Below are 50,542 nucleotides of genomic sequence, written 5' to 3' on the forward strand. Positions count from 1 at the left end.
TTTTGAATAAAATCATTATTTGTCGTTAAGATGTTTTAAAGATATTGGTAAATTGCTGCGCCCTTGTGATATAATTCCTTCGCATCTAAACTCCAAACAATGAATTTATTCAACGACAAATCACTGTTTAGAATATATTATTTCTTAATTATCATCCAAAAGTGCCAATGTGTTCAGTTGCAGATGAGATTAATGCGGTTTCGGAGTTGCCATAATCTAGATCGTCTATGAAGATTTTGTACATGTCTTGCCATCCCACTTCAATGAAAAATTATAGATGAGTTATCAAACGTGTACGTGTAGGACATTATTTTTTATTTCAATAATTAAATCTAGGCTTATAACAAGATATTACGACTTATTGTCTAAGATGTGAAAAAGGCTTGTTATTCCTGAGTTTTATGTTTCAAACGTGCATGTTAACTCAGTTTATTTATTTATTTTGTTGGGTTTAACGTCGCACCGACACAATCCTCTATAGGTCATATGGCGACTTTCCAGCTTTGATGTTGGAGGAAGACCCCAGGTGCCCCTCCGTGCATTATTTCATCATGAGCGGGCACCTGGGTAGAACCATCAACCTTCCGTAAGCCAACTGGATGGCTTCCTCACATGAAGAATTCAACGCCCCGAGTGAGGTTCGAATCCACATCGATGAGGGGCAAGTGATTTGAAGTCAACGACCTTAACCACTAAAAGTCTATAAGATCCTTACGAATGCAACCAAGCAAAGTAGTAGCAGACTCGATTTGATGGAGTCTGTTCATGAGAAGTAATGAAAAGTACAACAGCCCTTGCACTTCAGTGGAATTCTATTATCATAAAATTGAATGTACTCCATAATCCTAAAAGACCAGAAAATATAACAACACAGATAAAATAAGTCACGTGAAAAAAAAACATGTTAAGACCAGAACATGGCGGCCATAGTTTTTAGAAATGTTAACGACATCCTTGGTACATTTGTACATGTAGAAGTTCACCAAAGAAACATAAAAAGAAATTCTATACAGATCTGTTTCATAAATTTGACTGCAATTTTTGGCATGTTGGTGTGTTTACTGTTAAGCGTCTCGATAGCCTAGTGGTAGAGCGTCCGCTTTGAGTGCAGGAGGTCGTGGGTTCGATCCCCGGCCGCGTCATACCAAAGACGTGACAAATGGTACCACTAGCTCCCTTGCTTGGCGCTCAGCAGTAAAACAAGAGGGTCATGATGACCCTATATCGCTCACCTGTTAAACTTGGCCTTAGATTCAACAAGATACACATTCTGACCAAGTTCCATGAAGATAGGGCCATAAATGTGGACTCTACAGTGTTAAAAAGCTTAACTTTCATTTGACTGGTTGACCTAGTTTTTAACCCCGTAAGACCCAGTTTTGAACTTGGAATATGAATCATCAAGATAAACATTCTTACTAAGTTTCATGAAGATAGGGTTATAAATAGAACCTCTAGAGTACTAATAACAAGTTTTTCCTTTGATTGGAGGGGATGGCCTAGTTTTTAATCCCACATGACTCAGTTTCGAACTTGGCCTAGGATTCATCAAGATGAAGTTAGGGTCATAAATGTGGCCTCAAGAGTGTAAACAAGCTTTTTCCTTTCATTTGACCGGGTGACCTAGTTTTTGACCCCATATGACCCAGTTTTAACCCTGTCATAGAAATGATCAAGATAAATATTCTGACCAAGTTTCAAGAAGATAGGGTCATAAATGTGCCCTCTAGGGTATTAACAAGCTTTTCCTTTTTTGACCTGGTGACCTAGTTTTCGACCCCACATGACTCAGTTTCGAACTTGGTCTAGAGATTATCAGGATAAACATTCTGTGCAAGACTGTATCAAATCAAAGCATAAATGAAACCTCTATATGGCTGAAAGGGCCAAAATAGAAAATTTTGCCCCTTTCAGGGATAGTAACTCTAGAATCCATGATGGAATCTAGCCGGTTTTTAAACGGAACCGACATCCTATTGTGACTTAAGTTGTGTGTAAGTGTGGTTAAAATTGAATGTAAAATGTCACTTTTATCGTGTTCATAAGGTTATATTAACAAATTTTGGCTCTTTAAGGGGTCAATCAGGGGTCGTAACTTTGGAACCTATAATGGGATCTGCTGGATCCATTATGGAATCCAAGATCTATTGTTGTATAAGATATGTTGCAAGTTTGTATCAAATCAAACCATAAAAATGGAGTCTCTATATGGTTGCAAAAGCAAAAAAAAAAAAAAATAGCCCGCCCGCTTAGCTCAGTAGGTAAGAGCGTTGGTCTACGGATTTCGGGGTCGCGAGTTTGATCCTCGGGCGGGGCGTATGTTCTCCTTGACTATTTGATAAACGACATTGTGTCTGAAATCATTAGTCCTCCACCTCTGATTCATGTGGGGAAGTTGGCAGTTACTTGCGGAGAACAGATTTGTACTGGTACAGAATCCAGGAATACTGGTTAGGTTAACTGCCCGCCGTTACATGACTGAAATACTGTTGAAAAACGGCGTTAAACCCAAAACAAAAAAAAACAAAAGCCAAAATAGCAAATTTTGGCCCTTTAAGGCGCCATAACTCTAGAACTCATAACGGAATCTGGCCAGTTTTCGAAAGGAACCGAGATATTATGCCAGTACAAGTTGTGTGCAAGTTTGACTAAAATCAACTGCAAAATGTGGTCTCTATCATGACTGTTCACAAGAAATTGTGGACGAAAGACGGACGGACGACGTACGGACGGACGACCTCACACTACGTGACACGTGAGTTAAAAAGGGAAACTGGTCTCTTCTCTCCTACCCTCGTGTCGATGGATTCAATCAGGAATGAGGTGTCGAAAGTGATTATTAATAATATAAGTTGTAGAACTTGTTTCACAATCGACCGAAAATAAATTAGTATAAACTAACTGTTAAGCGCAATAGCTATTTATCCTGAGAAATTCATTGTAAGTCCTATTTTCATAGAAAAAGGTTTTAATTACCAGTCAAAAATTTAAATTTACCTGTAGAATGCTGCAGTGACTACCCAAAATTGTGACATTAAATACATTTACATTTCAGTAACAGTATCACTCATGTATATCTTATAAACTCCACTGTTGTTTTATAGTAACTGTTTTAAACAGATTTGAACGTTAATCGTCGGCATATATGGCATTTATTGCTAAAACTGATGTAAAGTGTCGCGTAAACTCTCCGACGACTGTTGTTACTGCTTAAACTTTCCAACAGTAACTGCTAACTGTAACGGCAGTAATACCTGTGTTACTGCTTACACTTTTCAACAGTAACAGCAGTAATACGGTTTTTACTGCTAACACTTTTTAACAGTAACAGCAGTAATAATGATGTTACTGCTATAACTGCCAACAGTAACAGCAGTATTACTTGTGTTACTGCTAACATTTTTCAACAGTAACAGCAGTTACTGTAATACTTGTGTTAAAATGCTAACACTTTTCAACAGTAATACTGCTGTTACTACTGTAACTGCTCTACTGCTAACTTCACGCTGGTGTTTGTATGACATTTTTATCACATACTCAGTTCTACATTTAAACATATTTCTCGATACAAATCTAATAATCTATAAATATCACATTTAAATCAACAAACCGGCTAATAATGACACCTAAACGCATGATATTCATCTTAGATACTTTAATGTGAACACGACTGTAACAAATTACAAATGTACTACATAATTATATATTGCTACAATCTATCTATTCATATATATATATCAATCAGATGATATGAATGTTCAGGTCAGTAAATTTTCATTGAACACCCCTTTGAATAATAATTAGTACTGCCCAAATTGAATGAAGGGTCAGTCCATTTTAGAAATATAGCAGGCTAAAATACAATGAACACAGAGCATGAATACAATAGGTGAACAAACATAAAACAAACTCAAACTAATTCAAGTTTACTATACAATATGCATTTACCTCCTACGTAGCTTCTGAGCTATGCAATATGGAGTATTTAAATGAAATAAATGAGAAAAATACCTCGTAAATGATGTACATTTGGTTGTTAATTCTATGAAGTGCATATTAAGAACTGACCCACAAAGTGCATTAGCGTGCAAACTGTTTCCTCTATCAGACCGATAATCCGCATTACAAAGCTTAATATCGTTACAATATTATTTCTGCCAACAAGGTTAGAGTATGTGTAATGATTTTCAAGAGAAACTGAACTGTTTTGGATGCTTCTTTACTCGTTTTTACAAACCAATCAGTGATATATTCCTAAGGCAACACTAAACGTTGAGCAAAATTGTCACAAATTCTAACAGCGACAGGATATGAGTTTTTAACTTCAATCTATTTCTTTTGTTCTCTTGAACGTCCGCTAGAATCAAGCGAAGCTAAGTCCTACCCAGAATGACATCAATTATAGGTTATTAGTTTTGTATCGGGAAATATGCACGAGTTCTGCAGCGGAAATATTGCGCGACTTTAGGAACGCAATATTCTTCCGCTAAAAACGAGTGCATATTTCCCTATCCGTATCTACACGTAAAAAGGTAATGTAAATATTATGAATTTGTTCAATAGCCTGAATAAGATTGACAATACTGAAGTAAATAAAAGAATTAATGCAACGACACACATTAAATAACGTCTCGTACACGATATGAAATTCAGATGTCAGTGTATGGAAAAATATTGACTTTTCCGATACCATTGTAACTTAACGGGGAATAAAAACAAGTATGTAATAATGACATTTACACACAGTTACAGCCACTAATATCGAAAAAAAGTTAATAACATATTTTATCCCAGAAACTTTTCACAAGTAGCTCTATGTAAGGACTTTCAGAAAATGTTTACTTTAGTCACAGGATTTAGTTCGACAATTATTCGCACGCAAAACTTAAACCAAATTTTTAAGACGAAAAAATGCCATTTATTCCAAAAATCCAAAAATTAATCAATAGTTATTTAAATTTGACTGGTATTTTAATAGATCTGGTGACTGGGAAGGATTTATGAAGGTTCAAAAAATGTAACGGTTACTGATATTCGGCTTTAACAGATGCCGATACTCGATGGAGTAGAAAAGCTTTCACTATTCCTCAAATGCATTATCTAAAATCATATATGCTACAATATACTTTGATAAATGATCCAAACAAATTGCAGAAATTTACATAACAAATTTAATACTTCATGTCTCTCATACATGAAATGATGTACATATGAAAGTATTGTCTGGAAAAGTTAAAAAGCTATTCAAAAAGTTATTAATTTCAATAGGAAGAGCTATATGACACCTTCGAATATGCAAACTGGTCGTGTTGAAATACCATTCCATTTCGTTCAACAGATCATCTTGATCATCTTGAGGAATATTTATATCTTGTCAGTTGCAAATTATTCATCCTTCATAATGTTAATTTATACGTACACCTTTTCTGCCTGTCAAGATCAACTTTATTTTACTATGTATCGATATCAACGGGGTTGACCCATATAAAATGTCTACCAACAAATGTGAGCAAATAATTAACCTTGAAGCTGCATGAAAACCACCCGTTTTAGAACAATGCATCTTTTGAGCAACAGAATTCATCCCTGCATGTTTTAACTAAATTTACATCTACAAATACGTATTGTCAGATTTCTCACTATTAACAGACAAATGTGTTGCATTTCCTTCATTTCGTGAGGTATACGTGGGCTTTTGATTGTCTAAAGGGTCTTCAGTTTCATCCCTTTTATTTTTTCTACGCTTTAGTGAAAATCTCGGACAGAAAGGCACATAACGGAAAACACTGACTCTGTCCAAATACTTCTGTATCAAAGGGAGATCATAAATATGCATAGAATTATCTGCTCCTGATTCATCACCATCATGCTCGTGTTTTCGCCACTTGTCTATTCCCCTCTCTTCCGCAGTACCTTCAGAACAAACAAAACACGAAATACACATTTTTAATTACAGGTAGTATTTAGGAACTAAGATAAGAAATCAGATAATTATAACAGGCAGGCCAAGCACATACTCCATGTTGGAGATTGCTAAAAGTATAAGGCCTGTCGGAGGGAATCAACGCCCGACTTTTCTAAAGAAGTTGATAATGAAAACATAAACAAGTATAAAAGGGGCAGTAAATTTGAGTGATAGAACTTTCCCCTCTGATGATGCTTAAAGGGCATAATAACTTGTGAAAAGACAAACGAGAGCCATGTGTCCTATTTACTACATGTCATATCACGACAGTGAACAAGAAAGTGAACTTTCAATGCATTCAAGCTAGTAGTTACAACCATATCTGCTTATATTCTACTCTTTACCAAACTTGCTAAGTCGAAAAAGAGGCAAACGGAACCTATACATCGCATGTCAGATCATTACAGTGAACAAGCTTGTAGGGTTTCAATCCATCCCTACCAGTAGTAGTTTGTAAAACAACCACAAAAGGTTATGGAACATGTCTATTGCTTGTTCGATTATTACAGTGGACAAGTGTGTGAAGTTCCAGTCCATTCCCATCAGTGGATACCGAAATACATGTACTAGCATACATTACAAGACTTAATAATTCGGAACGCCGACACCGACGGCGACGAACAAGTTTGTCCAATATCCTTCTTCTGAACACTATTTTTTCGAACAGTGAAACTTTTGGAATACGTTTATTTCATAGGATATAACTTATCGTTTTAAAAAATGTGTCATTAATTTAATTTTAGGAGGACAAATCTATCTTTTCTTCATTTGGCATAGATTCTAAGAATGGCCGAATAGTTAAAATGAATTTACTTAACGTGGTGTCTGTGAAACACCGGTCTCTTAAGTTCTAACTGTGTCCTAAGTAGGCTCCTTCCTCCATTGCACATTTGGACGAAAAATCAAGGGAGGTTATTCTATAGAAACAAGATAAACAAGATGGGACAGATCAACAAAATGTACCTGGAATAGTGTTGTCCAATACAAAGCCAACAAATCCGCCCACAAACATGCTGGTACCGAGCAGCACAGAAATAATTTGGTCTGCGATTTCACTGCCTACAATAGCAAGCAAAATAGTTTTCATGTAAATAATTTCTTTTCAGAAGAAAAAATAAAACGTTTCCTCAAAAGACGAACTGTGTAAAATAAATGGAACATCTTCATGTCAAATATACTACGCTTTCATATGATGAATATCTTCATACTTTGTTTTCAGTTATGTTTAAAACATAGTTGCATTACAGTTATAATTCAAATTTTTAAATGAAAACCGTAAGTTGGAGCCTGAGCTGGTATCTTCATAGGGACCATCAATGTGTATTAGGGGTGTGTGGTTTTAGCTCGGTTTGCGGATGTGCAGCTTTGACTCGGTATGCGGGTGTGTGGTTCTAGCTATGTATGAGGGTGTGTGGCTCTAATTGTACTTGTTGTCCTGAATACTTTCAGGGATCTTTCTTTTTCATTTTGACCCTAAAAGATGGATCAGTCCATTTTAGAAATTTGGCTGGGTAGTGGTTAAAGATATTTACACTGATTTCCATCAAAACAACTTACCTGTACTGATGGCATTTGGAGTATTAGCGACCCACTTAGGAAAACTTAGTCCGAAGAATAAAGACACTCCAAGAATAAAAATGTTTCTGGAAGAATTTAGATTCACATACTGAAGGTTAGACAGTCCTACTGCTGTAATCATGCCTGAAAAGAAATGAAGCCATTTTTATAAAAGTTTGTCAGTATCATGATTATTTTAGAATTAGTATTTATACAGTATACGTAATGTAGATTGTGCATTTTTTTTGCGTAGGTTTTATTCAGTCATTTCATTATAAGTAGCCTCATACCTGGTGTTAAGTATTTAGGAAACATGAGTGTTTTTGATATAGGATATGGTGCAGATTAATGTCACGGTATAGAATTTGAATATCAAAGCGATGAGAAAATGTGCAGAAGGTCGGTTAGCTCAGTCGGTAGAACATTGGAGTGGTATTTTAGCGTCCCTTGTTCAAGTCCAGATCTCGTTGCACATTTTTCTTATCCCGTGGCATTAATATTTACGATTGTTTGACTCGCGGGGTTATTATTCACGAAAATTAGCAAAAAAAATCATCGCGAAAATAGCATAATGTCTAATCAATGCAAAACATTTATGTGCATGTCTGCGACTTTTTGAAAATGTGTCGAGGCCGAAAATTTAATAAATCAGTACATTGCTCAACTTCGCTGACACTTAGATATGTAACTATTTACTAACAAATAATATTTTATTCTAAGAACATGCTAAATTTTATCAATAGTGTAACAGATATCAAAATGTTTATATGTTTGTATTATACCACTATTGCTATAAAAATTTAAAGCTCACCAAACATTATCATGAACATGCCTCCAACCACGGGGTCTGGAATTGTTACAAACAGGGCACCGAATTTCCCCAGGCAGCCCAAAACAATCATTATGATTCCACCAACTTGAACTACAATCCTGCTGCCAACCTGAAATAATCGCCGACATTTTCCAAAGTACAAACAATATCAGAAATGTTAGACGAATTACTCTAATACAAGTCTCATTTTTTATGACTTTGCTCTCTGCACAAAACATTTCAAATGCAACTTTTTCGTCAAAATTTGAATTGAAACAATTACCATAACCATTATTATTATACAGGAAATTACCTAACTTAGAAAATGAGTGCTCGCACTATATTTCGATCAGAAATTAGAAAATTATCGTTCAGGAATTAGAAAGTTATCCTTCAGAAATTAGAAAATTATCGTTCAGGAATTAGAAAGTTATCCTTCAGAAATGCGAAAGTTATAGCAGTCTGCTATCCCATTTGGCTCTAGAAAACGCAACACTAAAATACGCGCATGAATAAAAAATAAAAACAAGGGGTTCATAAATGTGAGAACGTCTTGGATAAACCAATATACTTGCTTGAATCAATACATATTGACACTACACTTTTACCTACATCATAATATAAAACACACAACAGGAATCAAATCTGATAAATGAAGGAAAATCTATGTACTCAACAATACCTTCGTGATTCCTATAGCACCGACGTTTTCGCTGTATGATGTTGTGCCATTGCCTGACCCCCAGGCACCTGCCAGTATACATCCGATACCCTCTATGCCGATACCTTCAATACAAAGACATCCATATCAACAACTACAATATAGAACAGTGAACCAGTATCTCAGACACTAGGCCTCATATACCTTATAGACTTGCAATGCTATTGTTCAACAAAGGACAATGTTTCTTTTTTTTCTCACTTGAACATAATTATAGTTAATTCTATGTTCAGGTTAAAAAAGGTTTCGAAAACAATTAAAAACTATATCAGGACTCTTTTTTTAAATGACTTGGTGTCACACAATCTACATAATGCATAATATACTTAAACTAAATGTCGTTAATGTCTTACTTACCTCTGTTTACTGCATGAACAGGAGGAGGTGGCGCACCTGCAAGTCTAGCGCATGCGTAGTAATCCCCTACAGATTCTATCATAGAGGACAGAACTCCCGCCAACATACCAAATACAGCCGCAGTACTCACTGTCGGCATTCCCCATTGACCTGAAATAGTACAGCATAAGAAATACTCAAACGTATATATAGAATATTTGTGGAATTATACAGGACATATACGAATTTTATACAGTACATTTAAGGAATTATATGTAGTATATACACAAAATGTTTTCTAATTATTTTGATACAGGTTGACGTTGACATTTGAAGGATATATTGCACGGTGTTGATACATGGCATCTTCTGAAACCAAGAATGATATTTAACCTTACTTTTATACATGCATTGCAAATCTTTCCAAAATTCATATACACTTCATTCTTTTGATGCTTAGCACAAAACTACGTTCATAACTCACCAAACCGCCAGGAAAATAATAAATGTTTTTTAATACCGGTATTTCAAGCGGGTTTAACAGACTAAGTCTTAACCCAGTCTGTTTGCAGATTAATGAATAAATATTACCTGGCCAAGGAAATCGAAACCAGTCTGACTCGTATAAAACATCTGATTTTATATCCGTACGAGCGTTATAACCCCAGTCCCCCTTCTTGTCAGTCAGTGCCCCTGAGGCGGTCAGTATCACACAGATAATCCACGAGGTAATCATAGCGAGAAGCACCTGTCCGTTCAAAGATAGTGGAATTATGTTTCTAAATTTTCGAATATATGAACTGTCAAAGCAAGCAGCTCTAATTAATCCAAAGAAGACATTAAGAAGTATCTCAAATATTGAAACTGTATAAGTAAATCCTGTAAATCAAATGAAGGTTCAAATACAGTGTCAACACTTTATAGATATGACAGTGCATAGCAAGAAGAACTGTTTTCAATCAAGAAAAGCATTAAGACAGTATATCTAAGACTTTATGGTTTAACATGTCAATCGTCACTTGATGGTGTAAAGATGTAAGACTCCCATGAATAATATATTAGTAAAACTACCATATAAGGAAAGAAACATGAAAAACATCTATGTATCTTACATCTAAAATAACTTACAGGAAATAAACTAAATATTGGCGTTTTTACGACTTTACATCCTTTCCCCTTTTCGGCAGCGAAGCATGGAATGTTCACATTGCGCATGTACTGTGAAAACAACGCTATCAAACACATTGTCCTATATGGAAAAGAAATCGATAGCATCTATAAGAAGATCTTTCAAACATTTAGCCAAGCAAAACAATAGCAGACTCGATTCCATTGAGTCTGTTCATGAGAGGTATTGGAATATACAACACCCCTCACGCCCCACGGCGACGGCTTAATCGGAATTCTATCATACAGAAAAAAGGATTGACTCCATGGTCCCAAAAGAACAGAAACTTTAACAACACTAATATAAAAGCAATAGCTGCACGTATGGCTTAGCTTTTACATACGTAAAAGAATTGGGTTTGAAATACGCAGAATCAAGACTATGGAAAACCCAGAATTAGGTCCAATGTCATAGATTAAATCGTCATGGACAGAAGTCATGTTGCGCCTTCCAGCGGAACAAACCTTTTCAAGCCTTATACAGGTGTTTAAATTCAGTCATTGATGATACAGGAAAAAACATGTCTCTGTGAATTGCTTTAAAGTTTTAAGCACCCATCATTACTAAAGAAGATTGACTTAGCAGATCGTTTTAACACTGTGGTTCTGCATGGCTAAATGGAAACTCAAAGTTGTTTACGCACACCCGTTAAACAATGTATATGATCCTAAAATATAGAATGACGGAAACTAAATTCACATACCGAAATTAAGAGAAGTATTTTCGTTGTTGTTCACACTTATGTGCGTATTTAGACTTCTATATCTAACGTATACTTACATCAGGGCAATATACCATTGTTGCGCTGCTTTGTCGGCCGCTTCCTTAAACAGTGCCAAACCGACCAAAGTGATGGTTGGAGTGATGGCAAGCGGTCCTATGAACTTCAGCACGAATCCCATGAGGCCGGAAAATCCAATTACTACTTGAAATAAAGACGCTACCATAATGGCTCCCTGTATCTGAAAGTAAACAAAAAACTTATTTAAGGATTACGGAGTAAGCGTATGGTTAATTTTAAAATTAGGAGGGAGATGTTTATTAAATCTAACTGAAACTGTGTTGAAATTTCTAGAAATATTTTCGAGTCTGTCAACTGTTTGGTCACGGATTTCGAAAGTTAAACTTAAAAAAAAGAGATAGGTTTTGTATACGTTAAAATTTCAAAAGCTTAATATGCTTTAAAGGGACACCACTGCGTAAGATAGATCATTGAATTTCCCGAACCTAAATTCGATAGATGTGAAAGCGAAAGAAGTTTATCTGCTTCTGTTGCACATGTATGTACATAGACTTCTTTTACTCTCAGTCCCATTTCAAGTCATTTGATACCATTCTGTTTTGTAGGGATACGCATGTTTTTTTTCATGGGATAGCATCTGCAGAATCCTGGGGGATCGGTTGGTGCCCAAGCCCGGTAGAACGAGTGTACCAACGTATCCTAGATGTTATAACACGAAATGAGCATGCGCTAACGCTATTCTATCATAAAACGCGTAAAAACTAATAAATGACATGGATTCATTGTCCCTCAACGTCATTAAATTTCCATGAAATGCGGGTTTTTGTTGTTGTTTTTTTTACGTCATTTCCTTTTGAATTATCCGTTTTGAGGCGTAATACGCCTTGCCACGGAACGCACATATATAAAAGGCGTTAACAGCACGTGAGCGCGAGAATCCCTCTGTTAACATCAGCTGCAGTGAATGATAGACAACTTCCATTGAATGTTTAATTGAATGTGTTTTGAATTATTTCCCCTTATTGTATCGACATTCAGTTTGAACACCTATGTTCGATAGAATAGCAAAATTTCAAATCATATAGAATAACGTCAGATGCGGTATTATGCGAATGTTGTAAGTCGACCAATATATGTGTCTCCTTATAACCGTTTTTTTTTAACTGTCTCAATACGACGGTGCCTATAGCTCTTAATGAATTCCGGCGGTGACGATTCTTGCACGCCAGATGAGAGTTTTGCACATGTTTTCACCGGTGCTAGCAAATCTTGTCTTACACTAAAGTGTGTACAAAGACGGTTTTTTTAAAGCTAGAATGCGATCCGCTTGGTTCCTTAATTGAAATCAAAGACAGAAATGGAATCCACATTTATTGAACACGTTTTCACAATTTGTTTCTTCCCGCGACATTGAACTTCTGTCCGTTTTGAAACATCCGTTTCTACTGGCCACTTTTTCAATGACCCACGCTTTTTATGTTTCACCGTGTTTCGTCACCGGCTTATTTGTAATGAAAAGGAGAGCTGGACGCCATACACTTTTTGCTTTTGGACATGTTCAGAATTTTAGTTAGTCATTGTAAAGCCTCGCCGATGAAACTGCCGTGTACAATTATATTTTCTATGTTTCAGTTTAAGTTTATTTACAATCAGCAATACATTTGTTTTTGCCATTATTATCAAGGCGTAAATTTATACACTTCAATATGAAAAATGTCCTTAAAAGAAAGTCATTCGTTTAACTACATTTCTATAAATAATTTATGAAAAACGATATGCAAGAAAAAGAAGATGTAGTTGTGTGGATGGGGATCCGTCTCTTTGGTAGCTATCGTGATGGTAGCTCGGCTAAGTCGGACTAATACAACCAGTGCAATACACAATATACAATACGAAGCAATAAATATCTCCGACTAACCTCTCTAATTCGAGATTGCCACATTTCTCTGTGTTCAGGGCTCCCAGGTTCAGGCAACGTACTGTTTTCAAGATAAGGGTCCACTACAAGAAATCAAGAAAGTTACATGTTTGTAGCCATCAACACAATCTTAAAAGGTTATTGTTTTCTTAACATAAGATACATGTAGAACAAAACCGATCAAGCTGACACATTGCAGTTCAAAAACATAAATGAAGTTATATTTCAATCAAATTTATCTGCTTTTAAAGACCAACAGCATGTTTTATTAAAACGAATATTCAGTATATTCTTATACGAAAGGAAAAAACTTAAAAAAGGCGATTAACATAGAAATATCTTCATGTTGCCTGCTTATTTGTATTAACCTTTGATCTGCAAGGCTACGATGTCAAAATATGCCAGTCAAACTGGATCACTAGGCCATAATAATCACATGTCAGTATAATTTATTCATTTACACGCGTGCTGCAAGGACGCGTTCCTGTGTTCGTGAATAATGATGCATCCACTATATAGAATAACATACATTCAAAAATCAATTGATAAATTTAGGTCGTTATGCCGCTGCAGGAATAAAGATTTCATATTTTCTATATCTGTTACTTCTTCATCAAAGATCATGGCGAAATTATTACGAAGAAAAATGCTTAAATTGAATAAAAAATAATGTACATGATCATTTAGATAAGAATTCATTAAAATTAGTAAAAACATTAAATTCAGGCAAAAACGAAGTCGGTTATCTCGATATAGTTGTATTCAACTAAAACTGGCAAACATCCATCTACGTGCAATAGACATACGAAGGGATGGATGTTCTTCCTTTCTTTTGTAAAACTTACAGCTGCTTCGACCACAGCCCTAGTGTGAAAGGGATGTCAAATAAATGTGATGTAAATCTCAGTCAGACGCGGGATAAGAAAATCTCTTCTGTTTTTAGGGTGTCTGCACTGACACTAGATCGGAAAGTAAATGCCAGTGCACATATGTTCCCCTACCCTTAGGTATACTATGAGAACCATGGTGCATTTCCGCACCAGCCAGCCATGTTGTCGTCTAAATGTTGACGAAAACATAAATTACACGGAGTGTCTTTGCGATGAGAAAATGTGACTGGTGCAGGATGGAAGATTTTACCCATTGTTCAATATGCATACTACCCATTTGCTGAACTGTGCGTTTTAGGTGAGAAATGCGCTGCTGGAATTGGCTATGGGTACCACGGTTTTCATAGTATATCTAGGGGTAAGGTATAACATGTACGTAGACTTTTCTTTCTGGTCTGGTGCCTGATGGTGTTGCAACCAGTAAAAATCCAGATGAACCTAATTTGTACAGCTACATAAATGTAACTCGCAGAATGAATACACTTTGCCATTGATAATGAAACCAGGGGCCAAGACTTCGCCGCCTTGCAACTTAAATTTAAGAAATCATGGTTACGTGGTTCGTTTGTATATAATCCCTGTCTCGCACGTTAAAAATGGTAAAACTCATGCAGTTCGGCCTTATATAACATAATATTTTATGATTCTTTTAAATCACAACGACCCGACTTTGTCAAAAACCAAAATGTAACTTTATAGTTTAGTGTAAAATTTTATAATCAGACTGAACATAGCCATGACCAGCTTTTAATCAAAGGCGCTTGTCAAATTTGCCCTAATTAACTACAGGAGATATTCATACAGTATTCTGACACTAGTAATCATCCGAGGTAGACGTGAAAAAAAAAGAAAGTATTCTCACATTCTCTTTCTTTTATGTATGGACACGTCCACTTCGGTAAAGCCAGGATTGAAAACGTTGGTGTAAGAAATGCAAATGTTGCCCCTTGAATTATCGGAAGTCTGAAAAGAAAGCATAAAAATAAGGCGTGAAGAGGAATACTAAAAGGGTGATTGATCGTTGTAAGGGTCTGTTACTGGTTGAAGGTCTGCACTTAAATAGTTGGCGATAACGACGCTCTGCCGAGGTACTTCAAAAACAGGAATGTTTTTCCTTTATCAAAGTAGCGTATGAATGTATGCATTCATTCATAACTACAGCATGACAGTCAATTTACACTCCCCCCACCCCCGGCTTCACCTCACCCATCCCATTGGTTTCAGACGAGTTTTTTCCAGTACTGGCGAAAACACGGGAGGCATGCAAGAGTGGCAAATTAATGATTGCCAGCTTTCAACGTTAATATACATTTTGTTCATTGCCTGCATATATCTATTTACTTATACGAGGAAAAAGTAGCGAAATGAAAAAATGTCTTTCAAAATTATTAACTGCGGTCTCCAGTTACGTCATTATGTCATAAAAATGAATACCTGACGCCAAATGTCGACTGCAGAATTGTTGCCACACCCCCAACCATCAGGTAGGTGCAGATTATCCAACTTAGACCCAACAAATCCCTGTCCATACAGAGCGCAGGTGCCAAAATTAAAGGTATGGATATCTGACCACCCAGAGCTGTCATAAAATGCTGGAAACCCAACAATACACAGCAATACCAAGGTGGCGTCTCATCCACAGTGTAATACATATTGGGTTTTGCCGGTTTTTCGATGTCAACTTTAAATGGCTTGTCTAAAAGAGGTTCAGTCGCATTTACTTTGGTATTCTCCATTTTGATCTGTTCCATTTCTATTTTAGCTATCTTATTTAACCCGGGGAAATAAACTCTTCTCACTGATTTTGTTCCCTTTATGCACACCGACTGACAACTATCACTAATATTAAAAATTTTGAATTTTAGATCATTGTTATTCCATGTTGGTTTAAAATCTGACCATATTTTTAAAAATGACACAAGAAGTCAGAATCAACACCAAAAGATAAGTAAAAAGGATGAATGATACATCACATGCCTGCTACTATTGTCTGTTTTATGTAGATATAATGTATGGTCATGTCCAACAAATCAAGGTCATCAACTCTAGACATACTGATAGTATATAAGTTTGAAACATTGTACTGATAATTATTTACGATCATGGATGAGAATTTACCTTGTTCCAAATGTAGTCTGAAGTAATGTAGATATACCGGACACGAAGAAGACCGTGCTAATCAGCTCACTAAGACCTACTTTGTCCTCGTCCATACAGAACGACTGACACAAGACCAGTGGGACTGAAATTGTTGAACCAAATGCCGTTAGGTAATGCTGAAATGCAAAAATATCAGTGTCTGTATTCCCAATTAATTCGTTTGTACAGTTTATTTATCTTGAACGTAAAATATATTTTTAAAAATTTAATCTAGATTTATATAGCGCCCTTTTCATGATAAACACGTTCAAAGGCGCTTTACATAGCGCAAAGGCAGCCACTCAGGGTGCCAGACCTTATCGTTTACTAGTACAGACACAGAGCGATCCAACCAGAGGGCCACAGTGAGACAAATCGCCCAGGAGAGAGAGAAATCCTTTTAGATACAGGCATGTCCGGCTAACTTAGCCTAGCTCTTTATGAATGGACACTCTGGTTCTTTAAAGTGCTTGGTGTATAGCACCGATACACGCGAAGTCGTCTTTCCTGGGAAGAATTAGTACTGGCCTCTTAGTTAGGTGGGAGACACTCTTAATAACATCTCAGAAATTTACAGTGCCTTGACCGGGATTCGAACCCCGGACCTCGGGATTCACAGTAAAGCGTGTTACCACTAGACCATCGGGCCACCTTTCTACCGGTATTCTGTCATGAACGCAGGACGGTATATGCCTACCATTGTAACAGTTTACACACTACTGACAAATAAGGAGGAAATGATACAAGTTACTTAACATACATGATTATGAATGAGTTATTTTTTAATAGAATATATAGATGCAAAGGCAAAAAGAAACCTTTCATGTAACGTACGTTTTTCCTCAAACACGATACCGCGTGACCTAATATATAAAAATATAATGCCGTTACGTATGTTACATATTGATGTTGGAGCTCGTTAGTATTTATGCTACGTATGGTGAATTTACGCTGGTTTCATACCTGAAATCCTAACAGAATACAAAGGTACCAAGGAGGAACATCTTCAACTCCATATATCACGCTTGCTCCTCCAGAAAGTTGGGTTTCTACTTCCGGAATTGTAAGTTCGTGGCTTTTATTGGTCCTGTGGTCCTGGCTGACGTTAGTAACGTCTGGGACTGTCATTTTCACTGACTGCAGTTCCTGTAATTGTTGCAAAACGAAAAGTGTGGACTTGAAAAGAGGGTGAAAAACAGCTCCTTGATCTGTTGATCTGAAAGGACTTACACAGTCTTTCGGGTAGGATTTTAAACGATGTCCCGTATTTATGGTTTACACCTTTTACACTAAACAACCAATGAGAAGCTTTACCCTAAAGATCCTGTAAAGTGACAACCTTTTGTTATAGAGATAGCTATGTGGGGAACCAACTAAAGCAGACTGTGTCAGTCCATTCGAAATGCTTGTTCCGACTCAGTTCATGAGATTTTGTCTATTTCTCTTTGGACAAATTCAGTATAATATGCCAATAAAAGTTAGACAGTGATGGAAGATAGAATAAAGACGTACTATATTTCAGCTGAAAAATAAGCCTGGAAAAAAATTAACTGAACAATGCGGCTAAAATCAAACAAAATTTGTTCAAATTTAAACACTGACCTTTTTGCTATAATTCCCAAGGTTCCCTGTCCCGATTTCATACACAACTAAATCAACTAATGTATGACTTTACCAATTTTACATCAATAACAGTAATTACAAACCTTTTATTCAGAGGCGATTACCCTGCGGCAAAATCTACGTTCAATAGGTGAGGGTTGTCTTCCCATCATGTATCTTAAATAATGCGCAACAAACTATTATTTATTAGTAAGTTATTCTCTATATCGGTAAATGCATTTATGTTTTGCGTTGTCATTATGCGCGCATCCACCATGAAATTATTTTTCAATAGAAGAAACTTTTAGTTTAAAGCTTGATGAAAAGAGATAAACATTTTATGAGTAAAAGTTTGATCTTTAAATCAGGTTTTAAGGGGAAGGAATGCCTAAAAATACATGTATATTGATGCTATATGAAATAATTTGTCAGTCCTTTCATTACGCTTAAAGAGTGTTTTTTAATCGTACCACAACTGAAATGAAATCTTTAAGAAAATGGCTAATCGTGGAGTATATAATGACATTTACACACTGCTGAATACTATTAAATTACAAACTGTTAAAAGTGTCAGGGGTCTTTACCCCTAAGCGTCGGTGAGTTGTAGACTGAGTCTCCATTCAAACTTTACAGTCTTGCTTTGGTTATATATTTCACATATACCATAAGGGGTGTGGACTCGTGGTTCCGTTTTTGTGCATGTGAACTAGCATTCAATAGGTCAGTATTTTTCCTTATGTCATATTCCTGTATAAAACTTCTCGACATCCGGAGATATCCGTGATTTTAGGAGATATTAGTTTACGTGCCGTGCCTGTTGTGATAGTATCTATGTTGAACAGACCCTTAAAGACTATAAACACACTACATAGATGTGTGAGATTTCGTTTTGTTGGGTTTAACGTCAAACCGGCACAATTATACAGTATATGGCGACTTTCCAGCTTTTGCTGGTGAAGAAAGATCACGTGTGCCCATCTGTGCATTACTTCATCACGGTTGGACACCTGGGTAGAACCACCGACCTTCCGTAGGCCGTCCGGATGGCTTTCTCGCATGAAGAATTCAACGACTCAGGCCGGAGGCTCCAACCCACATCGGTGAATGGCATGTTATTTTGAAGTCAGATATGTTACATGTTGTATGCTCTCTGAGATCTGTCTGTATGACACTTAACCCTTACCATGCTAAATTTCTATTATGGACTGGTCCATCTTCCAATTTGGGCAGTACCATTTATCATTTGAAGGGGTGTTTACTAAAAATTTACTGACTGAATAGCGAACAGTGCAGACCATGATCAGACTGCACGGATGTGCAGGCTGATCTTGGTCTGCACTGGTCGCAAAGGCAGAATCATCTGCCGCCAGCAGTTTAAGGGTTAAACAAATATTTCTGATTTTAACTTCACAAGTTATTTTTATGTCTACATGCATGTATAAAAGTTGCTTTTAATTAAATGTCAAACTACGGAGCGACAATGAACGTTACAAAAATGTTTGCCGTCGACGATGAATCAATGTCAGATTAAAAAAAAATATATAACTATAACATTTTTAGAAACAATAAACTTTCATACGTACGCAGAAGAAAGAAAATGTATTTGTTTTATCTTACATCGTCTTTGTTGTCCTGTTTTTGTTTTCTTGAGTTTTTTCTTTCGATTTTAGGTCAACATTCTGCACTAACACAGGTAGAACGTTTCTGTGAAATTGAAGTATTATTTTTTTTGCATTTAGTTTCCTTTATCTAAATTTGCAAACATGGATAGACCTAATTTTCAGTTTATATAGATTAAGTTGTGCGATAGTATTGTATGTTTTATGCAAATCCATGGCAGATAACTGAACGAAATTCGTACCCCACTAAAGGCTTGTTTAACCAAAGTTTTAAAAATTCATGCAGTACATTAAATTACCTATAGAGGAGTTATACTTATTATCTTAAATGTAAAAATGTTACAGAAAATAAGTACAAAAAGGGAGATGGTTTATAGATAATTGAAAATAGTTCTAATTCTTGTGCTCTACACTTCTTGCAAATGTCATATAATATTGTACCAAGTTACATTAAATCCAATCAATGGAGACAAAGTAATTGTCTTAAATGTAAAAAAGAAGTTAAAAAGAAGTACAAAATTGGAGATGATTCTAATATTGTTCAAGATGGAAGTACTGTACAGACCCTGTCATCGCCATCTTTCATTTTATCAAATAAAGTTATATTCCTCTCACCGGTTTTCTAGTTATTGTAACAGATGTTATGAAATGTGAAAAAAAGTATAAAATGGTGGACAATTCTAAAATTATTCTCAACATGTACATACGTTTCTTGTACATGTACTGTACAGTTTCTCAAATTGCCATCTGTAATTATGTCAAGTGACACTTAATTCCTTTCAGAGGATATATATACGTTATTGCCTTTAATTCTAACAAGATGTGTAAATATAAGAACAAGAAGAGGGATAATTCTAGAATTCCTCAAAACAGAGTTATAGTTATTGTGCTGGACTTTTCCTCTCATTGCAGTCTATCACTTTCTCAAGATCAATTAAATTCTCTGGAGTCGCATCAAAGTTGTTACAGTTTTTATTATTTCGGGACGGACAGACGGACGCTACAAAATAATTTGCAGGTCACTAGGTTAAGAAAAGAAAGCATATTCTTACCTCCGGTTCTGGCTTAATGTGATTATAATATACATTGCCGTGTTCCGAAAGTTGCCCAAACGTTTCAAATAAAGTGGATGAAATCTGAACTGATGAGAGTCGTCTGTATTCTAACGTTTAAACCAAATTTTAAATATTTCAGATTTTACAGAGTACCGGCGTATATTTCAATCTAATATTTCAATAATCCACGACAGTTGCTCTTAAATGACGTGCTATTACACTGCATCCGTGTCTGTTTCAGGGTAAAACTCGTGACAATGTTTTTGCTTACAAGACAAAAACAATCATACGTTTACATAGAAAGGACCCTCTTTATCTTACTTCATCACCATCTGAAATTCGACCTCTTCTCTTTTAATATCAAAACCATTTACATATCAATTGAGAAACTGAAGTCGGTTTCAGTTGTAAATTCTCTTGATAGTACAAAATGGAGTATTGACATATGTCATTATTTGTTTAAATCTGAATAGGTAAACAGTTTTCATGAATTCATTAACTTTTGGTATGCTATAAATCACAAAGTTTTAGTTCTGTTTATACCGGTATGTAATAGGTTAACCTTTAGCCTGCTGGCGGCATTTGGTTTTGCCTTTGCGACCAGTGCAGACCAAGACCATCCGTGCAGGCTGGTCATGGTCTGCACTGTTAGCTATTCAGTCAGTAAATTTTCTGTGAACACCCCTTTGAATAATAAATGGTATTGCTCAAATTGAATGATGGACCAGTCCATTTTAGAAATTAAGAAGGCAACAGGTTAATTGGACTTCACGTCGCCAGCACTCATACTCTATTTTTTTAGAGAAACTGGAAAACGATAAAGATGACAGCAGTTAATGAGAATAAAAACTGTCCGAATTCAGTTGCCTAAATGTATAACAAAAATATACCCCTATAAATATCTGCACAAAATTTCGCAAACCGAATCATAATAAATTTATCACCACTTTTCTGTCCGAAATGTTCTTTCAACTGACTTAGAAAAATAAAAAGATACATATAATCAAAATAAGAAATTTTTCCAGCGACGTCTGAACTATTTTTCGTTAAAATTTACCTTTTTAATATTAAAGAGTTTTTTTTCCTACGAACATTATTGCTGACAGATCAGATTGATCAGAATATGTGATTTTAATGCACAAAATAAGCCTACCTTATCGGCTGAAATCCTGTCCGCGTTTAAAGCACACACACCCATACACACACACACAAATATTGTTTTCGAAATCCGGTCGACCGTTTATAAATTTATATCTTTTTTTTTTTTTTTTGACATCCGGATGTAAAATTTAAAGCTAGTGATCATAAACTATTAATACAAACAAATAAAAGGTTTGTGCGTATACTTACCATATATATCCTTTATTTTACCTTCCGCACTATGGGACATTGTTAGATAATCAAACTGCTTACTGTTTTGAGGTTATTACCAGTTTAGAAGTACGGACAAACATGCATTTTATTAGCCTAAGATTATACCAGAGATATTTTTTGACTCACTTGTTGGTTTATCATGTAGGATTAAAATAGATAGATCTATCAGTTGGCAAATACGACCGTGTCCAATGTATACGTCGCATTTACGGTGGGTACGCTAAATACACGGTATATTGTACGTTCCATTTCTGCCATTTCCTGTTGATTTTGTCAACATCCTACATGGTGAGGTAAGAAAAACAACTTATTTTTTATCTTAACAGGTAAAAACGTCAACAGAATGGTTTTAAGAGACAGAAAGTGAACTTGAAAGCGAACATCCGAGTTCGAAACCGACTTCATACGTCAGTTAACTCGTTGAACTTCAATGAATATAAGTTGTTTTCCTTACCTCTCCATGCAGGATGTTTACAAAATCAACAAGAAATGCCGGTTATGGAATGTACAATATACTGTGTATTTAGCGTACCCGCCGTAAATGCGACGTGTACGTGGGGTTTGCTAATTGTTACCCATAGGTTTAAGTGTTTAGAGGTTATAAATCACTAATTTACGTTCTAATGATTTAAATTACTGTTTTTCACTTCGCTTTACCGTTACTGCAAAACTTAATTTATGTTTTATTATATGTATACTGTATATCGACGAGACTACAATACATTATAAAAGGCTTATAAGATCAATAAATGGTCTATAACGTATATGTTCATTTTACAAGGAAGTGTATCTGTTCGTCTTGTTCTCGCATAAATATGAAATAGACATAGCTATGGTGGCTGATTTCTGCCCGCAAAAAAAGCGAAAAGGCGCTAATCGGTATTGGCGCGTTGTCGCCTTTTCGCTTTTTTTTTTTTTTTTTTTTTTGGGGGGGGGGGGGGGGGGCAAAAAGGCGAGATTGAGAACACGAAAACGCGACAACGCGCCAAAAACAAAAATCTCGCCTTTTCCTTTTGTCGCGGGTGACAAAGCGAAAAGGCGAAGTTGGCAGAAATAAGCCACCTTACATAGCTGGTTTCTGTTTTCACATATAATGGTACATAATTATGTAGACATTCTTTTAAAATGTACTTAATCCAGCAACGAAATGGTGTTTAAATATAAGTTTATAAATGAATTATTCATTTCGCGAGGGATTAATACAAATTTTTCACAGCGTTGTTTTAAACGGTTCAGTGTTGGATTCATGGATTTATTTAATTTTAAAGTAAAGTAATCGGGTGGTTTAAAGACATACTGCATGACACTTTATTTACCGGCATCGTCTTAAGTGATGGGTCAGATTTCTACGGCACAAACAAGATACCAACTAGTTTTGCAAAACATTTTGTTTTGTATTTGTCCGAGTTTTTAAAATGTGAAAATCATAAACAATCTTGAATAGAACTTGTATCATTTTAAGTCAAATACAACTGAAAACAATCTCATTCGTAAGAAGAAAAAACAGAATTAAAAAAAAATCAGTTATATTTCATTGTAAACATACTTCTTATCTATTGCGAAAACAGATACATTACTGTAAATAACGCAAGTATATTAACTGCTTGCTAATTAAAAATGTTATGCATATCATAGTAAAAAACATAGAGACTGAGTTATTAGTTGGAAATGTCATGAAAATATATATTTGTCATCAGTCTGAGTTTTGGAACGACAAATATGCGGTTAAGGCAAACAATTAGGTGAACTGTTTTCTACGGTGGAGCAGAAGTGGCATGGAAGATATATTTTCACAAGCATGCGTTTCGTGCGAACGCGTTGGCCTTCGTCAGCGCACGTGAAGGCTTCAACTTGCAAATGCGAAAGTTACCGCATGAAGTCTACCGCACATAGAGTCAAATTAATGCGCGCGTACGCGAGTGATTCTATCATTGTCTTCCGTGTTTATTTCGACAGTCGCTATTTTAGACAAAGAGCTTCCGTTTAACAATTACATTCAACACTTAACAATTAATCCTTTAAGATGATAATGATTGATAAAAATCAACAAATTGTTGAGTATTTAAAGTATACACATCCGAGTAATTGTTAATGTTACGTGCATGCTACGCTGTCCCATTGATTAACCAAAAGTCTATAAATCATTACGTTCATGTTCACCTAATTTTGTATACCGATGACTATATATGAGCCGCGCCATGGGAAAACCAACATAGTGGGTGTGCGACCAGCATGGATCCAGACCAGCCTGCGCATCCGCGCAGTCTGGTCAGGATCCATGATGTTCGCTTTTAAAGCCTACTGCAATTAGAGAAACCATTAGCGAACAGCATGGATCCTGACCAGACTGCGCGGATGCGCAGGCTGGTCTGGATCCATGCTGGTCGCAAACCCACTATGTTGGTTTTCTCATGGCGCGGCTCAATATATTCATTTACTGAATTGCTCGCCGGTCAATAGTCAACACTATTGTCAGACGGCCGAAGGACGGAGGGTCAATTGTTTTGACTGTTATCCGGTTAGCAATTCAATAAGCGTTTTGAACATGGCACAGAAAATTAACTTTCACAGTTTTATACTTCCAAAGTGACAATGACTTTTTGATCACCAGCTCCGTCGTCCTCTCGTCCGTGGTCTCCGTGCGTGCTAAACTTTTGCTTGTGATCTCTAGAGGTCCATTTTCAGGATCTTTGAAGAGTCAGAATGTTTACCTTGGATATCTAGGTCAAGTTCGAAATGGTCACGTGCGGGAAACTAGGTCGTAGTCAAATGAAAACTTGTGAACCTCTTAGAGCCATATTTTTCACAAGACTTATAAAAATGGTAAAGTTTACCTGATGATCTAGGGCGAGTGAAACGGGTTACGTGCGGTCAAAAACTAGGCAGTAGGTCCTAAAAAGGAAACTTGACTCTTAGAGGGCCTATTTTCCCAAAATCTTCATGAAAATTGGTCGAATGTTTACCTTGAGGGAATTGATCAAGTACGAAACTGGTCACGTGGGTCAAAATCTAGGTCAGTAGGTTAAAAATAGAAAAACTATGATAACTCTAGAGGCCATATAGTTTCACAGATCTCTGAAAATAGTCAATGTTACATGATGATATTAGGTCAGGTTCGAAACTGGTCACGTGCGTCAATAACTAGGTCATAGATCTAAAAATAGAAAAACCTGTGACCTCTCTAAGGCCAATTTTTCAAGAGACTTCATGAAAATTGTCAGAATGTTCAACGTGGATGATATAGTCTAATTCGAACTGGTCACGTGCAGTCAAAACTAGGTCTAGTCTAAAAGAAAACTTGTGATTCTCTAAGCCTGTTCTCAATGGATTCATGAAAATTAAGTGAAGGTTCGCTTGTATCAGGTCAGTTCCTACTGGTCATGTGTAAAAACAGTAAGGTCGAAATAGAAAACCTTGTGCCTCTAAAGCCTTTTTCGAGATCTTCATGAATTGGAGAATGTTCACCTTATGAACTGAGGTCAAGTTTAAGGGGTCCATGCCTTCAAAACTAGTATAGTCAAATCTAAAAACCTTGTGACTTCTAGGGTCAGATTTTCAATGGACTTCATGAAATTGTCAGAATTTTTTTCGTGATTCTAGTCACATGTGCTAAAAACGGTCGTTTGTAAATATAGAAATAAAGACGATATCATTCAACACTGGGTCATGTGGGAATGGCGATTCAGACCATATGGTCCTCTTGTTTTAACTGATAGCCATTTTCCTTAGCCTGCTATTTAAATGGCTTGCTCATCAGTTTGCATATCATAATATCGAGGGAGTTCTGAAAATTACTGACTGCAGCGAACATGAAGACATGATCAGCTGCACGATCTTGGTCTGCCTGGGCGAAAGCAATCTTGCTCCAGCAGCTAAGGGTAACCGGTAATAACACTCCATACACAAAATTGACCATGGTTAACAAGAGTCAGTAATAAAATAATATGTCCATGACTAAGTTTTGTAAACATGTACATGGATTTTTGTAAACTTACACTGACAGTATACTATAGCTATTCACCAATAAGGCTCACTGGGTTTATTAGAGGGGAGTATCCAGTCCGCACAGATAACAGTCAATATCTCCTATAATGCAATTAAATGGCAGGTTGTGTATATGTCCGGTCAACAGTAGTCTCGAACAGTAATACCTTCCAGATACACTAAGACATAGTCAAATCTAACCGCTGGATAGAGCTGAGAGTCAAATTTAACGCTTTGACATCGGTCGTACTGACGCACGTCGTGTCATACGTAGTCGCTTGGTGACAAGTTAACACGATGTCAAAGGTCCAACTTCGTAAGATTTTGCACTTGAATCAACGTGCAAAGTGCGGCGCCAATACAGTAGCGAATCGGTTAAGCAATTTGTTCATGAAAAATACCCAACATAATCAATGTTGAAAATAATATGCTGTTCTTTTAAACAATCTGACTCGTAATATTTTATGTGCAAAATGATTCGGCGGGTCATTTCAAAAAGGGCAAAACCAGAATTATTATGTTAAAGCTTGTAAAATGACGATAACGAAGGTGATGTAAAGATTTCGACTAGACAGTTAGAATTTGCAAGATTGTTTAAATATGTGTCACGACGACTAAGAAGGTAGCTACGTTTATCGGCTAGATTCCACGCGTTAGATATACATATATCTGTATCGATAACGATAGTGAAACATATTACGAACTCAAAATAGTACATGTAATGTAATGTTTCGTAATGTCAAAAAAGTGTTTTAAACAACAATATACCTTTATTTAAAAAAAAAGAAAAAACAAAAGTGTTATTTTTTATTTTTATAGGAAAATTGTTAATTTTAAGACATGCAGGATACGAAAATGACGTTACTTTGTTTTTTTTTGTTATCGTATTCTTCCCTTAGAATGTTTTTCACTAGTTTGTAAATTCTAGATATATGAGCCGCGCCATGAGAAAACCAACATAGTGGGTTTGCGACCAGCATGGATCCAGACCAGCCTGCGCATCCGCGCAGTCTGGTCAGGCTCCATGCTGTTCGCTTTTAAAGCCTATTGGAATTGGAGAAACTGTTAGCGAACAGCATGGATCCTGACCAGACTGCGCGGATGCGCAGGCTGGTCTGGATCCATGCTGGTCGCATACCCACTATGTTGGTTTTCCCATGGCACGGCTCATATGACTTTTCAAAAAATGGTTGAAGTCGTAAAATAAGTATATCATGAAGGCTTACCTTTATTTTGTTGGAATTTTGAAACTTTATCAACAACATATTTATAAATTTCAAATAATTTTCTGTAGTTTTTGAGACATTGACAAAATAACAAAAGGCTGTTTAGCAGTTATGCACAGTTTATTTTGTTTTATGTTATTGAAGTTGTTTCTTTCTGGCCCCGTGTTCACAAAACATTTTTCGATCTCAGCTGAGTTTGAGTTTGAAATTTTGTTACTAGTTTTAAATTACTAAAATTCAAGACTTAATTCCGATTGAAACTGACCATCAATACTGAAAAGTCATTTGAAAATAGTTATTAACTTAAAATTTAGTTTTTAACATGCTGTTTAGATATAAATGACAAATAAAGTTTCATTATCAAACTCAACTGAGACTGAAAATGTTTTGTGAACACGGCCCCTGGTCTCTAAATTAGTACAAATAAATGTGAACTCACCATTTCCGTTTCTGCATACATTGTTGTAACGGGTTTGTAGTTGTTACCAGACATCCTTCGGACTTGACTTCTTTCACCAAATTTTGTACATATATTTCTCCAAACAGTTTTCTGATAACACAGACTTTCACATACAAGAAGAAGTCAAAGTAATACATGTATCACTACTTCCATACAGCCTATCATCTCTTTGTATACATGTATAAATTAATATTGACAAAAAATCCCAATCGAGAACCAATTTGGTATCCTCATTCCATTTCTGCTCTTTATTAAATCGTTCGTGCCATCTACTGAAATCTCATTCCGCATACCTATACTGTTCTGAACCTAGTCATACTAATAACATATAGAATGGGTACTTTTATATGTGTCACAGTATGTAAACAAAACTTTAAGTGATGACAAATAGTCCATGGGCGCAGACAGCGGGGCGATTATCTCTCTATAATAAACACATGCATTTGCCAAAAAAAAAGTATTTAATTAGATAACACCAGTGGTCGTAGCGATTTCAACAGACTATACAATATTCGGCGATATAGCACATGCGGAAGTATGTGAACATAGACAGACCATATGAGCCGTGCTATGAAAAAACCGACATAGTGGGTTTGCGACCAGCATGGATCCAGACCAGCCTGCGCATCCGCGCGGTCTGGTCAGGATCCAGGCTGTTCGCTAATGGTTTCCGCTCTAATTGCAGTAGGCTTTAAGAGGAACAGCATGGATCCTGACCAGACTGGTCTGGATCTATGCTGGTCGCAAACCCATAATGTTGGTTTTCTCGTGGCACGGCTCATATTATATTTGTGTTGCACTATGTCATATGCAACAGAACAACCAACCAGAACAAAGGCATATAACGGATATACACTAAGATGATGCAGTATGCCATGTGTGACAGAACACCTAAACAAGGCATACTTTGATACAATGTTGTTATATTTTCTGGTCCTTTGTGAACATGAAGTTCATTCAATCTTTATGTTTAACTTTAAAAAGCCGGGGAAATTAGGGTGTTGTATGTTCCCGCTCATGTACAAACTCAGTCACAGCGAGTCTGCTGTTACTGGGCCTTGTCGCATTTTACACTTACTAAGAATCTTTTTTTAAGTTACATACTTAATTATACAACGAAGATATAGGTGCTACAGTGTGATATATGCGGCAGAACAAGATATACATGATATATAGGTGCTACAGTGTGATATATGCGGCAGAACAGGAAAACAAGATATACATACATGAGATATAGGTGCTGCAGTGTGATATATGCGGCAGAACAAAAAAAACAAGATATACATGATATATAGGTGCTGCAGTGTGATATATGCGGCAGAACAGAAAAACAAGATATACATGATATATAGGTGCTACAGTGTGATATATGCGGCAGAACAGAAAAACAAGATATACATGATATATAGGTGCTGCAGCATGCCATATGCAACAGCACACAAAACAATGTATACAAGGGTGCTGCACTATGTCTGCTTTGGCAGAACAAAAAACAAGTCATACATTGTATGTAGGCGCTGCACTATGTCATAAAAGTACAAGGCATACCTTGTATATAGGCGCTGCAGTTTACATACTATACTATGTCATATGCGACATAACACGAAAGTACAAGGCATATATTGTCTATAGGCGCTGCAGTTTGCAATATTTGGCAGAACTCAAAAACAGGGCTTTGTTGCTGCAGTTTTCCATATGCCTTTTCAGTAAGGCATACTGCTGCAGCTTCTATTATTATTATAATTATTTTTATATACAGCAATGTATCATTTTACAAAGATGCATAGCATATTAATGCAAAAAGCAATTCTTTTTGTAAAATATTCCTTTTACACGCTTGATAATTTTTCCATTGTAAATGAGAGAAAAGAGGGAGAAATTGAAGGCGTACTGTTATATTGTAGCCACCCTCAAAACGGAATGCGACCCACGTTGCTACGGACGTGTATTTGTGCCACAGATCCGCTTTTAAGACGTGATAACACACTTCCTTTACCGGTTGTCATTAAATATTGTTATCTTTCAAGTTGTTATAAATCACCATATAACTTTCAATATAATCGAACAGCCGAAATGCGCGTATTGATCGTAGTGCAGTAACTAATAGATAGCATTTAACCCTTATCATGCTTCTGCCTCAATAGCTGCACCCTTTTAACGGTTATTGGTACTGTCGAAGTTGAAAGATGGACCCGTTCATTACAGATATTTAGCAGGATAAGGGTTAAAGTTATCTTTTAGAATGTCAAGCGTAAAGTCGTATCTTACCTTATTTTGAACCTTTTGCAAGCATTAAGAGTATTAGAAGAATTTATCGAAGTTCAAACGCTTGCTAAATAAGAGTGCTAATGTACGGACTTCCGTTAGGGCCATCGCCTGTGAATGTGTTGATCTGAAACGCGATACTCGATGGTAAGATGATGAAAACTATTGATATACCAATATAGTGACAATTTGCTGCAAAAAAAAAAGAAAAAAAAAAGAGATAAATATCAAACAGGGAATGCCACGTTCCCAAAAACGAAACCCACAGCACGCAGACGCGCACACTCCCATCACACACACGCACACAAAGCAAACACACAAGGACAAAAAAAACATATAAAGGAACACAGTGGGACATCGCCTTGGAACGGTCAATGGCAAAAACACCACTGGGGAGCTTAAACCGGCAAATGGTGCGCACCCAGCCTCACTTTTACCCCCACCATGTTCCAAAGTAACGGGACATAAATAAAAGTAATCCCCGCCAGGGGAATCTGTAACACACACAATGGAAACAAAAGGCAAACCCTGTTACCAAATGTGATATTGCACAATTTCATCAGTGAAGATAAAATCAAAGAATTGGAGAGAATCTGACAAAATATAATATTCCCATGGTTCGACACAATATGGCATATGTGACAGTATCAAAAACAAGACATTCATAGATGCTGTGCTATGTCATTTGTTCAAACATGCCGGCCAAAGAGCGGACATATTAATGCTGCAATATTCTATATGCGGTAATATATCGCCGGCTAAATAAGGTATATAGCGAATATGTGCCATATGTGGTGGTGTGGATATGTGCCATATGCGGTGGTATGCCGACTAAACAAGGTATACAGCAGTTCTGTGCCATATGTGGTGGTATGCCTACCTAACAAGGCACTCAGCAGATATGTGACATATGTGGCGATATGTCTGTCAAACATGTCAAGCTTATCTTACCCTCTGAAGTACAGATTGTGCTCACTGCATATTAGGGTAAGGGATGTAATCCAGATAAAATTTTATGAATTTGAATTCGAATTGTTTCCCATGAAATATTTGTTAATATAAACTGGTTATACATCCTATATTCCGCTCAGCACTCTGCGCTCCATTACCACTGAATGATTAAGTTATGCTGAGTAACCCAGAAAACCCCCATTTGGTAAAAACGTCTCGCATTTGAATTTGGATTTCTCCAAAATTATCTTCATATTACTCTCCTTTTTTTGTGTGTGTGTGTTTTTTTTTCTCAATAATTTGTTATCTTTGGCCAAACAAGGTATTCAGTGGGTGTATAGATGTTGTATGCGAAGTGCCATATGCGGTGGTTTGTCGGTCAAACGAGGCATACAGTGGATATATGTTATATGTGGCGATACGCATAATAAACAAAGCATACAGTGGATGTGTGTTATATGCGGCGATACGCATGCGGAACAAACAAGGAATACAGTAGATATGTGTTATATGCGGCGATACGCAGAACAAACAAGGCATACAGTGGATATGTGTTATATGCGGCGGTACGCAAAAACAAACAAGGTGTACTACGGGTATGTGTATACAGTGGATATGCGTCATATGCGGCGGTACGCAGAACAAAAAAGGATACATCGGATAAGTGCAAAATGTGGCGGTATGCAGAATAAACAAGGATACAGTAGGCATGTGCCATATGTGGCGGTATGCAGAATAAACAAAGATACAGAGGATATGTGCCATGGGTGGCGGTATGCAGAATAAACAAGGATACAGCAGATATGTGCCATGTGTGGCGGTATGCAGAATAAACAAGGATACAGTAGGCATGTGCCATATGTGGCGGTAAGCAGAATAAACAAGGATACAGTAGGCATGTGCCATATGTGGCGGTATGCAGAATAAACAAGGATACAATAGGCATGTGCCATATGTGGCGGTATGCAGAATAAACAAGGATACAGTAGGCATGTGCCATATGTGGCGGTAAGCAGAATAAACAAGGATACAGTAGGCATGTGCCATATGTGGCGGTATGCAGAATAAACAAAGATACAGAGGATATGTGCCATGGGTGGCGGTATGCCAAATAAACAAGGATACAGCAGATATGTGCCATGTGTGGCGGTATGCAGAATAAACAAGTGTACAGCAGATATGTGCCATGTGTGGCGGTATGCAGAATAAACAAGTGTACAGCAGATATGTGCCATGGGTGGCGGTATGCAGAATAAACAAAGATACAGCAGATATGTGCCATGTGTGGCGGTATGCAGAATAAACAAGTGTACAGCAGATATGTGCCATGTGTGACGGTATGCAGAATAAACAAGTGTATAGCAGATATGTGCCATGTGTGATGGTATGCAGAATAAACAAGGATACAGCAGATATGTGCCATGTGTGATGGTATGCAGAATAAACAAGGATACAGCAGATATGTGCCATGTGTGACGGTATGCAGAATAAACAAGTGTACAGCAGATATGTGCCATGTGTGACGGTATGCAGAATGAACAAGTGTACAGCAAATATGTGCCATGTGCGATATAGGCCTATGCCTGTCAAACATGTCTTACCCTCTGAAATATATACATGCCGAAGCTTTTTGATTGTTCAGAAAATGACTATTCAGGGTAAGGGAAGTAATCCAGCTAAGATTTTATGAATTTAAATTCGAAATTGCCTCCCATGAATTATTACTGGTTATACGTCCTTTATTCCATTCAGTACTAGTAATCCACGCTCCATTACCACATTACCACTGAATAATAAAATGTACTTTCATCATAGTGGTTTCGTGTATTGGTTAACAAAAGATACAGAATCTAGCGCTATATTGTAGATCTAGGGCCTAGTATATATATGCATGTGTTCTGTCGCATATGGCGTACTACGTCATGGGTATGACGTAATATGTCTATTTAGGTAGACACTTGCGAAAGTACATGTAGGGACCGAAATATCATTCGCACTAGTATTATACATGCCAGAAAACAGCAAATTTTAAACAGAGGGTGTTGCTGAAGACCTCAAACCAGGCCACGTCACATAGCAGTTTTAAGGTAAATATTTACATCATAAAATACACGCCATGTACCCGGATAATCCTAACTCTGCTCAGCGACCCTAACTCAGTGAAAACATGGCTGACAGGAAGACGATGTATGTAGTTAATTTCCTTGTCTTTTTTCATGTTTTTATGTGAGTATGCAATGTTAGCTTAAAACTTTTGATAGTCATAATATCCTGTATTGATAACATGTTTTGTGTACTAAATATTTCAATCGAAATGTCACATTATGTGGCTGGAATTCATTAAAATGTACTCAAAAAAGTCTTCAGAATGAACATGTTTTATGTTTCTAACTGTTTTAAAGTACCAGAAATTGCAGTAAGACCTTACTTATTAAATGTATTAGTTCCATAAATATCTCTTTGACAATGTTTAACAGTATCAAAGTTTGAAATTGATTTTTATAGCTTAAAAATTGTATTGATTATGAGGTGGGTTTAAATTTGCGGATAATTCCTAACTGGTATAGGAAACAGTGCTGGATAAATACGAACTTAGAATGGATAAACACCTAACCAAACGAAAACGGCTGTTCGTCTATGCTTTTTTATGGACTGTTGATCCTCGAAGTTCTTTGATCTACCTACCCCTGCAGGGATGTGGGATTCCTATGTCCAACTTATCCGACTCGTGATTTTTTTTGCCGGCGGACAAGTGCATTTTTCATTATGTGTGTCCGCGGACAAGCATACTTTTTCAGGTATAAAATGAGAAAACATAAAATATCATTTAGATTGTGTGTTGCTTCAAGTGTATGGAGGTGATAAAGATAATGGGTTCTTTGACTACCCTTACGGAAGCAAGCCTCTGTGGCGTACATGCTGTGTATTTGCTGTGTATATGCCGCGAACACAGTAGTACGCCAGAGGAGTACATTTTACATACACCGCATGCCGCGTACTATTTCGACGAGTACACAGCATGTACGCAGGAGGTCACTAGTACACTTCAATTACTCAGCACAGACTCTGAAAATTTAAGGAGTACACTGCATGTACGCAGGAGAGACTTGTACAAGAAAATAGTACACTGCATGTACACCGCAGATACTTTGAAATTTGTGCAGTACACTTCATATACGCGGGAAAGACTTGTACAATTTCTTTTGGCATTTATACTCAGTTTTTTTTTATAAGTTAAAGTCTGAAGTAAAATTCATATACGCGGGAGGGACTTGTTCATTTTCTTTTGGTGTTTATACTTTGAATTTTTTTAGGTAAAAGTCTGAAGTACACTTCATGCAGGAAATATTTGCACTTTTTTTTTTTTTTTTTTTTTTGGAAGCAAGAACTTGATTTCTGAGTAACTTTTATCTTAATAGCATAGAATTGTTCAGATTACCTGTATTCTGAACAATGAAAATTTGCCATTTACTATTTGCAATGTTCATTTGTGAAGCTTACATCGTAGTGATTTCTGAGCTGCACCTTGCATGCAGTGTAAAAATATATTCTTTTTCATTTTGAATTAATCCTGGAGCTTTCTAACTTGGATAATTGAAAAGCCTTATTTGAACTTCGTTGCATTACATTTTGTAATACATGAAATAATTACCAAGATATTGCCTGAACAGCGCCCGAATGAGAAGAATTAATAGCTCTCACTGTTATTTGAATACTCTTAAGCAAAACACCATTCTATCATGTTTTATAAAGGCTTTAATGCTCATTATGTTAACTCATTAAGGCCTCACCAGATTAAAAAGTTGTTCATCGGATTTGCCGCTCGTATATTTTCAGAACGTTTTTGGCTAATTGCGCTCGCCCCATTGGAAAAAATCAATCCAAAATTTTTTGGTGCGCTACTTTTTACGAACGTAAAAGTGTATAAATGCTTATATAATTCCAGTCCTAGATTGTTCTCAGATGGATTTTAATCAAAATAAATACATACTAAGCACACATCGTCTATAATAAATCATAACACTTATATTTAGTTGCATTAAAGTTGTTTCCCCTTGATGTAGTTATGCCATTTTCTTCAAATGTTTACCAAATTACATGCTACAAAAATTGATTTATTTCATTGAAAAGTCGATGAAGAAAAACATACTAATTTATTTGATAACATCAATCTACATTATTTTGGTAAGGGTAAATACTTATTGATGCATGTCACTTATCTTTTTTCTGTTTTTTTTTTCTGTCCAAATGATCAGCATTTGCATACAAAAGTTGGTGAGGTAAGGAATTTACATTATCACAGCAGTTTCGCCACAAGAGTACACAGCATGTATGCAGCAGGAGTACACAGCATGTACGCCGCAGGACTCGGGCCAGGAGTACACAGCATGTACGCCGCAGGAGTACACAGCATGTACGCCGCAGGAGTACACAGCATGTACGCCACAGGAGTACACAGCATGTACGCCGCAGGGGTAGTACACCGCAGGCTCATTTGCATGTGAAAAGTGTATGTGCCGCGTACATGCTGCGTACTATTTATTGCATACTAAATTCCTCCAGCGTACATCCTGTGTACTATGTAGTCCACAGCATGTACGCAGCAAGTAGTACGCGGCAGAGCTCATTTGCATGTCAAAAGTGTACTACAAACGTACTATCGGTGTATGTGCGGTGTATATCCTGCGTTCTATTTAAAGCCCTTGATTTCAGTACACATCATGTACGCATCATATACGCTGTATGTACACAGCAAGAGTACGCAGCAGGCCTTTTTCTACTGTAAGGGTAGGTCTCGCGCACACTGTAACTCGGTGACTATGATAAAATATCAGAGAAGATTTAGATACAAGAAGATTTATTTAACGTCGGATAAGTATAAACATATAACACTAGCTTAAAGCTATTTTCCGGCAAACACATGTAAATAAGCTCGACATAAGTAAATCAGCTGTAATAAAATGCAAATATGTTAAAGCACATTAAAGCAAATAAAGCATCTGGCTCTAAGTAGATAAGAAACAAATCACAAATTATCACATACATGTTACAGCGCATTAAAACAAAATAGCACATACTAGGTACTAGCAAATAAAAGGAAAACGTAAATTACCACATACAGATTAAGCACATTTAAAGCAACATAAAAAAAGATTAGCTGACACTACACAAAAATAAGAAGAGTCACATTTTACAACATGCATTTAAAAAAAAAACATAAAAGAAGAAATCATATACATGCTAAAGGGAACATAAGAACTACTTAAAGTAGCTGAAGAAAAATATTTGCATCATCAGCATATAGCATTCTGTAACTAAAACTAAAAAAAGGAATACAAGGGTTACACACAGAGAACTAAAAGGACATTTAAAGACATCAGAAACGTAAACAACTTAAAAAAAGTATTATGACAAGTTTGTAAGTAGAATTCCAACTGCTGAGACAATAAGTCACTGTCAAAGGAAATATTTGAGCCAGTAGTCAGCCAAATTAAAATCAAAAGCACACAGAGATCGCAAATATGACTAAAACAAGTCGGAACGTTTTAAGAGTCTTTCTCTGAATTCATCTGGCTTTGCACCAATGCGTGGGCAGTGTTTCGGGCATGACCTCAAAAGATCCCGAACACTGCTTACGCGATTTCAGACTTTTCTAAACGTTAAAAGGCAAATATTTCAACAGCTTATTTTTACCACAGTTACTGTGATATGCTTTTCTTTTCATTGTCCTAAATAAAGAACTCGATCTCCAGTCTGTTTGCGCTTTCATGAAGGTTTAATATTACAAATCAGAGCAAGTGAAATTTGACTATGGACAAGTGGAGTTATAAGTTCCGTGGACAAGTGAAAAATGTAAGGATACCCACACCCCTGTACCGTCAATCCATGCATCACTCCCCCACCACACCACACACACACTGTGTGTGTGTGTGAAAGAGAGAGAGAGAGGGGGAGGGAGAGAGGGTTGGGAACTACAGAACTTCGAACATCGGTGGTATTAAATAATTTCTTATATAAATATAATAATTTTGACTTTTATACCGAGTTATTTTTGAGGGTTTATCCAGATTTTTCCAAACATTGCTATTTGCATAATATTAAAATTATGAAAAAATATTTGACTGTAGTGGGCATACATATAACATCTTGTAAAATTAATGACAAATTAATAAATGAAGATTTTTATCCTTACATTTTTCACTTGTCCACGGAACTTAAATCGACAATACCGCTTATAAAGTAATGTTTACAATAATTACACCATGTACATGTCAATTCATTCATTTCTATAGAATACTAGTTAGTTAGGTGTTTATCCGTCATGCAATTTCGTGTAAGTTAGGTTTTTATCCATTCCTCATGTAAACTGAGTTCGGTTTTTATCAACTCAAAGTTAGGTTTTTATCCCTTTTCTCGCTGTCAATACATTTGAACATGTATTGTGTCAACATGTAGTGGGTTAACAACATAGTGTAAACGGGCCTATAAAGCAGTATATCTTTGCTTTCAAACAACAAAATACTCGAGGCATCAAAAGCATAGAAGTATTTTTAAAGATTTTTTGTAAAAGTTTTCATTGAAAAAGTTGACTTGTTCGTCGTTTTTCCACCTGAAAACACAAGGGTTGATATATTTAACATGATGCATTTTGAAATAAATATACACTTGATCAATGGAGATAGATATAACAACAGAAACATTCCTTTATACATCGTAATTACACAGAAAACAAAGTTGTATCGGCTTTACATCCGTCATGTTGGCACTGAGTTAGGGTCGCTGAACAGAGTTAGGATTATCCGGGTACATGGCGTGAAATATAAATTAGGAAAAATCTAGAATATCTATAAATTATAATGAGCGTCCTGATGTCACATGGGTAAAAACTGAGTTAGTATTTTTTAATTAGGACTTTAATACATTGATCTAACGACATATTTGGGTTTACTTCAGATAAGGATCTAAATTCCGAACGATGCTCGAACCAACGTAAGCGAAGGCAGCCTTAAGCACCCAACCACGTGTGAAGAGAGTTATGAGAAAGCGTGTGTCACAGGAGAGAAGTCTCGACTAGGTCTAGATCTATATAAGAATCACGATACAGATTTGAGGCATTTCTGGTTCTGAGGTTATAAAAGGAGTTTCGAGACCGGTCCCTATTGGTACATTCAAACAACTAGTCAGGGTGCTCGAGGTTATAAAGCCCAATTTGGAGACCAATCTCGGATTTAAGCATCTTAGAATTGGTTGTCTTCGAGCGCAATTTCGTATGGAAGGATTTTGAGACGGGTATCAACACACCCAGTTAAAGAATATTGGACCGAGGATACCAGCCCATTTACTATTTCTATTCCCTCCAGGGGCGTACCTGGGCTAAAATTAGCTATACGCACATACCTAACCACGCTCACCCTTCTTTTAAATGTTCTTTCCTTCTTTCAGAATAATATACGCACGTGCGTCAGTGCGTATGCCTAGATACGCCCCTGTCCTTGGTGTAAAGACTGTGATAATTATTTTAATGTTGCTTTTTTGTGCTGTGATGACGTGAATGCACACTTTATTATGACCTTGATTACAAAATAATTAAAAAAGCCCAGAGGCTTAAATACATTCATTGAATTGTCGCCATTTCAGCGTTTGTTAAGCCGCACGAGCTTTACGTGAGATGTCGCTCACAAGTCAAGGTTGGACATTAGTTCGACGGGTGGATAACATGACTGACTGAAAAAAATGCTAAAACGATTAGAAAATGATGCAGAAGAAAAGCCGACGACGGCCCGATAGTAGCATGTTTCACGACAGCAGGTACGTTGTAGTTTGATTACTTTAAAACTTGGTAAAAACTAGGTGTGATTCTAATACGTAGTCTTGTTGAATTAAAGGACCGTGCAGGCTTCTGCTGACAAACTTCGAACCTTCGGCCTTCGGACTAGGAAAATAGTGTTTGAACAGTCAATAACCGTCTGTGTGTGCACTATAAATATACTACTATATCGGACACCTTTATCCTGGTATCATAGATATAGATAATAGCATTTGTAACTTTTAACTTATACCCACTGGCACCAGATCAGAAAGAAAATGCCTCCGTACGTGTTACACCCTACCCCTAGGTATTCTATAAGAACCATGGTCATGAACGGGAAAATATACTAACCCATTTCAATCGCGTATTTCATACCTAAAACACGCAGGTCAGTAAATGTGTACTACTGATATTAAACAAGCGATAATTTATCTTCAATCGTGCACAAGTCACCTTGTCTCAATATTCCATGTTGCAGAGATGCTCCGTATAGTTTATGCTTTAGTCAACGTTACAGAAAAAACTTGCGTGAACTTCCCTAATGAACATCCGGTCTAGAGGTCACGACAGTATGCACATGTTAAGCGAAATGTAAACAAACAAAAACAGAATGCAATATATTCACAGTTTTACGAAAAGACTCGAAATGATGAATGAAATTCATCTTGTATATGGTTTTGAATTTGAAATCATACATAGTTATACATCAGTTCTGTTTATTTAATTCATTTTGCACATTTATGCTACATATAAACATTTTAGCGTACACGTGTAGTAAAATGACGACTGACATACATTTTCACATCAGCCAATCAGAGTGTGTCTATAATCTAGAACGGAACTTCACCAGGGAAGTTCAAGCAAGTTTTTTGTGTACCTGTGAAAAAACTGTAAACTACACGTTGTTTTTCTAAGATAAGAACTATTGAAGAAATGTGACCGGTACACAACGGAAGATAAATTACCACTTGTTTAATATCAATAGTACACATTTACTGAACTGCGTGTTTTAGATATGAAATACGCGATTGAAATGGGTTAGTATATTTTCCCGTTCACGACCATGGTTCTTATAGAATATCTAGGGGTAGGGTATAACATGTACAGAGGCATTTCTTTCTGATCTGGCGCCAGTGCTTATACCTAGCCATTTCCTTATTTAATGATATGAGCCGCGCCATGAGAAAACCAGCATAGTGCGTTTGCCAGGGTGGCCGCCGACTCTGGAAAACAGGGAAAACATTGAAAAAAGCTTAAAAAATTCCCTGCATGGAAAATTCAGGGAATTTGAAAATATTGAAAAAATCAAGGAATTATCAGGGAATTTTTCAAAAATTGAAAGAAAAAATTTAAAAGACTGTATAATTATGTCTTGGCTACTGGTGGTTTCTCTTCTCCATAATAGTTACATTTATTTTATATAATACAGAATACTATACTTAGCAAATGCACTCACTGGCGCCAGATCAGAAAGAAATGCCTCTGTACATGTTATACCCTACCCCTAGATATTCTATAAGAACCATGGTCGTGAACGGGAAAATATACTAACCCATTTCAATCGCGTATTTCATATCTAAAACACGCAGTTCAGTAAATGTGTACTATTGATATTAAACAAGTGGTAATTTATCTTCCGTTGTGTACCGGTCACATTTCTTCAATAGTTCTTATCTTAGAAAAACAACGTGTAGTTTACAGTTTTTTCACAGGTACACAAAAAACTTGCTTGAACTTCCCTGGTGAAGTTCCGTTCTAGATTATAGACACACTCTGATTGGCTGATGTGAAAATGTATGTCAGTCGTCATTTTACTACACGTGTACGCTAAAATGTTTATATGTAGCATAAATGTGCAAAATGAATTAAATAAACAGAACTGATGTATAACTATGTATGATTTCAAATTCAAAACCATATACAAGATGAATTTCATTCATCATTTCGAGTCTTTTCGTAAAACTGTGAATATATTGCATTCTGTTTTTGTTTGTTTACATTTCGCTTAACATGTGCATACTGTCGTGACCTCTAGACCGGATGTTCATTAGGGAAGTTCACGCAAGTTTTTTCTGTAACGTTGACTAAAGCATAAACTATACGGAGCATCTCTGCAACATGGAATATTGAGACAAGGTGACTTGTGCACGATTGAAGATAAATTATCGCTTGTTTAATATCAGTAGTACACATTTACTGACCTGCGTGTTTTAGGTATGAAATACGCGATTGAAATGGGTTAGTATATTTTCCCGTTCATGACCATGGTTCTTATAGAATACCTAGGGGTAGGGTGTAATACGTACGGAGGCATTTTCTTTCTGATCTGGTGCCAGTGAATGCACTCACTGTTTGATGATTCTAAAACTGTTATTCACAAACTATAAGAGATATGTTTTTGTTTCTAAAATGGAGAGAAGCTAAAACGAAATTGAGCAACCATTGCCCCAGAGCTCAAATACTAATACATTGTACTTTGAATGCAAGCAGAAGTTGTTACACAACTAAAAACTAAAATGAATTGAGTGACAGTACATTACTGCAGACATCCAACGTTTGAATCATGCATTAGAAGTACCTGTGTATTGGTAGTAGTTGCTTGTTAGACTTTTGCTAGTTATTAACAAACATTAACATTAGTCTTGAATAGCATAATTATGAAATGTAATTTTAAAACCATAAAATTAGCAACTTCATGAGAAAACTCTTTGTCTTTGAAACCAGTAATAGAATCAAGACTAGCCTGTACATTCTGTGTAGTCTGATCAGGATCCATGTTGTTTGTTTGTGCACATTAACTGTAACAGCCATAGGTCTATAAAGTTAAAATGAACAGGATGGTTCCTGATCAGAGTACAGGCTTTTTAAATCCATACTGGCCACAAAGTCATTATGCTGGTGTCCCATGTCATGACTTGAGTTTTAAACTCAGTTTACCAGAAAGATGAAATTGTTGTTACGAATGCAAGGAGGTGTTGACAGTTGTATACATGCTAATTTAATGGACTAATTCATTTTCGAAGAAACTTTTATGTCAAATCTTGAAGACCATTTGTCTAGATTTAATATTTTTTCTTTTTAAGTTAAAAGTTAAAACTTCAGGAAAAGTTATTTCCCACTGCCTCATATTAGAAACTAAAGTGCTGGATTGTTTATGTGTAACATCCTGTTTAAGGCTGTTTTGATTTACATAATTGTACTAACATTAATAGTGTTTTAAATTCAAAGTGAAAACTGCAGTTACTGGTAGTTTTGTGATTATAGCTTGTTAGAAACCTGAATGGCTAGAATGGTTGTGATGTAGAACATTGATAATGTTTAGAAATTTATATATTTGTAATGCTTAAAGGCTTATTTGTAACCTTCTGCTTTAATATGCAGTATTTTTATGAAGATTGTAGTGTCTTTGTGGCATTGTAAAGGAGAATGTTCAGATCAGGCTCAGTTCATTTACATTAAAACATGATAACTGATTAAAGCTGTAATCACATTGTTAAGTTGAATAATCAATGTTAAAGGCAATAAAAGACACTGGAATTAGTATCACAACAAGTTACAAAATAAATAATGGTATGTACATGTATGTGAAATGTAAGTCATTGCTGCTGAAGTATTGAAGGCTTCTTTTTTGAGCTGTTTTGAGTTGTTACTTACCATGCTTACTACTCTTACTGAAGTTGCACAGTGAGATCTTAAATTACCTATATAATTGATTATTCAAACAGGATTCTGAAAATAAAATAAAAAATGAATATCTTTTCAAAATATAATAAATAAATATAGTTTTATATGTATATAAAATAGATATAAAATTAAGTTTATTGGTTGAGAAGGTATGGCTAGACGGGGAGGATGGAGGCCATAATATTACTACATTTATATTCACAATTGTTGCTGTGCCAGACAAAGTATCAGGGAAACTGACTATCCTATCAGGGAAAATTCAGGGAATTATCAGGGAAATTTACTTCAGATTTTTTGTGGTTTGCGACCAGCGTGGATCCAGCCAGCCTGCGCATACGCGCAGTCTGGTCAGAATCCATGATGTTCGCTAACGGTTCTTTAATTGCAATAGGCTTTGAAAGCAAACAGCATGGATCCTGTCCAGACTGCGCGGATGCGCAGGCTGGTCTGGATCCATGCTGGTCGCACACTATGTTGGTTTTCTCATGGCGCGGCTCGTATGTGCTATACAACCGGTCCAGTCTACACTTCAACACAGGTAAACTGGGGTAAAGTCAAAGCATTCAAACCTAGAGGTAAAAATTGAATTTATTTATTTTGCGTTCAGAGCTGTTGACTCCTATAAATCATCGGTCCGTAGATAATGCTACATGACCGGTTCAAGTTCATCACCATATTTGTTGGACTTCCGTCAAAATTTGAAATAAATCTGGTCTTCTGTCGAACCTTGGACAATAGTTATACTATTGACCGGCAAGACATTCCTATATATGCATACTACAGTCCGTTGACTTATATAGAAAGTCATGTAATAGTAATTTATGTAGAATAATTTGAACCTATAACTTTCAGATGGCGTCACCGGTTTTAACCAGTATCAAGTAAACGCCAGATCGAGTTAGGAAAGGACTAACAACACGTACCAGTTCCCACTGAATGGTGTATTAGAACGGCGGGGGTAAGTTAGCTTTAAACCGTATTTTATAACAGATATGAATTATTATGGGCGTGGTCAATTTCTGCTCGTGTCAAAATCCGAACTCCAACCTCACGTGTCTGTACGTAAGAGAATGGTATAAAAATAAGAACCATCATCTCTTTTATTATCTATACCGACTATTCGAAAAAATAATGAGAGCTATTCTACTCTTCATACCTTACTTAACCCTTACCATGCTGGACACGATTGATTCTGCCTTTGCGACCAGTGTAGATTATGATCAGCCTGCACATCCGTGCAGTCTGACCAAGATCTGCACTGTTCGCCATTCAGTCAGTATCTTTTTGTTAAGCGCCCCTTTTTACACTTAATGGTACTGTTCAAATTGAAAGATGGACAAGTTCGTTATACAAATTTAGCAGAGTAGGGGTTAAAGTCTTTACGTGTTGATGTAGTTGATTGAAACATTTCAAAGTCATCCGATCGTACATATTGTAATAAGTTAGCTCACTCTCTTTTAACTTTAAAGTCAATTATAGTCCTTTTTCGACATAAAGGATTTGATTAAAGTTTTGCGTGCAAATATATCTATCAAGCTAAGTGACAACCATATGTATGTTACTGATACTTCCTAGTAACCATATAAGATGATCCTTGGTTGATTTTAATGTAAATACAATCTTTTTCCACTAAAAAAAAACCTGGCAAAGTTTTGTTTGAAAAAAAACACATGTCATCAAACATTGTTACTGGATATTTGTACGCTCAAACCTAAAACAATTCTGAAACAGTACACTAAATTGTGGAACATATGGTTCACATTCTCGTCCGATCCCTGTTATTTTAACATTCTTCATTCATTAATCAATATCTTTAGTGTGAAAATGAATCTTTCAAAGAGATATTATTCGTGTTTTATTGTTGTTGTTGTTTTAGCTCGTCTGGGTTTTAAAAAAATCGACGAGGTTCGGTCTTCATTTGATACGTAGGTGAGAGGTTAATATTACCGCGGTCAAATCAAGCTCCTTGCCCAGTTCAAACTCTGGACTTCCGGGCTAGGAGTACAATTTACACTCTTCTACTGGACCTGCAATAGAGTGGGTCTTAGTACTGCGAAATAACACAAGTAAAGTATGTTGCACACGAAAAACTCATGCAGTGCCTATTGTCTTAAGTTTGACTTTAAAGAACTATACCATTAAAATTTTGTCATACAATTCGAAAAAGTATAAAATGTGCGGTGAGCAATGATGATGATTATTGTACGTAAGAAATATGTTATATAATATTGCGCATCAATTTGCAACGACGGATAACTAATATGTTTGTCTTGTGTTATTGCAGCCTGATCCAACCGAAGACAGTACGTCGATCTACGCCTTCAAACTTTGATTGATGAAAGGTCTAGTGACGATTAAATACTCGCACGTGCCGAGGAGAGCATGTAAGTGGAAATAGATCAAATAACAGGTTTTATCAAATGTTGGACGTTGATGGAGTTAAAATAAACGCATATTTTCTTTGCTTTCTGTTTTCTTTTCATATACATGTATAAAATGATATGATAACAAAACAAGTAGATAACAAATTAAGTGACATTTTAACAGTGACTAAGCTAAAACGTGATTAGCACGAAATCATAGAATATTATACACTTGTTGATTGGCGTGCCAGTCAATAGTTAAAACTGTTTCCCTATGTCCTTCTTTCTAACATAGGACAATAATTTTGGCAATTGACAGGCAAGTCATTCAATAAGTGTTTTATTGCATGATGTCAGAAGTCAGTTTCCATACATTATGCCAGAATTTCAGATTGAAATCTTAATGTTTCCATCTCTTTCACTACTTAAGGGATATGGTTGTAATTAAAAGTAGTTGTTTCGTGTCATCATCAGTCATCAGTATCATATTATTATTATACCAGATTTGTTGAGCGCCCTTTTCATATGTAATATACGTTCAAAGGCGCTTTACATTTAAACATGTGACACATCGCAGATATGTAGGAAAATAACAAAACATGACATATGCAATCACAAAACTGAAACTGAACAACCCGATCAAACGCCTTTTCCATAAATGACACCTTCAACGGCGTCGTACATAATAATAAAAAATAACAACAATATCATAAATGAACAATGATAATATTTACAGCCTTATTGTAACAAACAGCCATGACCGCACCCCCACCCCTGAGGTCGTTTTACCCCTATTGCCAATACCAGTGCTTTAAACACCTGGTACGCCCAGACGGGCTGCATATAGTGGTTCAACCTCCCGGTAAATGGTGCCATCATGTACTGTTTTAGATAGAAATACCACACATTTCAAGTGAAACTCAAGTCTTGCGAAAAAACACACACATAGAACGTCATAACCCTTAAAATGTGACATGATGAAATAAAAGATGGATTGTCAATTTAGTTAATTACATGATGAATTGTACAGTTAAGAGACCTTCGTCGGCGACGAATGACTTGCTGTAGTTCTGTATTACAAAAATAACAATGGCATATTTATTATGAGTAGAAACAGTCACAGTTGGTATCTATGTGTTGTAGAAAATTTTGAAAAGGTGTGTTTTGAGAGCTCTTTTGAATGAATTAAGTGATGAATCTTTTCTGAGATTGTCAGGGAGAGAGTTCCATATCTAACAAAGAGCATAACTATGAAAACTGTATTTCATGAATTACGTTTCTCTTTTACTTAGATTTTAAGATTTAGCTTTTTAATGAACCTAGCTGTACCTCTGCAACCGTCTAATGTTGTTAAAACTTGCAGCCTGACTCTTTTGCTTTTGTATATATTTTTATAGGCCAAGAACCGTGACACTGATATGCATTTTGTCAAAATTATTGGCCCATTTTGTACATAGAAAATTTGGATTTTCTTGGTAAAATTTTCTGTTTAGGTCCACCTTTTCTAAAAAGCTATAAGAGCTACAGCTTTGAAACGTTGCACACTTATTTATCATTATCAGGTAACTGTGTAGGCCAAGAACTATAACTCTGGTATGTATTTTGTTAGAATTATGGCCCTGTTTGTACTTACAAAATTTGAGTTTCTTAGTTAATTTTTTTGTTTATGTCCACCTTTTCTCAAAAACTATAAGAATAACAGCTTTGAAACTTTGCTCACATATTTAATCATCATTAGATGACTATGTTGGACAAGAACCATAACTCTAACCTGCATTTTGTCAGATTTTGGGTCCTTTTTGTCCTTAGAAATTCTGAACTGTAACTCATTTCTTAAATATTGTCCTGCACTTGCTGAGAGCGATGGCACCCGTAGGCAGTGCGCTTGTTATACCTATACATTTATAATATTCTTAAATTTTGTTCGCCATTTGCATTCACGTCTTATAATTTGTATTGCCGTATGGAGAAAGCAATAAAATGTGATTAAAGTGAAGAAGCCATCGATCCTGCTTGTAGAAGGTCGACGGCTCTATCCAGTTTTAATCGCCCGATCCTGAAGTAATGCTAGGAGGGGCATCTGGAGTCTTTCTCTGCCATGAGCTAGAATTTAACATGAGCATGTTTGACGTTAAACCCTACAAAAATCGTTCAGTGTGTTGACCTGGCATGGAATGTACACGTTCCATCATTTATTAAGTTATGCCCCTTTTTTACAGTTAAGGAGGAAAGTTTCGTATTTGGCCCGGGTACGTTTTCTAAATAAAACAGGTAGTTTTATTTTAAAGGCATATATATTCAGTTGGTTATTTATTATGTTTATTAAACTAAGTATTTCCGCAAATGTGAAATTGTTGCGTAAAATAAATGAATGTTTGAATTGAATCGTCTAGCTCCTTAGAGACGGTCGGGTCTAAAACTAACCTGATCAGAAGTCAGTAAAAATCGAAAAGGGTCATGCATCCATCTAGATTCATCTAAGTAAATAATTATGATACACTGTTGTTGTCACTATCGCATGCTATTAAAATATACAATATGTTTAGGTCATTGCAGGAGAGCTCTGAGGAGGTGTTTTTTTTGTTGGGTTTAACGTCGCACCGACACAATTGTAGGTCATTGGCGACTTTACAGCTTTAATGGTGGAGGAAGACCCCGTGTGCCCTTCGTGCATTATTTCATCACGAGCGGCCACCGGGTTAAACCACCGACCTTACGTAAGTTAGCTGGATGGCTTCCTCACTTGAAGAATTCAACGCCCCGAGTGAGGCTCGAGCCCACATAAAACTAGGTGGTGGGCACGCGCGGTTCCGTCAGACCAGATGCGCATGATAAATCTTTCTGCCATCAGCACTAAAATTAGGTCTAAACTCAAATATTACACAAAACTTAAATTAGTTCTGAAATCAAATCTAAAAGTAAACCTTAAGTAAGGCCCTTAAACGCAAATCTAAAACTTAAACTTTAAGTGAGGTATAAAGTTTTTCATCTTCCTGCACTAAGCACTTAATTTAGGTATAAACTCGAATCCTCTCCTAAATTTAAATTAGGTATAAACTCAAATCTAAAATTAGGTCAAAACTCAAATCTAAAAGTAAACCTTAAGTAAGGCCTCAACTCAAATCTGAGTGAGGTATAAAGTTTCTCATCTTTCTGCACTAAGCACTAAAGTTAGGTATAAACGCTTCGGTTGGCCGCAGCAGGGGTTAATGGCTGGTGGGAACGCGCGCGCCCGTCTAACGTACGTACGTACTCGTGCGCGATAACTCTTCATCTTTCCGCCCTGAGCACTAAAATTAGGTCTAAACTCAAATCTGAAGCTAAACTTAAATTAGGTGTCAACTCAGCTTTCTGCACTAAGCACTAAAGTTAGGTATAAACTCAAATCCTCACCTAAAATAACATTAGGTATAAACTCAAATCTAAAATTAGGTCTAAACTCAAATCTAAAAGTAAACCTTAAGTAAAGGCCCTTAAACTCAAATCTAAAACTTAAACTTTAAGTGAGGTATAAAGTTTTTCATCTTCCTGCACTAAGCACTAAATTTAGGTATAAACTCAAATCCTCACCTAAACTTAAATAAGGTATAAACTCAAATCTAAAATTAGGTCAAAACTCAAATCTAAAAGTAAACCTTAAGTAAGACCTCAACTCAAATCTAAAACTTAAACTTTAAGTGAGGTATAAACTTTCTCATCTTTCTGCACTAAGCACTAAAGTTAGGTATAAACTCAAATCCTCACCTAAACTTAAATTAGGTATAAACTAAAATCTAAAATTAGGTCTAAACTCAAATCTAAAAGTAAACCTTAAGTAAGGCCTCAACTCAAATCTAAAACTTAAACTTTAAGTGAGGTATAAACTTTCTCATCTTCCTGTTAGGCCAAGGACACTGTAACTAAAAACAGAAAATATTTAAAAAAAAAATATTTTTCATGGAATTTCCACATCTCTTTTTTTATATACCTCAGATTTCTTTGGCTGTTAATTTGAGGTGTTTTTTTTTATTTCCAGGTCATTTTCTGGATCAGAAACGACTGAAACAAGGTCTTTACAGACATCCTTGGGATGGTATCTCGTACGTAATGCCAGAGAATTTTGGCGGGGAACAAGATCAGCAGTAGAATTCACAGCAGGACCAACAGTAGTGCTTGTTGGTATCTTAGGCTGTTATTAGCAATATACATGACTTCCATGAACATTTCTGTAGGATATAGAGTTTTAGGCCTATATTTAATGGTGAATGTTTTAAGGTGTTGACAATTTAAAGCAAACCTGACCCGCAATACTAGAAACATAATTTATTTAGCACCTTGTTGCCATAAAGTAGAGAATAGTCCATTAATATTGTGGTAATACATGTTTTATTAAACAACATACCCTGCAGGTTATCTGAGATTTTAGCTTGTAGGAGTGAAATTTCTATGCAGCATTGATTTTGATGTGATTTAGGACTGGCCATGACTTGCACTGGTGTTCAACTAACATACCTTGTATGTTTTGATTGTTTCAACTTGTATTTTGTTAAACCAAATGTTAAATAAAGAAATATTCCACTTAAGTAGGCCACATTTTACTTCTGTTAGTCATCACATGTAGTTGCTCTCGCATAACCTGCAAGGTATTTGTCAATATGAGGTTTATCTGAAATGTTTCTGTGTTTATTTTGTCATAGGAAATCAATGCTGGTTAAAGGGGAGTTGCTGTAGTTATAAATGTTCGTTTAGATATCACACATATCTTTATATAACAGATGCAATAGGTTTTTGGTGTTACTGGCATAATTTTTTACATACATTTTTCATAAGTCTGATCATGTCAGATTATATAAGATTGGTGCAATTTTTAAGAGTTAAAAACAATGGATTTACAGCCATCAATGTTTTGTTTAACCGGAATGAAATTCTGAAGGTTCATATTCTTTAAACACAATGGTGTATTTTATATCTAATGTAAATTAATTATGTCTCTCAACACACAGTGGTGTGGGAGACATATTGATTTACACCAGTCTGTGTGCGTGTGTGTCTGTGTGTCTATCACAAAGCTTGTCCGCACTTTAAGTCGAACATTTCTCATCCAATTTTCACCAAACTTGAACAAAATGTGTTTGACCATAAGACCTCAGCCAGGTTTGATAACTAGCCAAATCGGTCCAGGTGTCTTGGAGTTATGGCCCTTGAATTACCAAAAATCGGTCTTTTTACTCTTGTCCGCACTCTAATTCGAATATTTCTCATCCAATCTTCACCAAACTTAAATAAAATGTGCTTGACCATGAGACCTCGGCCAAGTTCGATAACTAGCCAAATCGGTCCATGCATTTTGGAGCTACAGCCCTTGAATTATCGAAAAATTGTCCTTTTTACTCATGTCCGCACTCTTAATCAAACATTTCTCATCCGATCTTCACCAAACTTGAACAAAATGTGTTTGACCATGAGACCTCGGCCAAGTTCGGTAACTAGCCAAATCGGTCCAGGCATTTTAGAGTTACGGCCCTTAAATTACCGAAAAAATCCATCTGTTTACTCTTGTCCGCTCTCTAAGTCGAACATTTCTCATCCGATCTTCACCAAACTTGAACAAAATGTGTTTGGCCATAAGACCTTACCCAAGTTCGATAACTAGCCAAATCCGCCCAGGCACTTTCGATTTATGGCCCTTGAATTACTGATTGGATCCACTCATCCAGACCATCTAATTGGATCCACTCGTCTAAAACATCTAGAGAAACTAACATTTTTCATAGGGGCAGTTGTGGGAGACATGCGCTTTTTCTCAAAAGCATCCCTAGTTACACTATGATTTTTATCTTCTGTTTATAGGTCTGTTTCATCTCATCTTTCACTTTGGTTTAACTGATCTATTTTGCATACTTTTTAAAGTTGTAGATCTTCT

The 50,542-nt window shown here is 36.3% G+C and overlaps 1 protein-coding gene and 1 long non-coding RNA gene across 6 annotated transcripts; one reads left to right on the plus strand and one right to left on the minus strand.

The window, feature by feature from the left end:
• Positions 1-3,640: 3,640 nt before the first annotated feature.
• LOC123531500 (solute carrier family 23 member 1-like) lies at positions 3,641-27,896 on the minus strand. 5 transcript variants are annotated; one of them, XM_053517122.1, is made up of 15 exons: positions 27,547-27,896; positions 17,954-18,026; positions 17,211-17,393; positions 16,227-16,384; positions 14,971-15,071; positions 13,219-13,301; positions 11,339-11,520; positions 10,519-10,639; positions 9,982-10,138; positions 9,412-9,561; positions 9,016-9,119; positions 8,334-8,463; positions 7,523-7,666; positions 6,929-7,024; positions 3,641-5,913 (listed from the first exon to the last, which is right to left on the minus strand). In XM_053517122.1, the coding sequence occupies exons 3-15, from the start codon at positions 17,373-17,375 to the stop codon at positions 5,612-5,614; spliced, it is 1,893 nt and encodes a 630-aa protein (XP_053373097.1). In that variant the 5' UTR covers positions 17,376-17,393; positions 17,954-18,026; positions 27,547-27,896; the 3' UTR covers positions 3,641-5,611. The 5 variants fall into 5 exon arrangements, with proteins under 5 accessions (XP_053373097.1, XP_053373098.1, XP_045168477.2 ...); XM_053517123.1 differs by lacking the exon at positions 27,547-27,896 and adding an exon at positions 21,677-21,705; XM_045312542.2 differs by lacking the exon at positions 17,954-18,026.
• A 4,846-nt stretch (positions 27,897-32,742) lies between these two features.
• LOC123532883 (uncharacterized) lies at positions 32,743-50,257 on the plus strand. Its single transcript, XR_006682767.2, has 5 exons — positions 32,743-32,870; positions 38,422-38,592; positions 43,130-43,235; positions 44,562-44,661; positions 48,656-50,257. It is a non-coding gene; the product is annotated as an uncharacterized LOC123532883 (long non-coding RNA).
• Positions 50,258-50,542: the final 285 nt, after the last annotated feature.

The sequence above is a fragment of the Mercenaria mercenaria genome, chromosome 11 (assembly GCF_021730395.1).
Source record: "Mercenaria mercenaria strain notata chromosome 11, MADL_Memer_1, whole genome shotgun sequence".
NCBI classification, from domain to species: domain Eukaryota; kingdom Metazoa; phylum Mollusca; class Bivalvia; order Venerida; family Veneridae; genus Mercenaria; species Mercenaria mercenaria.

Excerpts from the sequence above, each read along its gene's own strand:
- LOC123531500 (XM_045312542.2), bottom strand. The coding sequence starts at position 27,600 with ATGTCTGGTAACAACTACAAACCCGTTACAACAATGTATGCAGAAACG. Across the intron at positions 17,394-27,546 it reads TGTATGCAGAAACGGAAATG|GAACTGCAGTCAGTGAAAAT; the intron begins GTGAGTTCACAT and ends CAACAATTACAG. Across the intron at positions 15,072-16,226 it reads CAGACTACATTTGGAACAAG|ACTTCCGATAATTCAAGGGG; the intron begins GTAAATTCTCAT and ends CTTTCTTTTCAG.